The sequence below is a fragment of the Hyaena hyaena genome, unplaced genomic scaffold, assembly GCF_003009895.1.
Source record: "Hyaena hyaena isolate Hyena2069 unplaced genomic scaffold, ASM300989v1 scaffold_1698, whole genome shotgun sequence".
Classification (NCBI taxonomy): domain Eukaryota; kingdom Metazoa; phylum Chordata; class Mammalia; order Carnivora; family Hyaenidae; genus Hyaena; species Hyaena hyaena.
Window position 1 is genome coordinate 138,670 of NW_024082335.1, and position 71,207 is coordinate 209,876.

Below are 71,207 nucleotides of genomic sequence, written 5' to 3' on the forward strand. Positions count from 1 at the left end.
AACTCGCCTGTGCTGACATCACATTTAATCGTGTTTATCCAGTTATTCTGGTTGCTTTGACTTTCTTCCTAGATGCTCTGATTATCCTCTTCTCCTATATTTTAATCCTGAAGACAGTTATGGGCATCATTTCTGGAGAAGAGTGAGCTAAGGTCCTTAACACCTGTGTCTCCCATATTAGCTGTGTTCTGGTATTTTATATTACTGTGATTGGCCTAACTTTCATCCACAGGTTCGGGAAACATGAACCACATGCGGACCACATTACCATGAGTTACATCTACTTTCTCTTTCCTCCATTCATGAACCCCATTATATATAGCATCAAGACCAAGCAAATTCAGAGAAGCATCATTTGCTTATGTTCTCTGCACAGAAGGGCTTGAGCTTGTATTTCAGAATCTTGAGATCTCTGGGATTTTGTAAAAGTTTGACTTTACACTCAGTCTCTTTTTTAAGAGTTAGATGAGATTTTAATTATTACATAAAACTAATATAGATGAAATATTAGAAAACATATTTCAGATTAGAATATGTGTAGGATGTTTTATAGAATACATATAATATATGAATTAGAATGCATAATGGAATAGAATATATAATATTTTATTAGCAGATATATTATAAATATGTAATATATATTTAAGAGAAAATGGTGGTGATTTGGGGGGAAAGGGCTATAGGAAACAGGTGAGATGAGGCATTCCAGATCCCGTAAGTGAAGGAAGAATAAGTACTACTTCAGAAAATGTCAGATGAAAGAAGAAATAGCCTGGATCAAAGACTGCTCATCTGAATGAAGACGTGCAGCTGATAGTACATTTTGTGTGTTATATAAAGGATAATTAGAGTGATATATCATTTCCTCATCTCTATGCTTTGAATCTAACTGTATTGGAAATTATGTTGCTCTAAAAGTAAACATATCTTAGTGAGGAAAATTAGCAAATGTACAGAACTCTAGAAAGCTTACTCCTGAAACCTCAGTTTCCCTTTAATATATTAGTGGATTTTATTATTGAATGGAAACTGATACAGATTCAGATTAAAAGTCAAATAACAACCAATATCCTATGAGTCAGCTGAAGCCAGATCCCCTAGCACCCTGCGTTCGTTTCCATGGCTGCTGGACCCCAACATACCAATTTTTCTTCCTTCTGGCTTTCTCCTTCACTTCCTAATATTTTTCTTCTGTAAAAACTGAGTATAGACTTAAGTACCTCCTGTTTCTATCTCCCCTTGCTTGCTTCTCAACATAAAAGAACTCAGGGCTTTTTCACCTCATGAACTTTTCCCGTTGATAATCAAGTCTGAAAACCTGGCAGAAGTAATGTTATCCGCTGTGGGAGAAGTGTTTTCCTTCAATTTTTCAAAAGGTTTTATGCTGTTCCTTTTGGGGAGCTGTCATGTATTGCCTGTTGTTCATGTTATAGGTAACAATGCTTGTGACCTACGGGCGCCTGGGTGGTTCAGTTGGTTGAACATCTGATTCAGATCAGGTCATGATCTCACAGCTAGTGAGTTTGAGCCCCGTGTCCGGATCTGTGTTGACAGCTCAGACATTGGAGCCTCCTTTGGGTTCTGTGTCTTCCTCTCTCTCTGGTTCTCCTCAACTTGCACTCTGTCTCTCAAAAATGAATAAACATTACAAAGATTAAAAAAATAATACTAATAATTGTGACTTAAATATTTATACGTTCTGAAGGCTTCTGGTTTTTCTTAAGTTGGTTCTTCTAGTTGGACATCCTCCCAACACCCTATTTTCTTATTGAAAACCTGTGTAACCAGGAACCTAGGAAATAGTCGGTCCAGTCTATATTCTGTCTGCCTCACTAAAGAAACTTTCCATACTTATGCCATATCTAGAGAGAAGAATAAGCACTCTACGAATATTCCAGGAACTTCAACATGGAAAAATCTCATCTATCATTTTCACTAGAAAAAGCTTTATCAATTGCCTCGACTCTTACACTTACTCATCTTTTCCTTAAATGCAGTATATCTGGAGATGCATTTTCTAGCAATGAAGAACCCGAGGATATCCAGTGTGAAAAATACCATTATACTTACTGTACTATTTATAATTCTTTATAAGCAGCAGAAGTTGCAAGTTACAGAAATTGACCCCAACTTTTGTAAGTTAATAAAGGGCATTTATAGAAAGAACCCTGGGGAGACCTTCAGAATTCAGCAGGGGCGGTAATGGTGTTTCCCCATCAGCCTGTGATCTTCCTAAGGATGACTGCCCTTCTGTAAGCCTCCAAAGCTCTTAATGCAGTTCTTCAGAAAAAGATAAACAGTTGTATTTGTGTGGTGTGGGTAGGGCTGCTGTATTTAATCCACTATAGACTTCAGCGTTTCAGGCACAGCAAATACCCTGTTTCGGGTATTATTCTAAGAGCATATACATGACTCAGGTTGTGGCGTATTCATGAAGGGAAAAAGAAAACTAAGCAACACACACAGCTTTCAAACATCCTGTTTAGGGACATAATTCGGCACTTATTTAACAATTCTGATTCAGGAATAAAAGGTAATCGTTTTAGACACTTAATTTAACATTGTCCTGAAGATGTAGTTTTCTCTTCTTTCTTGCTTGAAATCTGAGAAATAAACTTTTACCCAGATATTTTCAAACTTTTTACTAAACCTTTAAAATCTCCTTTTCCTGGGTCTTGTTCTTTTCCCCTTCTTTCATGAGTGGTTTGTGGGCACAGGCATGACCCTGCACACAGGTATAGGGAGGTGGGGGGGAGTTCTAGAAACACTCTGTAGCCATGTGATTCTCTCCAGGCCTCACTTCAATCTTTAGTTGCTCACTTCTAAAACAAAGGTATTATTGGAACTGGTTTTCTCTTTTGCTGTGGTAAGAGACTGAAAAATTGACTTGTTCAGGATGCAGAACTGCTAACACCCCAAAAGTAAGTTTCTCACACCTACCTTGTAGAATTATACATCCCACTGCAATCACTAATCTGTTTCCTATCAGCCCTGTTTTGTGTTTTCAAGAATGTCACCTAACAAAAATCATACAATGTGTAACTTTTTGTATTAGTTTCTTTCACTTAGCATAGTGCCTTTGAGATTCATCTAAGTTGTGTTTAGCAATAGTTCGTTTTCTCTAACTGTTGAGCAGTAGTTCTCATAGGATATTCCAGTGCTCAGATTCTCTTCTGGCATTTTGTAATAATTTTCAGTTGGCTGGTATCAGCCTCCAATTATGTTCCACTCTGACCATCCCTTCTCATGTCTATTCCTAAGACATTTCCCTCACACAGAACTCTACCATATCCAAGATTAAATGCCAGATCTTCCTATCTTTCCATCTCTCTAACTCATGCACCTATAGAAATCACATATGCCTTGGTATCTCTATATTATATCTACCATTCACCTTTCTTTATTCTCTGCCCATGTCGTGAGTATTCCCTCATGAGACATCCTCTCCAATCACTCCCTTTATCTCACTTCTTGCTGATCCTCCTTGATGCATTCACTGGCCCTCCCTCGATAGCTCCCTCAAACCTCTTAGCATCATTATCAAATGCTATCACTACTGAACATCTGAATCTAAAAAGTATTGTTGGCAGATGGGCCATGGAACGAAACTAGCAAAATGAGTTGTAATAGGGATGAGCACAGGTACTGCATTTAAGATTAAGATTCAACTCCATAACTGTAAGTGGGAGATGCAGGTATTTTTCTAAAGTGGCTTGAAAAGCTTAGATGTAGAACTGGGATGCTCCAGGGAATACCAGTAATAGAATAAAATCAATTATATATTTAGATCTTATTGCTACTTGATGCTGTGAGAGCCTCATGCTTTTATCTAATTGATCATAATGAGAATTCTTTGAGTTACTTTTCATTATAATTGCTAACTGTCAGATGGAGAGACTGAGAGATAAATAATCTATGTAAGTTAAGTATAGTATCCAAAAAGCATACAATGTGGAACATAATCAGATATATCCATACAAATAGAGTTGGTGGTCCAGGTAAGGGGAAAGTTTTCTATCCTTCATGTTCTCATTAGATGAAAACAAATGGAATATTCAGCCCATCTTTCATGCCTTACATAGGACCCTGCATATCTGCTGAAGACTTGGGGGAGAGGTAGATAACTCAAGCTGTCACATCTAAGAAATGAATGAGGGTGGGTGGCCCTAAGAGAAAAGAGAAGAAGATTGACAAAGCTATGTTTACAAGAGTATATGTAAAATCCACATTATGCCTTTCTTTGTCAATGGGCTTATTTATGAATGAATAATATGTGTAAGAAAGTATGATGTTTGCTTGTAAGTGCTTCAGTGTGCCTACAGGTATCTACAACTTTGACTTGGTAGTTGTCTATACCATGCCTAGATATTTCTTTACTTTCTTAAATCCCAATGATAAGTGTGTATCCTAGTAAATATTTAATACATATCTAAGAAATCATTTGATATTTGTCTACTCACCAAAAATCATTAAGTGCCTAATGTGTACCAGGTTTTCTAGTGAGTACTAGAGAAATAAAAGTGAATGAAATATAATCCTTAATTAATTTATTTTTTAATTACAAATTTTTTGTTTATTTATTTTTAGAGAGAGAGAGAAGGGGAGGGCAGAGAGAGAAAGGGAGAGAGAAAATCCCAAGAAGGCTCCATGCTTAGAGCTTGAAGCAGGGCTTGATCCCATGATCCCGGGATCATGACCTGAGCCAAAATCAAGAGTTGGACACAACCCACTGAGCCACCTGGCAATCCCAAATGTAATCTTTAATTTAAAGAGCTGTGTGGTCTCATTAGGGAGAAAGACATACAAATACAGAACAGATATATGTAGAAATGAGCCATAAGGAAATGCAGTGTATTTACCAGGAGGCTTTGGGATCACAGAAAAGATGATTAGCTCCCATGTCCAGGGGCAGACCAGAAAGAGTTAACTAATATGAAGTTACCTTAAAGGAGAAAACGTCCAGAAATTCCCTTTCCATCTTTCTTCATGATGTTGTCATGATGGAACAGATGAATGCAACAAATGAATTTTAATAAGTAATATTTATGCTTAATGAGTAATATTTATGTTAAATGTTTTAACCTAAACCTGACTTTGCATGCTGAAATGCAGCTGTTAGCCCATTGTTAAATATGAATTTAGGCAGGAATCTATACATGGAGAAGAATGTAAAGAAGAAAAGAAAATAAGGATGACAGAGACCTAATAATCATCTATAGAAATTGAAAAGGGATTAGAAAAACAGACATTTATGAATCCTGAGATAAGTAGATAACATATGAATATGAAAGTGCTATTTGGAGGAAAAAGTAAATCTCTGTATTCAGAGTTTCTTTATATAAAATAACTTAAGTCTATTGTGTTAGATTATAAGGAGGTGAACTTTTAGATCCGTATGGGAAAGTCATTTTTATCACTCAGAGCTGCCTAGTAATGGAACAGGCTACATCTTATATTGCCTACCACTGTGAAGGCCCCAGAGAAAGCTGGAAAATATTTACTACCATATTATGTATCTGGGCACAATATAGAAGAGTGTACAAAGCCTTTAAATTTTCTATGAATTCTAAAACTCTCAGATTATTCATCACCTAATTTGCCTGTAAATATTTTTGATACAACTGCTTACATCATACTCCAAGTCAAAAATCTCTACACTTTACTGAAAATTTCCCATTTATAATTTTGCTGCTTCTATTAGGAATAGCCCCTGATAAAATCACATACTTTTCCAAAGTGATGATTACATACGGTACTTATCCATGGAAACTAGGACCTAGTCTTCTAAACACTTTTAGACTAATTGTACTTTAGTATTTGTGGAAAGGAGAGAGGTTTGTCTCATGTCCACACGTCTGCCGTGTTTCCCACAAGCTCTGAGTAAGAGATCTCCTTGGCACTGGTCACTGAATGCATAGAGGACAAATGGCTTCTCTGAAAAAAAAAAAAGTGTTATTTCTGCCATGTTGCTCTCCAGAAGGGTCTAATCTCTCTTTTCAGCAAAAGACCCATACTTAACCCTTGACAATGTAATCTCATTCTTTGAGTCCCATCTCCATCCGTATGTGATCTTCATGTCCTCATTCCAAATCTCACATCCTTAATATACACACAAGAAGAACTCAAAGGTAATACTAGTAACACTACAGATCATAGTAATAACTACACAATTATTATGTCTGACAGCATGTACAAGGCACTACCCTTACATTAACTCATTCACTATTCACGATAACGCTGTGGGTCAGGATATGTAGTAACCACATCTCTACAGATGAGGTGACTAATGCACAGCGACAAAAATATTGTCCCAAGATCAAAGAGCTAGTAAATAGCAGAGGAGAAAATTCAGCTCAGGTTTTTAAGCTCCAAAATATATGCTCTTAACTATTATATGAGAATAATTCCTGCCAAACATTTTTCAAAGCCTCAGTTATTTGTTCTGGAATAAGATACACTTTGAGGTGAAAAAGGCTAGATTTAGCCAATGTTATGGAGTTTCGTGATCTTTTGCCACTCCAGATCTTATCCTCACTGTTGATGCATAATACATATGTGCTTTCTTATGCCTTTGATTTTACCGTCAATATTTTGATTGCTTTTGGATGTGTGAGGTAATGCTTGTGACTCATGACTGAAATGGTAGAAATGGTAAAGATCACTGGAAGCTATGTACTGCTTTATCTTTTCCATCAGCCCTGGCTATTGGCCATGTGGCTGGTCCTGGAATGTGAAGATGATAATAGGTTGCTGGCCACACCAGGAGTGTCTTCTCATCATGCTCTCCATTCTTCCATGTAGCGAAAAGGATTCTGGGATGGTGAATCCAAATACTGGAAAGCGCTAGCATTTCTGTGCCTCTGCTTGGAGATGAGTGCCCAGTAGAACCAACTGATAATTCACATCTGCTTGTGACATAGAGCCATAAAAAAAACCTGAATTGTAAGAAAGATTGCCTAAAATTAATGAGGCAAGCCATATTTCTGATGTACATTTGTATTTATTTGTGGCTTTGTTTACTTGCTTCTGGTTTCTCTTACATGCCATTTCAAATTCTCACCTTGTGGGCTGAGATAAAAAGACCATCAGTTCCAGCCCTCCAAAAATGATAAATATTTTCTTAATTCACTCCCCCAAATTTGCCCATTTCCTCAAGTTCACTTAGATTGATCATCTTTCATGAACTAAAGAATCACGAAATGTTTCCTAAATCCATTCTTGCATCTTCTTTACGCATCTGACATTTTAGCTGTAACCCAGATTCCCAAGGGGATTTAAGGCAGAAGGTGTTAGTCTCCGCAGTGCTTTAACCAGCATGCCCGTGGTGACTAACCCCAACAATCTTCTACTTCATCCTCACAGCCTCTCTGGTCCTTCCTGCCCAAGTCTCTATCCCTTCTGTCATCTCCACCCTGTCCCCATGGGCATCCTGGCCAACATCAGGACAGAACCGTTGCTTGATGAGCCCGTGCTCCTCTCCATGTTGGCTCAGATGGTATTTACCTTCCCACATCCTTCTCACTGTCATGGAGTGCCTCAGAGTTTAACTTTTAAGCTTATCTTCACGTGTCCTTCCTCTTTAGATGGTCTTTATGAAATCGTCTCCACTGATGGTCCAATCCTGACTGCCATGTGGCTGTCTCCTACAACGTGTGATATGCCTCTGCCTTAATTCAGAGTCCTCGGCAGGGTTGGCCTCACCCTCACTTGCTGTTAGGTGCTGTGTGCCCTTTTATATCATTCTCATCAAATAGATTTTCGTCTCTTGCCTGAGCCATCTCTCTCATCCCTCTTGCCTCCAGCTTGCTGTGATCTACTCCGTTGGTACTTTTGTCTCAACTAATAACTGGAATGGCTTTATGCTAGTGTTGCTCATTGTAATATGGGACCCATGGTCCATTATTCTTTCCCTTACAGTGATCTGGAAAAGCACCCAATCATTTCACTCTTTGGGAAATATCTATAAACGTTCAAGTTCACTCTTCGAAAGCACCAGTGCACCCTCTCTGATTGAGTGTCTCACAGCCTGGTGGTCTGCACTCTGGAGAATCTGAGTGCTTATCTGAGTGCTTACTGTGAAGACTGAGAATGTCACTGGTACTTACAATGAGAAAAAATGGGTTATTTCAATGAAAATATTATTTTTCTTATACTAACGTATTCTGTAACACGTATCTCGAAGAACTCTTCAGAAAAGTAAGCTGCAGCTGTTGCTTTGACCACTAGAGGGAAGGAGACACCCATGAAGTGAATACGCCAAGATGGGTGGAGCATCACTTGAGGACGTGTTGAAGGGTCTCTTGACTGAAGGTGGGAGTCCCCACCTTGCAGAGATGGGGCATCTGGGCACCCCTCCCACTTCCCCTTTTCCCCAGTTATGTCTCCTGAGGAAATGTCTATACTTCATTCCTCATATCTAATAATAAAGCAAAGGATAGTAAAATCAGCTTGGATTTTCAAAATATCGCAGACTTTCAAAATAATTTTAGTTATTAGTCTGTATTTATTCTAGCATTGCAGAAAAGGTAATAATGTAATGGAAATAGCTTTTTCATGAGATAAAGAAGCAAATATTACATCTCTTTCCCCACTCCTCCAACCCTTCTCTCTTTCCTTCACTACTTGCCTCCCACCCCCTACCTTCCTCCCCCATATGGGAAATATTTTCTGGAATGATTCACACCAGACACCTAAAGCTGGTTACTTTGGGGGAAAAGAATGATATTGAGAAGATAGGGTTGCATGAGATCTTTTAATTCTTAGTTTATATGTATTTGTATATTATTCTATAATATAAAGTTATATTCTAGCTACATAATATTCAGATATCTCCTTATATAATCTGACCTATAGTTTACTCACTTGGAAAAGGAGGATAAATACTTGGTGTATAGTGTATGGATGATTAAATAAGATACTGTGTTTAAAGCCCAGTGTCAGACTGACCCCCAGAAGGTGCTTAAAAATATTTATTAAAAAATGACATTTAAGGGGCATCTGGGCGGCTCAGTCAGTTAAGTGTCGAACTCTTGATTTCGCCTCAGGTCATGGCCTCAGGCTCTGCTCGGACAGCACAGAGCCTGCTTGGGATTCTCTTTCTCTTCCCCGCCCCCCCCCCCCCATATACTCTGTCCCTCCCCTTCCTTTGCGTGTACTCTCTCTCTACTTCCAAGGAAACTTTTTTAAAAGTGGCATTAATAGGACTCTTAGTTTATGCTAGGCATTATCATATGTCCACTGATGCATTAGATCATTGAAGTCTAATTTAAACACTAGAAGGCAGACACTACTATCTCAATTTTACACTTGAGACTTCGAGACTCATAGAAGTTAATGAAATTGTCCAATGTCCTGTATATTTTCCAAAGACTGAACTCATAGTCTAATTTTAGATACCACCCTCCTACACATGCCACTATTATATTTAAACATTATTCTTCTATGGTTATTATGAGGATATTGAAATACAGGGAAGGCACGGTCTACTCTCCCCAGGCAGTCTCAAAATTAAGCAAAGCAGTTGACAGAGACTTACAAGCTAATCTGGGGACCCCAGGGAGTGGCAAACTGTACTCCCACTGTAGTTCCACTCTCTCTCTCTCTCATACACACACACATACACACACACACACGAGCCTTTAAACACTGCAGTATACACTAACCTTTTTGTTTATATTTATGAATGAATAAATGAATGAATGGATGGATGGATAGATGAATAGATCAAGGAAGCGCTTCCTTCATGACTATTTGTGTACCCTGTTTGAAATGTGCATGTCCCAGGTGAGATAAGTGGCTTTGTTTAATCACTCAGTGCATAGGTTAGATACTGATGTCAAAAGCAGTCAAAAGATATGAAAATCAGTTCCATGTTTCATAGATGAGCGGACTAAAACATTTCAGGAGCATTTTAATAGGGAATGGACACTAACATCTTCTCTTCTCCCTGAATCTGATCCCAGCTTCTCAACTCTTTCAGACTGACTCCTACTGGCAAAGAGATAAGAGAGCTGAACTGGTAGATCAGGAGAAAAAATATGCTGACCCCGAAAGACACAGCTCCTGTCTTCTCACATCTTCACTAACCGTGAAGGTAGGCGGGGGTCACTTCTCTGAGATCTTCACAGTACAGGATGAGGACTTGCCTGCACTTTCATTTGGAGGAGATATTTACGTGATATTTACCTCCAGGCGGTGCCCTTGTGGGACCCTCATTCTTTGCGAGATTTCTATCTGAGGACAGCTAACCGGGAATGAGAGGGCCTCTGACTATGCTCTCTCAACTCATTCCCCACTGTTGGAAAAATCCAAGCTCCTGTTTGTGATTTAAGTTCTTTTCGGTTATAAAAAAATCAAATTCTCACCTCCATCCCAACCCTATACTCGTCACTCTTCTGGAACATTGACTGTGTATTGTCAACTGTCTAGTGTTCCTCAGGCAGGCTCAAGAATTGCTCATCAGACAGTCAGCAATGCCAGGGCACCTGGGTGGCTCAGTGAGTTAAGTGACTCTTGATCTCAGCTCAGGTCATAATCTCACAGCTTGTGAGTTCAAGCCCGGCATTGGGCTCTGTGCTGATGGTGTGGACCCTGCTTGGATTCGGTCTCTCCTTATTTCTGCCCCTCACCTGCTTGTGCTCTCTCAAAATCTCTCAAAATAAATAAATTTATCTCTCAAAATAAATAAAGTAATTTAAAAAGTACTCTCCAATACCTTTCCTTGATCTTCTCTCAGGTGTCAGATAATAGGTGTCAGGTGACTAGATGATATATACATATGTGTGTGTGTGTGTATATATACATATATATTATGACATTTTGTTAATTTTATGATGTTTTTCCTTATTGATAAAATACTGAGGCTTACAAATAATAGCTTTTACTTTCTGAACTCACAGTGGCTTTCTCTTTTATTCACTATTATGTAATTTTCCAGACACGAACAATTAAAAGCAATTGGGAATTTACACAAATGCAACAAAGTTGTGAAAATTAAACCCACTGCCAATTTATGGGGGAAAAAAAATCCACATTTACCCCCACCGAGCCATTGAAGCAGGAGAAGGAGTTAGAAATGGGAAGTGTAGATTTCTCCATGAGTCCTGACTATCATGCAAACACAACCACGTGGACCTGAGAGGTGGCTGTGTGGGCGCCACCGGAAGGGTTGGAGGGGCTGGCGTATAGTGCGATGACCTTGCCATCACCTTTGGAGTAAGAATGTTCTTTGGACTCAGGCACACAAAAGACGATGGCGGTACACACTTACTTCTGAGGGTTACTTCTTTGCTCAGGGGAGAACAGTCGTGGCCTGAGTTTATGGACTGTGAGCCCTTTGTCCTCTCTCCCACTCAGCATCCAGGTCAGAATGACATGGCTTGTCCTCCCTTGCGTCAGGCTGACTTGCTCCAACGCCCAGCCATGGGAGGGGGCCCTGCCGAGGCTCTGATAGCTCTATCTGTAGGACCAAGACCCAGGAGGAGCCGCCTCTCCCTCCCAGCCTCTAAGCATGGTTTGCTTATGTATTGAAATTACATATTTATTTCTAAAGAAACGACTAGAAGCCCGCACAGCCCTGGCTCTGGCATGGAAACCACCTAGGATATTTTAGGTTCCACCTGTTCCTTCTCTCTGAATGAGCAAAGGGGCCCACTGCGAGTCCCTCTGTAGCAAGTCAGAAGCTTAGAGGCCTGTCCTGGGCAGACCCATGATGAATTAAATCACAATGAGAAAGTTCCACCCTTCTTTGAACTTTAGTTTTCTCTTCTATATACAGCAGGCTAGAGTAAATGGCCCTTCTTCCAACTCAGAATTTTTGTTTAAATTCACAAGCTCCTTTAACTTCTCAGCCAGGTATGTTGTCATTGAACCCAACACTGTTCAACTAGCAGGCAGCCTCATGTCCTCTCACTCAGCAGTGAAATCCTCTTCTAAACAGGCCCGCTGGGTACAAGATGTGTATGTGTGCGGGTCCATGTGTGAACAAGAGAGGCTGCCCCTCTTCCTTCTGTTGGCCCACATCTCCCTGAAGAGTGTGACACCCTCCCTACCTACATAGCCATCTCAACTAACTCATTTCAGACATTCAGACTCGTTGCCACAGGGGAGTGTTAGGCAGTAGAGAGCAGAGGATGAGAGCTCAACTCTGGAGCCAGACTATGTGAGTGGCTGGCAATGTAGCACCTTGCACTAGTTGTGGGACTCAGTTCTCTCTCTGTAAAATGTTTTCTTTAAGTTTCTTTATTTGTTTTGAGAGAGAAAGAGAGAGAGAGAGAGAGAGAGAGAGAATCCCAAGCGAGCTACACACTGTCAGCACAGAGCCTGGTTCAGGGCCCGACCTCACAAATCACGAGATCATGACCTGAGAACGAAATCAAGAGTCGAATGCTTAACCCACTCATCCACCCAGTTGCCCCATGTTAGGTGGGGTTTTAACATCTTCTTAAGATTGTTGTGACATTGGGTAAAGATATGCAGAGTTCCAAGTGGTGTCTTACATATGCTCAGGACTTCAAAATGTTTATTATTTTTTTAAAGTTTTATTTTATTTATTTTGAGGGACAGAGAAGGGGGGTTTGGGGCAGAAAGAGAGGGAGACACAGAGTCTGAAGCAGGCTCCAGGCTCTGAGCTGTCAGCACAGAGCCTGATGGGGGCTCAAACTCATGAACCATGAGATCATGACCTGAGCTGAAGTTGGACTGATGTTTAACCCACTGAGCCACCCAGATGCCCCTAACTACAATTGTTCTTGCTACATCCAAAAGCCATTTTATTCTGCACTTTACATCAGTTCATTTATAACAATAGTAACAATTTAAAAAACCTGACATTAACTGAATGCTTACTTATGTGCCAGGCATTATAGTAGATACTTGGCATAACATATTATTTAGCTTATTTCCCTGAGGTCAGGGATGAGTAGACATAGTGGAGAAGTGGAGGTTATGACCATTGTCTTCAGTTAAAGTATTGGCTTTGTGAGTTCAGGGACCATGGCTCTCTGGCTCACTGTTAGGCCTCCAACTTAACAAATGTATAAATGTTCAAATGTGGAAAAATAATATTTTGGAACACAGATTTGAGTTATACTATGTGACATAGGATTAAAGGATTTTTATTTAGGTAAGAACTTTGGAATATTAAGTCATCTAACAAAAACAAGGGCTCAGTGGAAAAGCCATGGGCTCTTCCCCATGACAGAAAGTGTCATCCGTGACTGTATGGATCTGAAAGAGATGTATTTCAGAGGGGGTTTCACCCTAAGCAGAAGGTTGGTCTTTATGAATTCCTGCACTCACATAACCCTGTGAAGGCCTATGCCATTACATTTTATTCTCCACTCCCCTGTCTTATATACAGTGAAGAACACACATGAAAGAAAAATCTCCCCAGACTTCTTGATCAGATGAATCAAATGATCAACTGTGTGGTGAAGCACACGGAGAAGCAGAGCAAGAAGGAATTTTGAGTGAAGTGAAAACTCCTCTGCTCCTTCCCCATTCAGGGTTCCAGCAGATGGGATGTTGGGCTTTGTGAAGCCTAGCCCAAAATCAGGAGCACCAAAGGATATGAAGAGGAAAGAGACCAGTGGCCACACTAAGCAAGGTTCCTTCATGTGACAGGAAGCCCCTTGCCCCAACCTTCAGAGACCCTCTTTTCACTCTGTCCTATCAGAATCTCCTCACCTCCATCCAAAGACTGTTTTCCACAGTCCATGCCCCTGTTAGCTCAAGGAATTCCCCATGAGGGGACCCTCCCAGCACATAGAGGCTTGTTGGCAAGTTCTTAGTCTCAGCATCCAAGAGGTCCTGAATCCAGTTGTTTGGTGTTCCTTCCTCAGCTCCTCTCATTGACCTTGACTCTCCTTCCCCTCCCTCAAGCCTACTAAGATGATCCATTTGGTGAGCATGGCTCTCCAAGAAATCCCTCTTTTGTTAATTGCTTATCCCCAAGTTCCACTCTGAATATCTGAAATCACTGTAAGTAATAAAAGGAATCATTATAATTAACAGAGCATGAAGGGGAATGGAGATGAGTTAGGAGATGGAGAGTAGGTAGGAGAGTCATGGGAGAAGAAACGCAGGATTAGTGGAAGATAAAATCTACTGTTATTTATTGAGATCTTTTATGTTCAAAAGTCTAATCGATGACGTTATTGCTTTGCAGACAGTGTGTCATATTTCCTTCCATCTTCATCTCAACTGGCTAAGGTAATACAATTATTATCTCTGTTTTTAGATGACAAGACTATGTTCAAAAAAGTCAAGGCATTTGCCTGAGGTCAGACATGTAATGGGCAATGCTGGTTTTTGGACCCAAGTCAAACTCAACCTACTGCTCATAAGACCTTTGCTGCACTGCTGAGGACCATTCAGTAGATGGGCCCAGGAAGGCAGAGAACTGGCCTGTGGATGAAGGATCAGGATGCAGAGGTCAAAGACTATAATTTTGGGAGCAGGAGTCTCTTAGGGTTTAGAATTCAGTGAACTTTGACTCAGCAAACTCGAGGTCCACATAGGAAATTTGCGAGGTGGTGTGCAAGATGTGTCTATCAGAGGTCGCAGAGAGGGCAGGGCTAGCAGCCAGCTATCAGGGACCTGAAAAATTACAAGTCTGTGATCTTAGATAGGTGGCTAGTTCAGGTTGGTGCCTCTGGGTGGAGCCCAGGACTCTCAGGAGAGATAGACTGTGAGTTCAAGGGGGAGAGAGGGAAAGGGGAGGGAGGCACAGCATGGCAGCATTGTATATTCTACTACCACATGAGATTCCTCTTCTTTCCAACTAGGGACAAATGCTTTGACTCTTCTGAGTTCAGTTTTGATATCTATACAACAAAGGTAATAATTGTATCTATCTTACAGGGTTATTATGAAGATCAAAAGAGATACACAGTCTGGACCAGTAACAGAGATGGGTTCCCTAGGGCCCTTATGTCTCAAAGCAAAAGGGAAGTTCTAGAAAATAACACCAATTACTCTTAAAGGTGTAGAGATGATCTCAAAGCCCAGTATTTAATTTAGCAATGGCCTGAGATGTTGTACACTAGAAGCTCACCCCTTCCCCAGGAAGACCATCCTCCAATATACCACAATTAAAGTCCAGAGCTTAACTTTAAGGGATGGAACACCTAAAGCCACAAGAAACAGAGAAAACTAGCTGACAGCAACTCTATTCACTAGAAGCATGTAATTCTGAAGCATTAGAGGTTCACTAAGAATCTGACCAGAAGGTGAGCAGGAAACAGGATGATTAAGGGACCAGCAACCACAGGAGAGGCACTTAAAGAAATGGAGGACATTTAGACTAGAGGAAAAGGAAAAGAGTATGGGAATGCTCTTCCCTGAAATCATTCTGTATGTCAGGTACCATTCTTGGATATTTAAATAATCTCATTTAATGTAGTAGTTCTGCAAAGTGTGTATTATTAAACATATTATAATTCATGCTAATGATAAATAATATTTCTTGAGTGTTTAGTGTATACAAAGATATAATTGAAGTGTGTGATAGAAATTAACTTAGTTTATCCATACGCAGATACTCAGAATTGGATTAATGTCCCTTAATTAAAAGGCACAGAAAATGTAACATGTATGTCTTGAAGGTATGTAGCTAATAAGTAGCCAATGTGTGATTTGAATCCCAGTGGTCTGGTCTTTCCTACTGTCTACATTACACTGCCTCTCTTTAGATGTGGGGACCTAATGGTCAAAGCGGTAAAAGAAGCTGTCCTAGCTCACAGAGCCAGTAAGAGGTGAGGTTAGGATACAGGCCCAGTTCTGCTGCTATGGAAGACTGTGACCTTTCCACAGCAAAACACCCACACAGACTGTGGACCCAAGAAACACAAGTGAGTACTCCTTCCCCCTGCTTGCTATTCACATACCTCGGAGACTGGAGGTCAGCGGTTGGACCACAGTTGCATACCACACTTCCTCAACATGGTTGCATACCTTTGGAAAGCTTGGGAAGGAAGGAAGGAAGGAAGGAAGGAAGGAAGGAAGGAAGGAAGGAAGGAAGGAAGGAAGGAAGGAAAAGCAAGCAAGAAATTTGGGGGGAAAAAGTTCATAATAGAAAGAGGTCCTTGCCTGGATTACAGTGATTGTCAGATTATAGGTTACTGGTAGGCCCTGAGAACACTGGAGACCCATACCTGCCCAAATTACCCCTTGACACCTCGGTCAAGCTGCAAGTGTGGTTAAGGAAGACAGTGTTCGTGTATTATATTCTTTCATTACTCCTTGGGCATAACTTGCTGCCTCTCTCTTTACCCTGCAGTAACGTGGAAACTCACTTCCCCAAACAAGGCTGTGTGACATTCTAACTACTGCCAAGCACTGGTAGTGTGGTAGTGATGAGTAGGGAATACACAAAATGAGGAGAAGCTCTGCAAGGTCCCTGCACTTCCTTTTCCCGAACATGACAGACATCCTCCCAAATGTCACCAGAACAAGACCCTGCTCATATGTGAACTTCTTCAAAATCAGTTGGGGCTTCCCACTGTCTTTCTCACCTGCAGGCAGACTAGAAGAACTCTGGATCAGTCCTTTGGAAGTCCCTACAGCAACTGTGTTGGGCTAAGCTCTCCTACTTTTTCTGTCTCAAAAAAATCAGTCATCAGTGTTTTTTCTTCTAAGCCAGGATGTAAGCTCTTACATTGCCTGGGGAGACACTCACTGGTCCAAGGAGGACTAGAAGGAGGGCAGTAGGCCAAAGACAGAAAGTAAAGGAAATGGGTAAATGGGAAGTTCAGAGAGGGAGAAGGTAGACCAGAAGTTGCAACATGGCGACCAATTGTCTAAATATTTCCAATGGAATTATTTTAGGAAGTCTGAATAGGGTTTCAAAATAAGCTGAATCTGCTGCCAACATTGAAAATCAAGAAATTCCTGACACAAAGGGAAAAGTAGCATGATCTTACTTGTATGTGGAATCTAAAAATGTTAAATATGTAGAAGCAGAATAGAACAGTGGTTACTAGGCTGGGGAGGTGGGGGATATGGGGAGATGTTGGTCAAAGGGTACAATGCTGCATTTATATAGGAAGGATATGCCTGGAGATCTATTGTGCAGCATGATGTATACAGTTAGAGATACGGTACTGACCTGGCAATTTGCTGAGAGAATAGATTTCAGGTGTTCTCATCACACACCAAAAAAACCCAAAACAAAACAAAAAAGGTAACTCTGAGGAAAATATATGTTAATTAGCTTGACTGTAGTAATCTTTTCACTCTGTATTTGTATTCCAAATTATATATACATATATACACACAATTTTGCAATAAACAAAATTTTATTTTAAAAATAAAGGTAAAAGAGAAGAAAGTTATATTTTCAATTATCCTTTGAAAGAATGGTATAACTCTAATAGCTTTATGTATATAGTTGTTGTAATATTATAAAACAACAGACATTACTAAGTGAGCATATACTGTGCTCCTATCTCTACACCATAAACTAAATTACTCCTCACACAGCCTTTTGAACTCAGTCTATGGTTCAGAGGCATGGAGACATTAAGCTCACTGACCAAGGTTACCCAAGAAGTAGATGGTATTGGTGTCACTGAGTTCTCAATCCTTCATGGCAACATTTGGGCTAAAACATTGACTCCCTTATTTTATTAAGGATGCAAACCCCACCTGACACCCTATTCACTTAGGTGATTTCCTGACCCCAGTAAGCTTATGAAATCTGTGATGTAGAACAGAAGAGGAAAGGAAAGCCAGTGTAATGAGTGACGAAGTCTCCTTTTCAGATGATGCACCAGTGGGGCTCCTCTCTAAGGCTAAACTACTCTGTCCCACTACATTTTAGCTAGCTCCATGTACCCTGCCTGAGGGGAGATGGGGAACTGGTAGTCACCACCATGATCAACCCATGTTCATCTCTCAAGGCCCATCTTATATGCACTTAATTCTATAAGATCTTTTAGTCCATTCCTTACTTCCTAAAAAGAACCACACCTAGAGAGTCCTAATCCCTACATATATAACTCTATTAAGTATAGAAAATACTATAATATTGTATTGCATTTAACTATTATTTTTGACTAGGACTCCTAGAAGACAAGATGCAAGTATTGCTTATGATTCAAGGACTGAAATTAGTGTCTAACACATAACAGGCCCTCCCAAATAATTTACTGGATGGCTATACTTTCTACAAGCCTAGCCTTCTCTAATCCTTACAGCCTCTGTGTCTCTGATTAAATAGGCTTCAATTTTCCATTAATTCATTTCCATTTTTTTTGTCTAAGCCTCCACTGCTGCCTTCCCACAGTACAAGCATAGACATTTCTGCTAGGGCCCCAGTCTGAGTCAGTACTCTGGTCCCTATCTTTTTGGTCTGCACAGTCTTCTAGAACAGGATCTGGCCCCAGGACAGCCGTGCTGAATCATGCTGAGTCACACTGGGGTTTAGGGTGTGTAGACAGATGTTTTCAGCTTTGAGTGATGACTGCTATCTGGGTCCCCAGCAGGAGACTTACAGGACAGATGGCAAGAAAAGGAGAAGTTGACCCTGTGACTGTAACTCCACCCCAACCAGCATCATGAAGGGAAAGGGATGGATGAGGAAGAAGGGGACATGTCCCAGAATATATTCCCTTCTGATTCAAAAGATTATTTCTGGTTGTCTCAATAGATGCCTTAGAATGAGCAAATATTAATCTTATAGATTGTCTCTCATACCTAGAAGTAGGAAAAAAATACTTTACTACTACATGCATATGGATTTTTAGTTCATCAAATATATAGTCATTTGATAATCAAATGTATAGTCATTACGCTAATGCTACCAGAGTAATCTGAAGTATCCGACCTTTGCTAGTGGGCTTGTCAATTCTTTCTCATGAGCCACATGACCCCGGGCAGCATCTTTTGTTCCTCCTATAATAAAGATGTGGCAGGGATGGATGAAGAGGATTTTTCCAGCTCTCACCTTTCTAAGATCCCTCATACTGAACCCCTACTTTGCAAAGTCCTGTAGACATGAGTTGAGGTGTGGGTATGAAAAAGGAAGAATGAAACAGAGGAAAAGGAAAGCATTACTCACCATCTTAGGACACCTCCAACATGCAGGTGACAAAGAGCCTGTACTCTTAGAGAGCACATGCCTATGTGCTGGGTATGATCCAACTGGGAATACCCCTTAGGCACCCTCAATTTAAGGACACATCTCAGGTCAGTCTTTATGCTACTACTCTTATTGGGGACATACAGACATCTCCAAGCACAATAGGGAAGAAATATTCCTTGAAAGAAGCCAACAGAATTCCCATGTGCCAGTAAATGTCAAGGGCTACAAACGGATGAAAACCAGGAGACAGTGCCTGGGGAGAGAAGAAGCAGGAGGGTAAGGGATCAGACAAAGTTTCCAGAAGAATGACATTGAAGTGCTTCCACCAGAGTTAGTGGGGGCAAGAAGATGTTTCAGAAATACGAAATGATTTGAGAAATTACACGATTGGGAAAAAATTTTAAATGAGAGACAGGTGGATTAGTTCCACTGACCCATGAAGAATTTTCATATGAACATTTGTTCCATTGACAACATTGAGCTTCTTGAAGTCCAGAGCTGTATTGGTTCTGGATGCCCAGAGCCCATCACTGGCCCTGGTACATATGTGGCATAGCTTTTGTTCTGTGTTGGTGAATGAATAACCCCTTGTCAGTCTAGTTGGCTCTGATAGGAGCACAGGGAGAAGGGTTATGTTAAAACTTCCTTCTTGGTTAAGTACAGGAATAGAGACAAGCTACATGAAACTGTTTAGTCTAAGTGCAGACATTAAGAAAGGAAATCTACCTGGCGCACCTGGGTAACTCAGTCACTTAAGTGTCCAGCTCTTGATTTTGGCTCTGGTCACAATCTCGCAGTTCGTGGGTTCAAGCCTCATGTTGGGCTTCACACTATTATAGTGTGGAGTCTGCTTGGGATCCTCTCTCTCTCTCCCTCCCTCTCTCTCTCTCTCTCTCTGTCTCTGACCCTCCCCTTCTTGTGATCTCTCTCAAAATAAATAAATAAACTGTTTTTAAAAAATGAAAGGAAATCTACCTAAAGAATATTTATAAAGACCATAGAACACTGGGAGTGAGTTATGTGTGTAATAACTGAGAGAAGGGCTGAAATACAAACCATTTAACTAAAAATTACTTTAAAAAAGTGACAGAAAAAAATTAGGGCATGGCAATAGAAAGACTAGTATAGTTTGAGTTGAAAGACATGCTTTAAAAAGTGGTGTTAGAGGAAATGTAAGTTAACTGAAGAAGCAGAGAATCATTCATTCCTCATAGTGTGAGTAAGGAGATACAGCTCAGTGGTTGAGGGCAAAGGGTTTAGGAGTCAGGAATTTTTGGCTTGTGTTCTTGGGAAAATTAAAGATTCACTACCATCTTTTATCATACATAACATGTGAGTAGTAACTAATCATCTGTTTGTTTTGATGGCTATAGAATGTAATTTATAAACTACTTAAAACTGCCTTCAACAGATCACATAACTAAAGAAATGACTACTATTATTGTTATTGCTATCATTTTTGCTCTAGTCATGGTTCCATGGCAGGCAATATAGTAGGAGATAGAGATGCCAAGAGAAATAGCACAAGACCAGAAATTCTGTGTATCCCCTTAAGGCAACCCAATGAATCATGTGAATGGAATCAGTAGGAAAGAAGCTACAGATGGATGAGAAGCTAACCTGTGAAGACATTTTCATTCCATGCCAAGGTACCTCAGTATCACCTTAGAGGTGAAGAGTGAGAACATGAGGATTAGAGACTCAAAGCCAAAGAGTAAGATCACATCTGTGGAAATTAAAATCATTCGAGTTTGGACAAGACAGTTGGACACGACTCAGTCATTTATTCATTCAGCAAACATGTCCAGAGTACTGCTCTACAATAGGCTCTGTGTTAGACTCTAGTTTATTAATATGAATAAATGTAAATGGAGTAGTGTCACTGGGGCTCAAGGAATTCTTATGTTCTGGTGGTATCTAGTCATTCAGACAAATAAGGTGATTTTTACTGCAAAATAACAAATGTGATGGAGAAACTGACATGAAAGCAAATCATTCTGTCAATATTTATTGACCAAAGGGATGAATAAATGAGTGAAGAACTGAGACAACAAGAAGCAGAAGTTGGTAGGTGAATGCAACAGCAGCTGTTAGAAATGATGGGGTTCTGAGCCAGAACCAGGAGGAGTGAGTTCATTCAAGGCCCAACGTGGTCTGCTGCACCACAGTCTAGTGGAAAATCAGATGAGAATATAGGCACCTGGGGTGCCAGCTATAATTCAGTCTTGGGCAGAAAATTTAGAGCTCATGGAAACTCAAGACTCAGAAATGAGAAATTCCTCAAGACTGATGATTCTGAGTCATGCAAAGCTGGTTTTTCTCACAGAAATTACTCAACCTGTATGTAACCTAGATCCTAAAATTTAAGAATTTTAAATCCATCTAAGAATAAATTAATTTCAAATTTCCCAAGGAACTGGTGACATTTCCCCCCCTTCTTTCCTCTTGGTCCTTTTGGTAAAAAAAAAGGTTGGCAACAGTTTTGTATTTGTTTATATTTTCTATGTTCATCTGATGTGTATCCCCGTACCCTTGAACAGTGTTTCAGAGTGGTGATCAACAAATATTTGTTAAATGAATGAGTGAAGGCCACTGTCTAAAAGGTAAGCTTTGGGGGCTCCTGGGTGGCTCAGTTGGTTAAGCCTCAAACTCTAGATTTTGGCTCGGGTCCTACTCTCAGAGTTGTGAGATTGAGCCCTGCACTGGGCTCTGTGCTGACAGCATGGAGCCTCTTTGGGATTCTCTTTCTCTCTCCTTCTCTCTGCCTCTCCCATCTCAAAATAAATAAATATTTAAACAAACAAAAAATAAAAAAATAAAAGGTAAGCTTTGGCCAATGGTGGCAGAAGCTACATCACAGTCTGAAGAAATACAGTCTTCATTCATTATCTTAGCAAAAGAAAAAGATGAAGGAACTTTCTTAGAACTTGGCCCACCACTTTTAACTATAAATTTTAGTTGTGTGTCTCACTTGACATAGATCAATGCTTGCAGCTGAAACACTGGGTCAAATTCTGTTCACTTTTGACCCTTCTTTCATCTTGCCCATATTGTCTATCTCAGTGCAGTCCAGAACAGCTGGATTTTAACTCAAGGGCTACGATCAAAGTTCTGTTCAATCCCCTAGGAGGTCTTATTATAGATCTCCAGAATTGTCAGAGGAATGTGATTTACAGCATATTCACAGAGGTGAAATTTATTTGGGACACAAACATGAAACTATAGTCAACTGGAAGAAGAAGAGGTCACTCACTTTTTAGAGGCCTGGAAAACGGAAGATCCCAAAGAGGAAGAGGTGGGCAAATTTGTGTAATTGCTCTTGATTCTTCCCTGTTTTAAGAAATGTATTTTGGTTTCCGGACCTGGCCCATCAGGTGAGCAATTTGCCTAAACTTCCAACATAGCTCTTCTGTTGAGCCTCTGAAATGTGTTCCTCCTTCTCTAGGCCACCTCTCCAGCCTCGGGCCTCTGAGCTGGTTCACACTCTGTATGGAACTGCAGCCACTGTCTCCTGACCATTATTTCTCCCCACACTGTCTGTCCCTGCCAACGTCCCCCAGATTTCTTTTCCTCAAATACCGTCCTGCAATATCACCCCAAAATACCTTTGGGGTGGTGAGGGACAGTCAAAAGCTTCCTACTGCCTTCAAGAAAATGTCTAAGTTCATCAATCTGAAACCTTTCAAGTACATCAACTTTATTGGGATATAATTCACATACAGATTCATTTAAAGTGTACAATTTTATGATTGTATATGCAGGTATAATTATAATGTGTGCATTATGCATAAACATATATGCATATGTATATAAATCTATATGTTTTAGATATACATTCTTTCTTTTTCAAATGCTTAAAAAATTTTTTTAATGTTTATTTATTCTTTGAGAGAGAGAGAGAACCTGTGTAGGGAAGGGGTAGAGAGAGGGAGACACAGAATCAGAAGCAGGCTCCAGGCTCTGAGCTGTCAGCATAGAGACCAATGTGAGGCTCAAACTCACGAACTATGATATCATGACCTGAGTTGAAACCAAGACTTGGATGCTCAACCCACTGAGCCACCCAGGAGTCCCTAGGTATATGTTTTTGTCTTACAACTCTATGGTATAGGTATTTTTATTGTTCCAAATTTTATAGACCAGCATCTCTATGACTACATCTTCTTCTACTCTTTCCCTCACTTAATCTGTTCCTGCAATGGACTTGTTGTCATTCCCCGAAAATTCTAAACATCCACTCACTTAAGAAATCTTCATATGGGCAATTCTTTGTGCATTAAACATTTATTCATGGTTCTGTATGAATTGCTTCCTCATCACCTCTTGGTATTGGTATGCTCTCAAGTGTCCCCTCATATGAGAAAATTCCTGCCACTCTGTTTAAAGTAACAATATTGTTCCCTGCTTGTCCCCATCACACTCTGCCCTTCAATCCAGTGTTCTCTTCCTCCATGCACTTAACATCACTGGCATATCCCCTGTAGTTTACTTATTTAGTTACTTTTGTCTAACTCCTCCCTTCTTTCCATTTCATAAAACAGAGACTTGGCTTTTCTCACTTCTGTATTCTCAGCACTTTTGCAGTGTTGAATGAATGAATAGCCAAACACACACACAAGCAGAAGGACAAAGAATATGCACGTGCACCCACTGTTGCACAGGCACAAAGCAGTAGGTGGAGTGATGCTGGAAGTAGGAAGGCCAGAGAAAGCTAATCAGACCCAGCAAGCAATACCTCAGTCAGATTCTTGACTTGCAGAATATGTAGGTTGACATAGGCTGATTCTGGCCAAAATAAAAGGCACGCAGACCAAAATAGAAACCTGGGTACTTATTAATCTACATTGAGATTTATAACTGGAATTCTCATGACTCTGTGAACAATAAATCCTTTTCTTACATCAATTGGGCAAAAGTAGAAGAAACAGAGGGTGCCATGGCAGGTAGCTGGGTGCAGCCATGCCGAGTAACCCTGTTGCCAGTGGGGTCAGAACGGCTTCTTCATCCACCAGCATGGCAAGGATATTCATGGCCTGGACAAAAATATTATGAACATTATAGAAATGTTCAGAACATCTCTAGAATCCAAGCCAACCAAAAAGGTCTTCCTGTTTTCTGTACTTTTTTAGTGGTCAATTCTGTAATGATTAGCATTTTTTTTCTTTATACATCAGAATATTTCATAAGGTTATAGGCAAGAACTTCTGGCCTGGGGGTCATTCTGTCTCTTTCAGGTGGCTTTGTGTCTCTCTTTTTGTGATTAAATTTATTTGTTAATTTCAGTTAAATTTAGAGAATGCTATGTATTCCCCTGGCTTTTTAGGCCTTGTGCATTACTTAGTCACTGCAGCCTTTATATTCTGACAATACTCACCTATTTGTGACTATGCACACACACACACACACACACACACACTCACACACAAACCTACATTACATAGAACATATTTATTAAGCATTTCTGAGCAGTTAATTGTGAAGGACCTTCAAACACCTAGCCCACAATTTTTTGCATTTATCAACTTGTGTAGGAACTAAGGATGAGGTCTTTGAAGGCAGGAAGAGAAGTACCCTGGCTCTCACTGTCTTTAGTTACTTTCCTCCCTTGCCACAGCTCTGTGTGGTCCTGAGCTCTTATCTATGCCCACAGTTTCTGACCCCACCCAGCTATCACCAGCCCAAGTCCCCAGAAGAAGAAAAATACTGGATCTGCCTCTGTTGATTAAAAATAAAACAGAATGAAATTAAAGCCCGCCTCCAATCCCAGAAAACAAATGAATTAACAAGCCTAAGGAAGAAGAAGAAGGAGGAGGAGAAGAAAGAGGAAGGGAAGAGAAACAAAATAAAAACAAAATCAATCAATCAATCAATCAATCAAACAAACAAAGACAGGAAAAGATTGGTGACATTAGGGCTTGAATGAGGCTGAAGTAAAGAGAAGAGTTACATTAGCTTGTTGGGCTAGGAATCTAAGAGACATTCCTTTCCCTCACAGAAGCCTTAAACTCAGTGAAATGCAGGTTGTAGGAATTTGGTTTCAGAAAGAACTCTATTGAGGCTACAGTTAGCAAGGGCTAACTGGGTTTGGGGGAGGAGCAATCGCTTACTGTCCCCACTAGGTCTACAAAAGAATTCGTGTGGTGGATGATCTTGTTAATAGATGGGGTCTAACCATAACTATTACTGTTTCTATGTAAGCCCTGCTTACTTAGCAAACCTCAAATTTATCCTTTTCCAGAGAGATGTAAATTTTTTATTCAGGAAGGATGCTATGCTGTAGCTTCAATACTGAATATCCAAAGTGCTGAAGACAGCATGCTTAAGTTAAACAAATCATTAAATGTTTTTTTAGAATTCAAAAGTCACCACGTCAGGGACTTCCCAATCTTCTAGCAGCAGACATGTAATCTTAGCATAGAATTGATTTCCATCATTTCTATATACAAGATCCTAAGCCCTATACCTCGGAGAGTCGCACTTGAATCAATCCTAGGTAGAAATCTAAATACTGGGTCTATGCATGCTTCTAGGTACTATACTTGAAAAAGTTTATAAATCACTGACTTAGGTCTTAGGTCAGAGCCATGGACTATGGACCTATGAGCCATATGGTGCAGTAAATTGAAGAGAAGGAAGATTAGAAAACACTGGCTCTAATTACATAGTGTCATTCCTTCAGAGTAGTTTTTCCTCTGTTTTTCTTAGTTCATAGAATCCATTAGGCAATATTATTTGCAATAAACAGAAAAAAACAGGAATTTCCTGTTTTTGAAAACAAATCATGAAAACAAATGAAGGAACTTTACTCAAAGTCAAAAGCATCAAGGTAAACAGGAAAATAAAGCTACACTTTAGAGGAAATGGGAAATTTACAACTTGTCTAAACTGTCAGATTCAAGCATTAACCTTCAAGGTCCATCATGTAGAAAAGTGCAATAACTGGCTGGTTCTGGCTTTCCAGAAAAGTTAGAACTTTGCTTCCTTAGCATTCACATGTATCTCTGGCTATGCCTGAGGCACAGCAATCCCAAAGGCCAGTCAAGCCACCGATGTCCGATGTCCGATGTCCGTGATGAGGTTTCTGGGGTGACAATGTGGTGACAGTGGGGTTCGTGGGGTCCAGAGCCAATAACCAAGAAAGAATTCATGAAGATGTCTTTGGTGCAAAAAAATGATTTTATTGAAGCACAAAGACAGGACCTGTGGCAGGAAGAGCTGCCCTGGGACCATGAGGAGAAACGATATATATTATAGGGTTGGGGGAGGTAAAGTCTAGGGGAAGTTTCCAGTGAGACTTTCATATGCTAAAGAAGATGCCCAAGATAGTGGAGGTCTAGCTATTGTCAAGCTAAGGTTGTTTTTCCCTCTAGCAAAGCATTAGCATTAAGACAGTAGGGAGTTCTGGAGAAATAATTTACTCTGCCTGCCTCAATATTTGTCAATGGGTTGCAGGTTATAAGGAGACTTATTTCCATCTGCCATTTCCTTCTGCCTTGGTTTCCCACATCATTGTGGAGGGGTGAAGGAGCCTTAGGTCCTGCAGGACTCTGATTTCTATCAGTTAACCCTTTGTTTTTCCCTTTCCTTTGTTCTTAGGCAGGCAGGAATGCCTGAGGAATATATAACACATATCACACCTAGCTGGGGGGATGGTTTGCGGCCTATCAGCTTGCCTTACACTCCCTCATCAGTCCATGTTGTAAGCTGCCAATGGGAGAAATCGCTCTGAGAATGCAACCCAGCTCTGGTTGACTCACCTACAGCTTTTGTGAGAGAGGAGTCCTGGAGGCAAGGGACTTAGAAAGCAGCAGTGTTGCCTGATGTCTGTACTTTTTTCTCTCATTCTTTTGGTGACCAGAAAATGTTCACTGGCATCCTTCATGGCAACCACAAGAATCTGCTTACTCAAGGTAACCAGTGTTTTCTAGGCTGATGCAATACCTCCTAGAACCTTTGATGGAAACCATCTCTTTCTGTTATGAGAATATAAATTCAGATGCATAGTGGAAGCAGACTAACTGATAGCTTCCCTAATAAAGAATCCTACACAGGGGGCCTGGGTGGCTCAGTTGGTTAAGCATCCGACTCTTGGTTTTGGCTCAGGTCATGATCTCACAGTTCACGGGTTCAAGCCCCACATCTGGCTCTGTGCTATTCGTGCAGAGCCTGCTCGGGATTCTCTCTCCTTCTATCTCTACCCCTTCTCTGCTCACACTCTATCTCTCTCTCTTTTTCAAAATAAATAAATAAACATTAAAAAAAAGAATTGTACATAGCCTTTTGTACATAAACCTTGTTTATGATTTTCCAATTTTAAAATTAAAAATAAATTATTTGTGGTGAAGAATAACTTCTGAAGCAACATTTCTCAGATAATACTGTGAAAAAATATGCCTACTTTACTTACCAACAATGTAATTTATACACTTCATATTAATAACACCTAAAGGTATAATATTTGACTCATCAGATTTATATATATAATAAATTAATGAGCAAGATTTAAGAAAAATATTTTACTTTTCTCTCCTGAAAAGAGGCATCTTAAATCTTAAAATACTGCACAGAGCTTCCAAAAACACAAGTGCTACAGAACACATGAGAGGTAGGGATTAATATTGGTCAAATTTTGGAATTTCTTTTAAAAAATCCTTTAGGGGCGCCCGGGTGGCGTAGTTGGTTAAGCGTCCGACTTTCGCTCGGGTCATGATCTCGCGGTTCGTGGGTTCGAGCCCCGCGTCGGGCTCTGTGCTGACTGCCAGCTCAGAGCCTGGAGCCTGTTTCAGTCTGTGACTCCCTCTCTCTCTGACCCTCCCCTGCTCACGCTGTCTCTCTCTCTCTCTCCTAGAAATAAATAAAAACATTTAAAAAAAATAAAAAAATAAAAAAATAAAAAATCCTTTAAACTTACTTTAAGACATAACATGTTTTTTCCATCATTGATTTTAATTTTATATGTCATAAATATTCTTATTGTTTACTTTTTTGATGATTTAATCTTTCTGATCTCTCTGGATAATCATATCACTTATCTCTTAACTTTGGGTTTTTTTCAGGAAAGAGAGACAATAATCATGATATTTTATAGGAGAAATAAATAAAGTGCCTCAAAGTGAGAAGCTGAGATAATTTAGCTTGAATCAACCAGCACTCAGGCAGTAATGACAGTCAGCTGACCTGACTTCAGAATCAAGATGTGTAAGCCTTGCACTGCACTGCAGATATACTGTCTTTCAACCCTGTCATCTCTCCTGAAAAATTTTCCCACAGCTGTTAGTAGTCAGAGAGCACAGGATGGGCCACATCCCTGGTGGCAAGCCAGCTCTGTTCCCAAAGGCTCTCATGGAGGATGAAATACAGGAATATGGGCCCTGCAATGAGCATGAGGCAGGAAGGTGAAAATCAATCCCATTCTCCGAATTTAAGAAAAAAATGGTGTCCACACTGAATCAGGCAGAGGGTGAACATATTCATAGTATCTGCTATGGGAAAGGAGGAGGGAAAAACAAGAAGGAGACTTGTTTCCCAAACTCTTGGTCTTAAAGAGGACTAGTTCTTATTCCCTGGGCTGTGACAATGTCTAATCCTCATACCCAAGGTCTAAGGAAAGGGTCAGTGTTCTCACACTAGATCTGTAGAAAAATTGCCTTGGGAATCTAGAGCCCTATCTCTCTTGGTAATGAACTTCTTATTCATCCAGGGCTATTCTTCACTGAGTAGCTGTTTCTTATCCATTCATTGGTCTTCTCCTTAAGTGATCAAATATTTTCCCTCTTGTGCTTGAATCTTGACATCCTAGGCCATGTAGTCTAGCTCAGGGAGGTTTTCCTGACTTTCTTAAGAAGGGAAAAGCTAACAAACACTGTGAAAATCACATCCTGGGAATACTGGTCCATTAAAGATTGCTTACGCAATTATAGAATGCTTCTTTCCCAGTATTCTTTACCACCATATCAACACGACTCCAGGATACCAACCGGGGATGGCAGCTAAAGAAGGTGAAAGGTGCACATTTTATCTCACGATGAGTGTTTAGGGAAGCCCAAAGACAAGAGTGGCATCAGCAAACAAACAAACAGACAAACAAAAGGACATCAGAGGCATCTGAAGCCTGTCGCGCCTAGGACCTAGCAAACATGAAACATACCCCAAGTACTAGCCTGATTAACCTGCCAATCTATTCATTCCTCAGCTTGATTGCAAACCCTAGTTTTAAATAACTGCAGACCCCTCAGCTGTCTCACTGATTAAAGAAGTGTAAATAGGGCAGAAAATGAAAGTGAGAGCTCAGGGAAATCTCCTTAGAGGAGCCAGTTTCCCCTGAAGTCACAGAGAAAAGGACAGAGAGAGGGTTCTTGGGAAGCACAGGATGTGAGTTTATTCTGTCTGTTCTCCCTATGAAATTACCCTCGGGTACTGTGCTTTGGGATTAGGGTCTTAGACCTATTGTGGATCCCTCGTTACTCCATTCAGCTTCATGAAATAACCATGTATATGTTCTGTTTCCTTTAGAAAACTAAGAACCAGAGACTTGGTTATAATCCACTCAACTGAGTTAAACCTGGCTGAGGTTCTGTGTCAACAACTGTATTTGTTTTCTTCCCTCTTTTCTTGTCTCTGTCACCATCTTTAACCCAACTATGAAAGCTGTTTGACTAGAACTCTTTCCCTATCTTGGATTTAGCTCCTTGGATGTCATCTTGGAGGATCACAGGAGGAGAGAAGAGGGTGAAAAGAGGAATGAATGGGAAATTGTGTTGAGGACAGAGGAACCAACTGCCTCAGGAGCCAACACACATTATCACAAGTTCAGAGTACATTCTTCACTGCTGACCCTTTCCTGATCTGACTCCACCCCTGAGGGACACCGCTCAGCCTTGACCAATGATCTCAAAGAACTAGGAGGAACAAGGGGCCAGATGGTCAGCAACAAAGAATAAAAAGTGACCCCCTTCCAGCAGAAGCACATAACCACTTCTCTCTCTAATCACCTGACATAATGGTGCATTTTACAGCTGAGGAGAAGGCTGCCATCACTAGCCTATGGGGCAAGGTGAATGTGGAAGAGGCTGGAGGCGAGGCCCTCGGCAGGTAGGCACTGGGTTTCAATGCCTGGGAAAAGATGGTGAATATGGGCCTGGCCACTAGACTGGGAAATTCCTCAAGATTTTTGAAATTTTCTGATCTTCCACTTGCTATGGCCCCATTACACAGGCTCCTGGTTGTTTACCCCTGGACCCAGAGGTTCTTTGACAACTTTGGCAACCTGTCCTCTACTTCTGCCATAATGGGTAATCCCAAGGTCAAGGCCCATGGCAAGAAGGTGCTGACCTCCTTTGGAGATGCTATTAAGAACATGGACAACCTCAAGGGTGCCTTTGCTAAGCTGAGTGAACTGCACTGTGACAAGCTGCACGTGGATCCTGAGAACTTCAGGGTGAGTTCAGAAAATGTTCATGTGCTCTTTTTTACTTTCCACTTTGGGTTAATAATGGAAGTTGAGTCTTTGGTTGGGAAGACTAACAAAACTTTCAGATATTTTGGGTCGAACTTGATGTTAGAAGGACAGACCTCCAAAGGGCATGACCAGGATCACCTTGATTCAGGACTAGTGACAGTAAAGGGCTACTAGCAGCCAGTGTTTGCTTAAAACTTCTCAAGAACTTTTGTGAGAACTGAAATGACCTCAGAGAAAAGAAGACTTGTTCAAGGAGGAATGGAATTTGGCATTTGATAGACAAAGGCCTGCCTCAAGGAAGGATAAATGTCTTATTTTATGTAGTTTCTGATGACTGAAGTGTAGGGAGAGATTTAGGGGAAAAAGTTTTGGACAGATTGTCTCAAAGAAAAATACAACAGCTTCTCTAAAATATATTCTATTACCTGTCAGTATTGTTACTAAGTGGAGGCTTGTCCCTGCCCTGATTGGAGACTTTAAATAAACTCACTGTGAGAACCAATGCAGCCCTAAAATCCCGTTGTTACAGAAATTAGACACTGGTAGATAAGAGAGGGAGGGAGAGATGCAAATAAAGTGGTGAGACTCGAGAGAGGATGGGGATAGAGGTGGACAGGGTGTTGAATGGAGAGCTCATACACATTAAGTTGAATTTAGGGACTAGCTTATCTGAGTTTTCTGCAGGCACAATCCTTGGAGTAGTTTAAGGTATGGAGTTGGCAGGAAGTGTTATGTATCGAACCACTTTTTCTGCAATTTTTTGGAAAACTTTTACTCAACGTGCCTTTTTGTCATTTTGTCTCACCTAACAGCTCCTGGGCAATGTGCTGGTGATCATTCTGGCTACTCATTTTGGCAAGGAATTCACCCCTGATGTGCAGGCCATGTGGCAGAAGCTGGTGGCTGGGGTTGCCACTGCTCTGGCCCACAAGTACCACTGAGTTGTCCTTCTGGTTCAACAGTGCTCTTTTGTGTCCCCAGGAATCTCCTTCTGTATATGGGGACTTGCGTTTGGCCTTGAGAGCACAGTTTCTGTTTAATAAAGTCCATTCTATTCAATCATCATAAATGAATACTGTGTTTTCTGGATCTTTCACTCTTGTGTTAAAGAGGAAAATGTTCATTGGCTGAGGGGTGAGGTGAGACATAGGAAGAAATAAGAGCTCCTTTGAGAAGTGTGTGGGGATTCATCAAGGGGAGATAAGTATTATGAGATAATTCTAGATGGTCTGGGTGGATGCTAGGATGGGGGAAGAAATTGTCTGGGTTGGGGAAAGGGTTAATTAAGTGAGTAGGGATTTACAGGACAGAGGGGCAGAAACCTAGGGTAGAGGGGAAGGAAGGAGATGGTAAGCAGTGCCTCAGAAGAAAACAAGATCGATTTGTTGTGCATGTCAGAGTTCAGCTTTAAAAGCTTTGCATAGATCTAAGGTCTAGGCTAGGGTTACTTTTTCAATTTGCTTTAACATACATTTTGAATCAGCTAAATTATCATATGTCTTGTGAGGCTGAATTGGACAGAAGAGGCTGAATTGAGGGATGACTTGGAGCTTTCCAGAAAAATCTCCATTAACCAACAGTAGCCTGTTCTTTCTCCAAGTGTTCCATGGTCTCAGTGGGGAGCCACAGTGGGAATCACTGTGCATTATTTTATAATCAAACATACCATATGCTAAAATAAAGCTGGCATTAGGATATTATATGAATTTAGGAGGAGAGGACAATGACCAAGGTTTCATGCAGCAGATGAGATACTAACAAAAGCTCTTAGTCTAAAACCAGTAAATTAGGGATTGGGCTAATTTCTTGCAGGAATGGCTTTCTGGAAGTAGAGGAGACAGTAAGACAGAGTATTAGGAAAGACTAGATAATCCAAGGCTTTGATTATAACAATAAAAACTATTATTATACTTTTGACCAAAGTAAACAATAAATATCCTTAGAAGTATAATGACTCAAGGAATAGGAGTTGGGGTGGGGGCAAGTTGTTGCTTAATGCAACACAAAATGAATTCCAATTTGCAGATCAGATGTGGATACTAATTCAGAAGAACAGACATAATGGTCTAAACCCAAGAAGAGCTGTGAGATCTGCAAAACGTGAAGGAAGAGCAGAGGTAGAGTGAGGAAGAGACAATGTCTGATTGGCTGGGGTGTATGAGAAGGAAGGAGGTTGTAGTGGATGACTGAAAGCTCCCAGCCCTGGGAAATCTAACATGACACTGTGCACTGCCTTGGGGATCCCTGTGTGGCAGTGGCAAGAACTGAATCACTCTCGAGGGAGTCATTGTTAGGTGCCTTAGGGAGTCTAGAACTCCAGGCCTTGAGTCAAACTGTCATATCAATTAGGTATTTCATTGCCCCTGCACATTGGTCAGAATTGGTCCTCTGAATTTCCTTCTAATTTGGGTTTATGTCTCCACAATCCAGATGAGAAACCAATCATTACCTATTTGCAGGCTGTCAACAACAGTGATCTCTGAGCCCCATGGCCTCTCTTTATGCCCTTCAGCAAAGTAAACAAAGTTAGTGGTAGTAAGCCTCTTCCCCAGTCCATCAGTCAGTGTCTCAGTCAACAAAAAATGTGCATTTTTAATCAATCAGTCTCATTTCCTCTTTCTTGCCCTCAACTCTTACTCTGACTCTGCATGCGGGGTCTGGGATGGTGATGAGGGAGTGGTGGGCAGAAGATACATTCTTTATCCCTTAAGGGTCTAGATTTTGGTCGGGAAGTTGCCAGTCCAAGACTATTTACATAATAACAACTTCTTAATTAAAACACACACATGCATATGCACACACAGACACCCACAGGACTGGATGGCTCAGATCCTTAATAGATGAAGAAAGGACTAATTTTTGTCAAGAGGCAATAAAAGCCATGTGATCAAAACAATGTCATGACGAACAGGGTATTCTTGGAATTTAATCTGGCTAAGAGTACAGACGTTATGAGACTATGAGATTGTGTTATTACCAAGATTAAAATCCCATAATGGCTTCTTACTCTCTACCACTGAAGACAAGTCCTAAATTATAGGTTTAATGCTTCCTCTGCAACATTTCCTTCTTATTCTTACCTTCACATATCACCTGCATCAGCCCATTATTCTTACCTCTAGCATACCAAGGGTTAGTTGTAGCTAATTCAGAGGTTTGGAGTCCCTATTCCAGCTTTCAGACCTTCTATCCCAGTTTTATCCCTTATTTCCCCATGGAAAATTCCTTCTTCACATTCTGGTTCCAGCTTAAATACTACCTCCTCAGAGGGACTAATCCTGCCTGATGTAATCATGTCCTTCTGTCATTAAGTCCAGATATTAATTTTTTCATAGCAAATGATATTAACTGAAATTATCTTGTAGATTGGTTTTATATCTTCCATGCCCACGTTATAAATGTTAAGAGGAAAGGGTTTTTTCTCTTCCTCATTCATCTTAAGTCTCCACTACTTAGAGCAATGATGATAGTTATTCAACAAATAGATATTAAATGAGTGCCTCAGAACATATGAGAATGAATGTTTGAAAAGATTAATTCTCTAGTAGCAGAAATTCAGCTTTCATGTATTAGGTTGAGCTCTTTAAAATTTAAAGTATCCTGTTAGTAACTGGAAATGGATTCTCCAGTGTTACTTTTTTTAAGGAGTGATCTCAGGGAGAAACAAACAAGTCCATTTCCTAGAACTCTACAGGCAGGAATAATAAGCCCTGAGAGAAAAAAATAAAATAAAATGAACCATTCCCTTTCCCACTGGAAGTGAGTCCTGCCTGGTCCTATAAATGCTTGTTTGAGATGCTTGAGACCAAAGTACCATAGGTTACAGGGTCAGTAGTGTGTGGAATACTGTCAGTGAAGATTACTTCTGCTTATTAGAAATAAAGAGAAGTAAAACACAGCAAGGGAGTGTAAATCCAGCACATGCCAGAGACAATTCTGTTAATCTGCAGCGCACGCCATGGAATCTTCTACTACTCTCTACCTTGAACACATGCTAACCTTCCTTCTTCCGCAACCAGCCCAAACACCTGTGAGGTCCGAGGCAAATTGGAAGATCCATGAAATCTTCCAGACTGCTTCCAGATGACTCTCAGGGAGCATTCTTTTACTTCAGTAAGTAAGGAAAAGACTTACATGGATTAAAAGACTATTAAACGTACTCAAAAACACTAGAGTAACATCCAATTTCACCCTAATCTCCGTATTTTTTCCTATTCTGCTTCCTTTTGATGTTAGATAGAGACATTATTCCTATTTTAAGAAGTATTAAATTGTGTACCCAATATAATCTGAAGAGATTTGAAAACCAACGAAGGCTGTGGCCTCTTCTTGTGAGGAGTGGCTGAACAACAGAATGATACGTTGTCACAACTCTTCAGTTAACCTGGAGGATGTTTACAATTCTTCCTTTTTACAGTTTTGATCCATGCCTCAGCAACCACCTTCAAGTCACTGCAGGTTGCTGGTGGGGGTAGTGAGGGGGCTTTAGATGTGAATTGCATACTGGTTGGAAGGAGGGATAGATGCAGGAGGGAAGAGGGGAAAGAAATGGAGTATCAAATTGGGCATGAACAGCAGAGTCCCTCTGAGGGATGGGTATTTTTTTAATGCTTATTTACTTTTGAGAGAAAGAGATGGAGAGACAGAGGTGTGAGCAAAGGAGGGGCAGAGAGAAAGAGATACATAGAATCTCAAACAGGCTTCAATCAATGAGTTGCCAGCACAGAGCCAGATGGAGCCCGAACTCACAGACAGTGAGATCATGTCCTGAGCCGAAGTCAGACACTTAACTGACTGAGCTACCGTGGTGCTCCAGAGATTGGTATTTTTTTTTTTTATAAATTTTTTTAAATGTTTTTTTAATTTATTTCTAGAAGAGAGAGAAACAGCGTGGGCAGGGGACGGTCAGAGAGAGAGGGAGACACAGACTGAAACAGGCTCCAGGCTCCGAGCTGGCAGTCAGCACAGAGCCCAACGCGGGGCCCGAACCCACGAACCGCGAGATCATGACCTAAGCGAAAGCCGGATGCTTAACCGACTAAGCCACCCAGGCGCCCCATAGATTGGTATTTTTTAAAAACAAAGTAGTGATATAATCATTTTGGAAAGCATTTAGAGAGACCAGGTAATGAAGAGAAGGCAGTTAGTATTATTTCATATTCAGGGAACCAGTCAAAATTATTGTTCAGAAGAGGGAATATGAATAATAAGTTTTAAGAGAATTGATACATTTGTGGGCACATACCCGATCAGAGAAGAAGTATAGACTTGGGATTGGCCATAGCAGCTTGGTGTGATTATGAAGCGATTGGGAAAAGAACAGGTAAGACAAAGACGCAACAGGACTTGGAAACTGACTGGCAGATAGTGGGGAAGTCACAGGTGGTAGCCGGTTTCTTCTATGGTGAATAAGAAAGAAGGACATACATTGACGAAAAAAATGCCTAGATGCCCCTTACTTTGAAGCTGGAAATGAGCACAACTACTCTCAAGGCAATCACCTCAAATCTCAGCATGTTTGAAGAAGTCTCTGGAATGCTCAGACTGACTGAAAAAATAGTTAATAGGTTTCAAAAGACTGAATCTCCTTTCTACTCCCATTTCACTGGTCTTAATACTAACACTTCTTTCTCAGAATCTTTCCCATATGTGTCCGCCCCAAAGAGTTCCTCGAATGCCGTCTTCTTGGATGGGGCCGTAAGATCGTGGCTTATCCAATTTGTCAGCTTCTGGAGTTTCTTCCCATTTTCACGAGTCTCTCAGTCACTTATAACGAAAGAGCAGAATCAAGAGGAGCCACTCTTGCACTGTTAGCATGCAGTCACTCACACGCTTAAAACACGTCACTGGAGGACCTCTGCAGATAGTTATGGTGTCTAACACTTTTGAATCCCACATTTACCCTGTTCTCTGTGTATTTTAAACATTGCTCTAGTTTTCTAAATTAAAATGGCAGAAATTTTTCTCTTTTCCTGTATTGTTGGCTTATTTATCACCTGAGCAAACTCTTCCCTCCATCAGCCCTTTTTCCCTGCTGTCCTCATGGATTATTTGTGAATGTGTATACACACATACACACACACACACACACACACACACACGTGCGTGCGCCTTCAGCATCAGAGTATTTAATATTTGAATGGGCTCTCATATTTCTCAATAGTCTATAAAAACCACTTGAGCAAAATAGTTTGGGAAGAAACAAGATATTCTTGCAATATTAATCTAGACAAGAGTACAAATGGATTAGAAATGGTATCATCATCATGATTAAAACTCTGTAATAGCTTCTCACTTAAGATAGTGAAGAGAAGCCAGAAGAGATGTAAGCATGTGCTACCTCTACCACCACCTCTCACCCCTCTCTTCTTTACTATTTCTATATCAACCCCATTGATCTACTATTTGTCTCTTCATACCAACCATGTATATGGGTATGCTGTGTGTGTGTGTGTGTGTGTGTGTGTGTGTGTGTGAGTGTGTGTGTTTTCCTGCTTTAGAGCTTTACATTTGCTATTCCAACTTCCAGAACCTTTATTTCTTACTATCTTCCCATGGTAGCAGCTTCATGCTATTGTGGTCTCAGCTCAAATATTGCCCCCGTAAAGATACCATCAGTAACATAATTGTGTCCCACTCGCATCAAGATATGACTGGTCCTCAGAGCAAATAATAGTATATGACGTTATTTTGTTGATTGATTAATTTATTCATTCTATGTATCTCCCACTGTATAGAATACAATTCCATGAAAGCAGTTTTCCTATCTGAATTGTGTGTCTTAAATCACCAGTGCATAGAACAATCAATGGTGCATAGGAGATCCGTATATTAGTCAAAGGAGTATTTGAAGGCACATTGTAGGGATTTTGTGAAGAAGCAGCTGCATAGGTGAGAATTGAGGTCGTGTCAGGAGTGACATGGGATGAATGGAAGGGTGGAGCCACTGGGGACTGGGAGAAATCAGCAAGCCTGGGAAGGAGGTGGCCCTGAAAACAGAGAGAGAGAGGCAGTAGTTACAGGTGACTGTTGGAACCACAGTCTGGGTTTCTGGGAGCATGAAGAGGTTGTTTCCAGATGTGAGGGATCACAGAAGTCCCTCAACTTGAAGGAGAGTGATTTATAATCACACTCATTTATTAAGGCTTTCAGAGGCTCGGACACCAGCCTGTGGGTCGTGCTTCTAAGAGAGGCTCTGCCATTGTGGTCAGATCGATGTCTACACTCAACCCCCAAAGCTTCACTCTTGAAGGGACACTAAGCTAGGTTTCCCTTAGGCTCTGTGCCCAAACATTTCCTTTAACAAAAATGTTCCTATCCCATCATTAGGGTGTGAGAACTCACACAGTGTTTGCTTACGACTCTAAAATATCTTCTGATTTGTTGATACATTTCATTTTCCTGCCTTTAAACTTCTCCTGAGTTTCTATCAATGAAGAAACATAGGTTTCATATGAGATCATAAGGACTGAAAAGATTTTACAAGTTTATGATAATACAATTTCAGGCAATCTGTGATGCTATGAGAAAGATAATCTGAAAACAGAGATTCCCTGAAATCAAATTCGCAGGTAACTTCTTAATCTGAATCTTTCTTCCATCAGCAGGTCTCTAGTCTCAGGGACAAGTAATCAACCCAGATTTACAAAGTCTTAAGACTCCTGATCTGATAACATCTGAGATCCTGCATCACTTTCAGAAAAAAAAAATTAGTCTGTCACATTGGAAGTGTGACTTGTCAAACACTGCAGTGAATTAGGGACAAAGTGCAGTGATGTTGCAGCTATGACTTTATGGACTATTAGTCAAAGAAACAAGAGTCACTGCCCCTTTCGAGTTGTTTTACCACACAAGAGAGACAGCAAAGGAAGTGCTTTCTGCTGTAAATTATCAGACTAAGACCAGCTGAAAAGTGCACCCAGCATTTATCAGCATCAGCTCTTTCAGATCAGCATTCCCTGCCAAGGAACGTTCTAACATTGTTTTCACCGAGATGAAACCAAACCAAGACCCTGGGCTCCCAGCCAGAACACACACTTGTGCAGTGGAAACACACAGAGTTGGTTGTAGGCACAAATACAGGGGTAAACCATTTTCCCCAGATAAGCAGACATGCTTCACTTATTTATTTATTTTTTTTAATGTTTATTTTCTTTTGAGACAGAGAGAGAGAGAGAGAGAGAGAGAGACAGAGACAGAACATGACTGGGGAGGGGCAGAGAGAGAGAGAAGGAGACACAGAATCTGAAGCAGGCTCCAGGTTCTGAGTTGTCAGCACAGAGCCTGATGTGGGACTTAAACTCATGAATCGTGATATTATGACCTGAGCCGAAGTCGGACACTAACCTGACTGAGTCACCCAAGTACCCCTGACATGCTTTACTTTAAATGGGCACATAGATAGTAAGATATCTAGTCCTATATTTTATCACCTAACACTACTGTATTCTTGCAATCAAACTGATGATTTATGGGAACCATTTCTCCCTGACTACGTGAACAAAAGGGACCATGGGCCAGCTTTGACCTATGAGAGGTCTAGTCAGAGGACAATATATCTATCACTATGCCCATGGAGATCACTCCTAACTGAATGAGACTTATACTGAAGCCATCACAACTCCTGTACTGGTAGCCAAAGAAATCCAAACTCCCTGGACTTTCCAGATTCTTGTCCATGCATCAGCTTTAATCTAAGGGCATGTCTGGGAATAGTGACAAGAATTACAGAGGAGATTGGCAAAGAGCACTGGAATTTCCTATGATGGGGTGGAGAGAGAGAGTAGCTAAAAGAAAAAGTGAATAGAGAAATTTCGCATAACTGAGTGGAATAGGCAATAACGCATATTTGATGGTGGAGTGGGGACTCCAAGACACAATCACTGATGTAAGTCACCATAAAATCCTTCTGTGCCTAAATACCCCAAATGCATTCAGAGTCTAGTCTTAATCCATAGCCTCAAAGTGAAGCAAGGGGACAGAAACCCAAGGATGGAGAATAAAAGACCACACATTCTAGCAGCAGGAAATACCTAATTTTGACACCTCTGTGATTACCAATAAACTCCCAGACCAGACACCATGCTTCATTATATAGCTGAGGAGAAGGGTGCAAGTGCAAGCCCATGGAGCAAGGCACATGTGGAAGAGGTTGGGTGGATGAGTTCTTGGGAACATTTCCTCTGCTTCCATCATCACGAGAAACTCCAAGTGAAGCTCCATGGTAAGAAGGTGTTGATTTCCTTTGGAGAAGCTATAAGAAACCTAGGTGATGTCAAGGCCACTTTTGTCCCACTGAGTGACCAATGCTGTGATATGCCACAAGTAGACCTTGAGAACTTCAGGTGAGACCAGATGTTCACACCCTCTTTTAAACTCAGGACAACTTCGGCAACGGAGCACTGACCTGACTGCAATCTAGGATGGCTGTGGGAAGGGGAATATTTGGAAACATTGGAGTTGAGAGAACTGAACGAAGATCAATAGGCCTAAGGAACACTTCTTGAAATCTAGAGGGACTTGTCTGAACTCTTTTTGTTTTTAGGAGAGACTTTTATAGAGATGAAGAAAAATAACTAATTGCAATTGCAAATATCTGGAAGGAACTTGCAAATGTATGGAAAGAACTTAAACTTTACTTTTTTCTCTCCTGAACCCAGAAAAAAGAAAGACAAGGAGAAATATCTATGCAGGCATATGTGGCTCTATATAAGGAAGGAACCTAAGGTTCACAAATACATTGCTAAGGTTATTCATATGTTTCCTGGACGTGTGTACAAAATTGCTCCTAGGGACCCATTTCAAACTTATATCTTATAAATCCTAAGGTGGGGCACAGTGTCTCGGAGAGAGGGAAATGCCAAGAATATGGGTCCTGAAGTGGGTTTGGAAAGAAACCTGTGAGTTCATGTTTTTCAACCCACAAAATAGGAGGTTGGTGGTGGTGAGAAGGTGGTTTCTCAGCAAGGAGAAAACATTTGTGTTTGGTCACTGTGTAAGACCCCAGGCTTTGCGGGAAATTGACACTGGTGTGGTTCAGGTACCTGGAGGCCAGCTTGGAACTCTCTGTCTATCGTATGTGTCTATTATCTCTTGCCACCTTTTACAGTTCCTGGGAAACATGCTTGTGACTATTTTGGCAAAACATTTCTTCGGCAAGGAATTCACCTCCCTGGTGCAGGCTGCCTGGAAGAAGATGGTGACTGGACTGGCTAATGCCCTGGGCCATAGTGATCACTGAGTCCCCTGTCTAGTAGTATAGAGTCACCAAGGAACAGCTTTATTTTCAAACACTAGCAATAGCAGAAGCAGCAGCCACAGTAGTAGTAGTAGTAGTAGCAGTAATCATGATAATAACAATAATAATAGTAATAGCAATGGTAATAATAGTGCTCTGCTAAGAGTTCTTTTATAATTATCTTCAGTTCTACTTTTCCCATGTGCTATTAAACTTGTGAGAATCCCAAGAATTATTTGTTGGGCTGTGTGTGTGTGTGTGTGTGTGTGTGCACACACATACAATTTCCTCATTCAATTTTTGTATGAAGTAAAGATTTTGGCAAGAAAATAAGAAACAACAGGGTAATGAAAGGAATGCATGGTTAGGCCATACACTTGGGGAATACATACACTTGGGGCTCTTCAAATTAAAACTAATGACGTGGCTGGGAGGGGGAGGCTCTGATGAGAGAGGATGGGTGTCAAGGGACAAGAACTCCTCTGAACCAGAGGATTATATGGACCAGAGTGAAGACTCTGATGAAGACCAAGGATCTGGGTGGAGATAGAGTACCAGTGTGGGGATTCTCCAGGGGAAAATTAACCCAAATCTCAAAAGGTCAAGGTCCAGGCATGGACCGCAATTACATTCTGCTGATAGGAGGGAACATGTTTTCTAAAAGCAGCTGGTCTGTCACAAGCCCTTGTGAGGGTACATTAGGGGTGGGAGGGGTTGGAGGTCTCAGTGGGAGATAATTCTTTGAAATCACCTCTAGAGAACTGGCCCAGGCTTTACAAAAGAACTTTGTGGTTTAAGTGACGAGAGCTGCTGGGGACTGGTCAATTGATTGCATACCATCAGGAGAGACCATGCAGGACCCTGCAGATTTGCTCCCATGTTTCAAATAAGGGGGATCTCTGCAAACTCAGAGAGGTGGGGATTTCAGTTGGGAAGATGAACCAGAAGAGGCCAAGAAGGCGGCTCAGTGCAGCAGATGAGCACTGAGAGATTAAAAGGAAACGGAAAGATGCTGCGCAGAGTAGTAGGGAGGATCACAGGAGTACTAGTTTGACCGGGAATTAATTCCGAGTTATAGACAAAGCTGTCATGTGTTGAACAGGGCAATGAGGTTAGCCGGCTGTGAGTGCTGAGTAGGTTAGCAGTCAGGCTGATGCCAGGTTTACACATCTCTCCTGGTTTCCTAGGCCTTAGTGTAAATACCCACTCTACCCTCATGTGCCCAAACAGTGAGGCCGGGCCAGTCACTCCAATCTGCTCCCTTCCAGTCTTCCTTAACATCTCTCTCAGATCTTGTCATGATGTTCTCTAAACAAAATGCCAACTTGGGCTTTTCCTTCCTTCCTTCCTTCCTTCCTTCCTTCCTTCCTTCCTTCCTTCCTTCCTTCAGTCTTTCCTGTCTTTCTTTCCTTTTTCCCTTTCTGTCCAGCCTCTGAGTTTTACACTTGCCCTTCCCACTTCCAAGAACTTGTTTCTCCAATTTACTTACGCCCGACTCCATCTTGTTATCAAGGTCCCACTTCAAATGCACATTCCTTTTGAAACTCTGTCCTTATATTATTTTTCTCTAGTTAGTTGCCACCATGTCATCAAGTGCATTTTTTTTCCTTGTCATATAACACCATCTGAAATTCCCTTCTTCATTGATTTGTTTAATTATTAGTGTTGGTATCCTCTACCCACTAGAATGTGAACATGGTGATACCAGATATGTTGGCTTGTTTTTCCAGGATTTCCAGTTTTTATTTTTTAATTATTTAATGTTTATTTTTGAGAGGGGGGAGAAGGGCAGAAAGGGAAAATTCAAAGCAGGCCTGAAATCAAGGCCCATGAGATCATGATCTGAGCTGAAGTCAGATGCTTAACCGACTGAGCCACCTGGGATCCCCAAGATTCCCAGTTTTTAAAACAATGCATGACATAATGGGCTTCAGTCAATATGTGCTTGTTAAATATGTGCTGGATGAATGACCAGAACACTGATACATGACTGTGATGATGATCTAGCATACATGTGATAGGCTTCCGGACAGCAGGGGGAAGAGTGAGTATGGAAACAAAGTGAAAGTGTGGAATAGCCATGAATGAGAGAAATAAAAAATTCTTGCAAAGTAATTGTCTAAAGAAGGTGAGAGGAAAGCAGGAGTTAGTTGTAATAGCTGGAATCATTGTCTGGTTGGCTGGGAAGGTAGAAGACTATTTGCCAACATTCAGAGTTGCAGATGTCCCTGAGTCTGTGGGGTCGCAGTGTGCATACACTGTGCAAAACAAGTACCGGGGCCATCAGGGAGCAGGACCCCAAGCCATTCCCTCCTACCACGCACCCGACTGAGGGTAGGTGGGTTCCCGGCTGTGCTCAACATTTCCTTGGGTTCCTTTTGTGTCCTTGACTTTTTCCCTCGAAGAAGTCTTTTTGGGATTGATTCCCGCATTCTTTCTTTACATCTCTGTACCAAAGTGTTCACATCAACACACCTTGGACCTGAGAGCTCACAGATAATCAAGTGTGTCATGATGAAGTAGCTTCCAGCACCTTAACACTTCTTATTCACATTGTAAATGTAAGTTTGTCCCCTAGATAAATTGATAAAAGCCCTCACTATATCAAAAAGACAAAGGATTTCTTTTCTACTAGCAGAAATTCAACACTAATTGGGCTAAACCCTTTACATGTTAAAGTACCCTTGTAAATACACATGGAGATTATTTCTTAAATTGAGGATTTTTTTGTTTTGTTTTTTGCTTGTATGATTGGTCTCAGGGAAAAACAAACAAACCAGCTTCCTGGAGCTTAGAACATGGGAACAATAAACTCTGAGAGAGAGAGAGAGAGAGAAAAAGAAGTAATAAGCCATTCCCTCTCTCCTTGAAAGTGTGCCCCATCTAGACCTACAAATGATTGTTTGAGATGCAGGAGACCAAAGCACCTTAGGCCATAGGGACAGTAGTGTGTGAAACACTGTCACTGAGGATTGCCTCTGCCTGATTAGAAACGAGGAATAGTTCAGCACAAGGGAGTGTAGATACAATAAATACCAGACACAACTCCCCTAATCCCTAGCTGTTGCCACAGAGTTGAATATTCTCCACAGAGCACTCTGTTTTCTCTAGTACTCAATTCTGTATTTTCTGACACAAATGGGTAGATAGTTGGTAATAGTTGTTCACAGTGAACAAAATTTTCTCAAACAAGTAGATGCACATATGTTTTAATAGAACTCACCAAAAATCAGGCAGTACTCAATGCTTTAAATTACTCAGTTTTTACTTGTTGTGTTTCTGAACTGAAGCTGGATTGGCCTCTTTTCTTCTTCACAAGAACTATAAAAGTATGAGCCTCATGGAAGTTTTAGGAAAACTGGTGACCAAGAAAAGCTGTGGCTTCTTTTATACCCAAGGAAAACAACAGAATGGTGTCTTGAAAACATGTGACATGATGCCCAAGAAGCTCTTTAATTCTTTCCCCTCTTAATTCTAGTCATGCCTTGTGGTCAGCCTGCTGGTCATCTCAGGGCTGATGGGGTGGGAATCTTGAGATATGAAATGCACAGTGGATGGTGGGGAGAGGACAGCAGAATCCCCTTGATAGAGCCACCCAACACTATCAGAGACACAAATGTCCATCCTGCTGACCCTCCCTTGTCCAAACCCCACCCTGGTGGTGACAACCCACCCTTGACCAATAGTCTCACTTCATTGGGAGAAGCAAAGGCCTGGAAACTAGAAGTGTTGAATAAAAGGCCACACAGAGACGTAGCAGCACAGACTCACTTCTGACACATTAATGACCACAGTGAGCTCCCTGACACCATGGTGCATTTTACGACTGAGGAGAAGGCTGCTATAGCTAGCCTGTGGGCCAGGGTGAACATGGAGCTGGTTGGAGGTGAAGTCCTGGGAAGGTAGGCATTGGAGGGGGGCAGAAAGGCAGAAAGTGTTCCTGAAAGGGGAATCGGTCAGATTTCTTACATACTCCAACTTCCCATCTGGTCTGTGACTATGATCATCCCACAGGCTCCTGGTTGTTTATCCATGGACCCAGAGATTCTTTGACAATTTTGGCAACTTATCCTCTGAGTCTGCCATCATGGGCAACCCGAGGGTCAAGGCCCACGGCAAGAAGGTGATGACCTCCTTTGGAAATGCTGTTAAACACATGGATGACCTCAAGGACACCTTTGCTGAGCTGAGTGAGCTGCACTGTGACAAGATGCATGTGGATCCTGAGAACTTCAAGGTGAGTTCTGGGCATGCCTGTGCTCTGTTCTTTGACCTTAGATATTTGCACTTTGGATATGTTAGGAAGCACAGGTACTTATGTCTGATTCTACCAAGGTAATTTGGGGGTTGTAGTATTTCAGGGAAGACCTTAATTTTGGGAGTTAGATTGTTCCAAAGATCATAGGTAAAATGGAGTAGGGTAATCATTATGACCAGTGGAGACCACTGGCCATCTCATATTTTGGAAAAAATTATTAGGACCAGGGAAGAACACTGGCCACAACTGAGTTAAATGTTTTTGGCCTGAGCATACAATTACAGGAAGAAGATCTTATCTTTGGTAATTGAAATTTTCTCTAAAAATGATGAATAGCTTTCTGCATGATTCTTGAGTTTAGAACCTGGACTAAGCAAGACAAAATGAGGTCAATATTTTCAATGGATGATTGTGATCCCTGCCACCTTTAGCAGTGATGGAATGCTCCTGTATACATGGCACAAGATTCTTTGTCATGTGAGTGCCCAAACAATTTGAATGTATGTATTATTTGGGGACTTGGACTATACATATTAAGGCCCCTTGCAGTTCTATAATCCTACTTGAAAAAATAACAGCATCTCTACAAAAGAGAAGCCATCCATGGCAATATTCTAAAGTGGATGCTGGCAGGGCAAATGAGAGAAGGCCAGGTACAGTGGAATGTTCAGGGCCAGGAGTCATCTTGATGCTGATGTCAAGCATATTATGGTAAACTTCTGTGGGATCATGACCCTGAAAATTGCTCAATCTCTTATCAAGAGGATAATGGAGGTGGCCAGTTTGAGGCCTTCTGTTCATTAGGTACCATTTTCTTTTTATCCCCACTCTCTCCTCAGCTTCTAGGCAACGTGATTTTGATTGTCTTGGCAACCCACTTCAGCAAGGAGTTTACCCCGCAGGTGCAGGCTGCTTGGCAAAAGCTGACAACTGCTGTGGCTAATGCTCTGGCCCACAAGTACCACTGAAGGGCTTGTCTAACCATGTGGGCACCTGCCAGATGGCCCTGTGTTCCAAGAGTCCATCTCCTGCAGATGGGCACAGGGCCCTGCCTCCAGACTTAGGGGCTATATGATAAAAATAAAATAAACATTGTGTCTGTAAGGAACATCCTTGGCTTCTCTCTCTTTCTTTATCTTTTATGTCAATTCAGCTAAAAGAAAGCACTCCTATAAGGAATGGGGTGATATGAAATAAAAGTTTGGGGAGGATAGAGAAAATAGCCTTATAAGATTCTGCAAGATAAGAGTGGCTTTGGGCACCTTGTTGGATCAGTCAGTTAAGCGCCCAACTCTTGGTGTCAGCTCAGGTCACAATCTTGTAGTTTGTGAATTCAAGTCCCGCGCTGGGCTCTGCACTGATGACACAGAGCTTGCTTAAGATTCTCTCTCTCTGTCCTCTGCCCCTCCCTGATTTGTTTTCTCTCTCTCTCAATAAATAAATAAACTTAAAAAATGAGTAGCTTCAAAGAGAAGTTACTTCTAGGAAGGGAAAATAGACTCGGGTCGAATAATCTCTTCAGCAAAAGGGAGTGAATGGAGAAACTCTAGAGAAATGTAAGGATGTTGTAGTGAGTCGGGGTTCAAAGAGGAGACTATATAGGCTCAGAGCTCTTTGGCACTGTATTTTGCTTCTATTTAATATAAGAAACATGTTTTTATCAGCTGTAATAGAGTCCAGATGGGGCTTCCCAGAGACCCAGCAAAGGACTGTGCTCTAAACTTTCCTTAGTGTTTCACTGGTATTACTGGAGGAACTATCCCTAAGGCCTAGGAGCCAACTGCTTCGATTTGAATCTGTACCTCATCTCCTAGCTCTGTGACCTGGGACATATTTCTAATTCCTTTGGTGAAGACAAAAGGCCATTAATGTGGGAAAATGACAAATGCAGGATCTAAGCGACAGAGGAGAAATCAGCCCGTAAAAGCAGTGTGGTGGCATAAAATTAGGGACACTGCTGCCAGGAAAAGAAACTATTATGATAAGCAAAATACCATTGAAATTTCTTGCACACACGAGTAACATAGTGAATAGGGAATTTTAGGGAAACTGATCTAAGTACAGATATAGAACTGACAAGACAGGGCCTAACTTGGACCTAGCCACAGGAATGTGCAGTGATTCGAATGAGGGCAAAGCAGTGAACTTCACAGGAGCAACGAAGCTAAGAAAAAAAGTAAGGTACCATTGTGTCCTTTGCCACAGGACTTGGAACAAAGTGCAGTAGAGAGTAGTGAAGTCACAGATGATAGCCAGGCTCCGTGTCCAGTGACTGAAAAGAGACACATCTATTCTCAGAACAGAAAGTGCCAAGAGGTCTCTTTCTTGGAGCTGGCAGTTGAGCATAGCAACTTTTGTGGCTGTCACTTCAAATTCCGGTTCCCAAGTCCCTCGCACAGAAGCGAAAAGCCTGAGCTTTGGGATTAGCAGGAAAAGAGAAAATTACAGGTCCATCACCTTGAAGAGTTAACATTTTCCAGAATAAATTTCCATGTTTCTAAAATGGAATAATAATTCCTACCTTGCAAATATGTTACAAGGTTTTTCTGTTTTTGTTTTACTTCCAAGATTTTATTCAGATCCAAGTTAGTTAACATACAGTGTAGTATTGGTTTCAGGAGTAGAATTTAGTGATTCCTCACTTACGTATAACACCCAGTGCTCATCCCAACTGATGCCCTCCTTGATAATGCACATCACCCATGTAGCCTATCTCCCCAGCCACCTCCCCTCCAGGAACCCTCAGTTTGTTCTCTGTAGGTAAGAGTCTTTTGTGGTTTGCCCCCTCTCTGTTTTTATCTTATCTTATTTTTTCTTCCATTCCCCTATGTTCATCTATTTTGTTTCTTAACTTCCACAAGTGAGTGAAATCATACAGTATTTGTCTTTCTCTGACTGATTTATTGTGCTTAGCATAATACACTCTAGTTCTATTCACATCATTGCAAATGGCAAGATTTCATTATTTTTGATAGCTGAGTAATATTCCTGTCTGTGTGTGTATGTGTGTGTGTGTGCGCGCACTACATCTTCTTTATCCATTCATCAGTCGATAGACATTTGGGCATATGCACCTCAATGTTTATAGCGGCACTATCAACAATAGCCAAATCATGGAAAAAGCCCAAATGTTGCAAGATTTTAAGGAGATAGCTGTAAAGTGCTTTGGTTGTCATTTTTGAGAAGGCAGCTGTAGTAGTATATACGAGGCACTATGATCTGTTCCTGTGTGCCAGGTTCCATTGTGTATTCTTGAACTGACTGTGTTCTTTATGAGCTCCAGACCATATATCTAACTATTTGTTTAATATTCTATATTGGATTGTTCAAGAGTGCATCAAATAAAGTAGGTCTAAAACAACTTTGGACCATTTCCTAATCTATTCCTGGTAATTTAGCCCTCTTTCTGTGTTCCCCATCTAGGGGCTGATTCATCATCCTGAAAGCCTGAAAATAGAGATGGCATTTTTACCATTCCCCTCCAACTATAATATATTATCCAAACTATTTGTCTCATTCATTCTACCCCTCAAATCCATTTATATACAGAAGCCAGAATAATTTTGGAATGGTACAAATCAAATCATGTCACCTACTTCCTTGAACTTTTCAATAGTTTTTCTTGGCTTTCAGGTTAAAGACAGATAATCTGTAATACAGTTTAAAGATCACTGATGGATCTTCTGAACTTTCCTATCATAGAATATGCTCCCTTGAGAGCTGAATTACAGTTACGCTGCCTGGCTTTTTGCATATAAGTCACACACATTGAATCGTTGTCTCTGATTACTTCTAACTGACACTATGTTGTACAAGTCATCTGTTTTGCTGCAACTGAAGCAGACATTGATTCCTTTTACACTTGTGTAATATTTCATTGCTTTTCTATACCATGATTTATCTATTCTGCTGAGTGAAAGACATTTTAAGTTGCTAGCAGTTTCAGATTCTTATGCATGTAGATTTTATAGGCATTCCAGTACACATCTTTGGACTCACAAGAGCATGCTTTTCTGCATTTCTAGAAGAATAATTGCTTGTTCATAGGCTTTGGATATATTCTACCTTTGTAGCTACTATCAAATATTTTCTAAAGCAGTTATACTATTTTATAGTATCACCAGCAATGTGAGAGTTTTTGTTGATCTACATCCTTGTGAAATTTTGAACTGCCAATCCTTCCCCTCCTTTATATTCTTTGTCTTCGACTTCCATTCTATTTCATTCTCTTTCCTCCTGTTGGCTTCTCCCCCCGTCCGTCCCTCCCTTCTTCCTTATAGCTCTGCTGGAGGGTTAGTATCTATATGTCAAGGTAGTGTTATTTTTAATTCAGAAAAGAGTCAAATTGCCTTTCAGGTTTCATTTCTAGATCTATTGATTTCCTGAGGACAAAACGATGGAAATTTCTGCACCTGCATTCTCCAGACACCCTGTCAGACATAATCTGGTTGAATAAGATAAATCTTCATTCTTTCTTTATTCATATCATAGTTTTAAGTAATCATGATATAGGTTGCATATATTTATTTCTTTAGCTCTCATTCAATTGTTTCTATTATAATCCATGCTCCCAAAATCTATTTCACTATCTGGGGAGAAACAATATTCATTATTTTCATTCTCTTAGTGGACTTTTATTTCAATGAAGGAATGAAAAGACTTTCCTTACTAGAAGTATTTAACCAAAGAAGGAGAAATTAAGCAAGTTTAATATATGGCAAAACATTGGGTCATTTCAACCACTGAAAATATTTCTAGAGACAAAAAGAAGCTCCATGTAGAGTCAACTTGGTAACATTTCTATTGCCTAGTTTTCTAATCAATCAAGTGAAAATTGGATTGCTATACTATGAGAAACATTCCACTATCTCAGGCTACAAAATTTACCCATCAATGAGAATGGGAGAATATTTGTGGAACCAACTGCTGAGGGAGATAAGGGGGGAAAGAGAAAGCAGGGTAGCTGAGTTAAGACACACAAGACCTAGAACAGCCAGTCTCAGGGTGGTTGAGGGAAACAGAATTTTGAAAAGCAAGCCATGTTCTCACAAACTTCTGACATGTCCTAGACCAATCAGTTCACAGGAGCAGGGAGGGTGAGATCAGGCCTGGGCATAAAAGGAAGAGCAAGGACACCTGCTGCTTACACTTGCTTCTGACACAGCTGTGTTTGCTAGCAACCACACAAACAGACACCATGGGATTTCTGACTGCCGAGGAGAAGAGTCTGGTCAATGACCTGTGGAGCAAGGTGAACGTGGACGAAGTTGGCGGTGAGGCCCTGGGCAGGTCGGTATCCAGGTTGCAAGGCAGGGTCAAGGAGAGTGTATGGATGCTGGGCAGGTGGACAAGGCTCAGTCCATGAGGGTTCTGACAGGCATTGACTCCTTCTGTCTCCCCATGCTGATTTCACCCCTCAGGCTGCTGGTTGTCTACCCCTGGACTCAGAGGTTCTTCCAATCCTTTGGGGACCTGTCCTCTGCTGATGCCATTATGGGCAACAGTAAGGTGAAGGCCCACGGCAAGAAGGTGCTGAACTCCTTCAGTGATGGCCTGAAACATATCGAAGACCTCAAGGGCACCTTTGCTAAGCTCAGTGAGCTGCACTGTGACAAGCTGCACGTGGATCCCGAGAACTTCAAGGTGAGTCTAGGAAATGTTCCATTTGTCTTTTCTTTTTGAATTCTAGTCTTCTGCTTTGGTTCTTTCACCTACCTGTTCTCTGTCCAGCATCCTTTTTGCTTTAGTATCTATCATCATCGAATGCTTTTCAAAATGGTGGGTTTTATACTTTTCTTTCAGTACTCCATATCATTTCTTTCTCACAAACTTGTTTTTTTTTTAAATCAAGTTCTTACTTAATATCTAATCTTTTGCCTCTCTCTTTTTCTCCCTAACTTTTTTCCTACTCGGTAAGCAAATTGTACATATTAGCTCCCATCTTCTACTTCTACACTTGTAAAAGTCTTTCTATCTCTCTATATGGCGATTGGTAGGGCTCCTCAAAGGGGAGAGGCTCAGGTTGTCCTCTAGTGTCTAAACATCAGTTCAAAATTAAAGAATAACTGGAATTTTAAGGAATCAAAACCCAATGGAAAGGAAAGGAAAGTGAATATGTGATGGTGGTAGAACAGAAGTAAGGAAGTAGGGACAGACATTATCATACTAATTAATCTGTTCAATGTTATATAAGATACATATAATAAAAGTAGACAATATACATACATATATGGTTACTCAATTATGCTGATGAAGATAACCTGAAGATCAGTTTGGGCTAGAGGGTGGGCAGGGAAAATAAAAGATTGTTGGCCTAGTTTCTCAGAAGCCAAGCTTGATTTCTCTCTTAATCATGTCTTCCTCACAGCTCCTGGGCAACGTGCTGGTGTGTGTGCTGGCTCACCACTTTGGCAATGAGTTCACCCCCCCGGTGCAGGCTGCCTATCAGAAGGTGGTGGCTGGTGTGGCCAAAGCCCTGGCTCACAAGTACCATTGAGATCATGACGGAAGAACCTGAATCCTTAAATTCTATCTTCTGAACTTGGCAAAATAATGTCTACCTTCAAGGGTATGGATTCTGTCTAATAAAGAACTTTCAACTCACTTCCTGATTCATTTTGCTTATTATTTTATTTTATTTTATTTTATTTTATTTTATTTTTTACTTTGATTTTGTCTGGGGATATGGTAAATCCCTTAGGATCTACAGATAGGAAGCGCTTATGTTTCATTCAAAGATGTCACAGGAAATGAGAAATGATGGCACCATACGTAGTCACTGGCATATAACACTTCTGCCTCCCAAGCATATGCATTGTTCAGAAGGTTTTAAATATATAGAGAATACTGGCATTACAGGGGCTCTATAAAGGGCTTCAAACCTAAGACACAGCCTTCAGGATAATGCAATTACTAACAAACACTGTGTTCCATTACAGACATAATGAATGATCAAGACACTGTCCTGTTTCTTTTTCCCTACATGCCTTGCTTGCAGTGTAGCTTTCTTTAAAAAAAATGTTTTTTTAATATTTACTTATTTTTGAGAGAGAGAGAGAAAGACAGAGCATGAGCAGGGAAGGGGCAGAGAGAGAGAGGGAGACACGGAATCTGAAGCAGGAAGTCAGCACAGAGCCTGATGCAGGGCTCAAACTCATGAACTGTGAGATCATTACCTGAATGAAGTTGGGTGCTTAACCGACTGAGCCACCCAGGTACCCCTGTAGCTTTCAATACCACACTTGATCAAGTGCTCCTGCTCTCAGGAATAACTTCCATCTTTTACTTGCCCCAAACACCTGCATCAATAATTCCTGATCCCACCCTACCATTTTAGACAAAATTCAATGCTGGATTATTACTTGTGAGACCTTTGGACCCTGGCCTTAAGGAACTTTCCAGTATTGCCAAAGGAAATCTTTCTAAACCCTTCCCCTCTACAGATTTTTCACATTGCTTCTTTTCCATCGCACTCACACTCTGTGGTGTACAAATGTTTCTGCCCATTTTGTACTGACTTACATGACTGCCGTGCCCTATTAAGTTCCTCCATAGGCAGTGAGTGAATGTGTACTAAATGAAAGAGTCAGTGGAAGAATAAATGATTATTCCCTATCTTTGAACTGTGGAACTAGAGAGCAATATGCATAAGGTTCCTTTGGTATTGATGCTAAAGTCCCCAGTGAGAAAGCACATGAGGAAGTAAAACACTGATCAGACATTTGCTTTCTATTCCTTGTGTTTTGGACACTGGGTCTTATGAACTACCACCTTACATATTTGTAAAAGTGCTCAGACTGCTACCAGATTCTGCCCCTGGAGGTTTACAGTTTCTAATTTAACTTGGTGAAAAATTGCTCCTTTGATTTTTATGAATCAACACCATGGCCCGCTTAATGATGTCAACAAAAGCTTGAGCCCAGGGAAGGAAATATCAGTGGTAATTATAGACTGAAACATTCATTGTCCTGTAATAATTACCACGTATTTTATCCAAATTATGGCTAGAGTGACTTTACTGTTTTCCATACAGAGAGACTTTTAAAAAATGTATGCCCATAATTATGTGAGTTCTGTTCTTTTTGGGGTACTTTTACTTTATGTAATTTTATGAATGTAATTTAATTTAATGTTTGAAAGGATGCTAACCTGAGGTGTTCGAGAGATCGTACATCTGAGAGAGAAATTTGAAAGATAACTCCACCCTGGAAAATTGGATTAGTTTATTGAAATGCCTAGATGAATGAAAGAAATTTAAAATTGAACACTACTACATATATTAAAGTGTTTTGGTTCAGTGTCATTTTTACTCTATTAAAACAACATACCTGTACATGACTATTAAGAGAATCTTCTTCAAGATTGATAATCATCAAGCGAATCTTGAAGAAAATTCTTGTAAAGAAGATTCTCTTGATAGTCATCCTCTTAAATACACTCACGCTAGGCCATCCTGGTTCAAAACATTAAGAACTATGTAAACTTGACACTCATCAGGGAAATACAAATCAAAACCACACTGAGATACCACCTCACGCCAGTCAGAGTGGCTAAAATGAGCCAATCAGAGAACTCTAGATGCTGGCGAGGATGTGGAGAAACGGGCACCCTCCTACACTGTTGGTGGGAATGTAAACTGGTACAGCCCCTCTGGAAAACAGTGTGGAGGTTCCTCAGGAAACTAACAATAGAACTCCCCTATGACCCAGCAATAGCACTGCTAGGAATTTACCCAAGGGATACAGAAATGCTGAGGCATAGGAGCACATGTACCCCAATGTTCATAGCAGCACTCTCCACAATAGCTAAAACATGGAAAGAGCCTAAGTGTCCATCAACAGATGAATGGATCAAGAAGATGTGGTTTATCTATACCATGGAATGCTACATGGCAATGAGAAACAATGAAATCTGGCCATGTGTAGCTACATGGATGGACCTTGAGGGTGTTATGCTGAGCGAAAAAAGTCAGGCAGAGAAGGACAAATATCATATGTGTGCACGTATAGGAGGACTAGGAGGAACTTAACAGAGGACCAATCGGGAGAAGAAGGGGGGAAATGGTGGGGGAAAGGGAGAGAGGCAAACCATGAGAGACTCTTGAATGCTGACAAAAACTGAGGACTGATGGATGTGGGGGGGGGAGGGGGGGATGGGCATGGAGGAGGGCACTTGTGGGGATGAGCACTGGGTGTTATGTGGAAACTAATTTGACAATAAACTATTTGTAAAAAAAAAAAAAAAAAGAACTATGTAAACTTGACATACTGGAGTAAAAGAAATAAAAACAAAAACATTGTCTCTCTGTCTCTCTTTTGGGGACTGGTGTGTGTGTGTGTGTGTGTGTGTGTATGTGTGTGAGCGCGCACGCACGCACATATGTGCATACGTGTATGTGAGTATGTTGGTGCCCAGTGGAGCTGAAATCATAGTAAGCCAAATATCTTGTGGTTTCCCCTTTACACAGTAGAAATAAGCTTAAAAGGAAGAGGGTAGTGGGTCTCAAAGATTTCTAGAAACCTCAAATATTGATCCGGATTCGAGCCTGAGACTCTGAACATGGCCACCTTTATCCATTTATTCTTATTTTTGTCTGATATGTCTGAGCTTTTGATGTCTTATTACAACTTGCAGCCTTATCACTGTAGGGTCATGAGTAAGAAAAGGAGAAGTCCATTTCCCTATTTAGTCATGCTAAGTAACAATGGTAAGAGAGAACAGAACTTCTGTGCTGAAGCCAGGAATATGATGGCTATAGCAGTTGTCAGCACAAGATAGTAGTCCATACATCCATGGCCAAAGAAGCTGAAGGAAGAAGATACAATAGAACTTAGGGGGGCCATTTCTGAGGACAAGAAATGGTAGGGAAATTCTAAGTAGGTGCTAATTTCTGTCAGTCAAGATAGCAAAGCTGTGGCTTTGACAATTTGGTACTTGACAGGTAAAATATAAACAGATTCCATACTGTTATTTAGTAAGGCCTCTGAATTTCTCTTGACAGAGTTCCTACAAAAGATATGGCCAAACTTCCCAAGAAGAACTCCCTTTGCACACTTACGCCTAAACTCTAATATCAGGAGTGTGAAATAGGGTCTTGAAAAGAGTCCAAATGTAAAACAATGGTAAGGCTAATGAAGGTTTAAATTTAGGAAAATAAAACTCAAAGCCTACACATCAAAAAAGGTGTGTGTGTGTGTGTGTGTGTGTGTGTGTGTGTGTGTGTTTATTTGCATTTTAAACATTTAGAACATTGAAGGACAGGTATGTCTGTCATCATTTAGACCTCACCCTGCAGGGCCACACCCAGGCCTGGGCCAATCAGTTCACAGGAGCAGGGAGGGTGAGATCAGGCCTGGGCATAAAAGGAAGAGCAAGGACACCTGCTGCTTACACTTGCTTCTGACACAGCTGTGTTTGCTAGCAACCACACAAACAGACACCATGGGATTTCTGACTGCCGAGGAGAAGAGTCTGGTCAATGACCTGTGGAGCAAGGTGAACGTGGACGAAGTTGGCGGTGAGGCCCTGGGCAGGTCGGTATCCAGGTTGCAAGGCAGGGTCAAGGAGAGTGTATGGATGCTGGGCAGGTGGACAAGGCTCAGTCCCTGAGGGTTCTGACAGGCATTGACTCCTTCTGTCTCCCCATGCTGATTTCACCCCTCAGGCTGCTGGTTGTCTACCCCTGGACTCAGAGGTTCTTCCAATCCTTTGGGGACCTGTCCTCTGCTGATGCCATTATGGGCAACAGTAAGGTGAAGGCCCACGGCAAGAAGGTGCTGAACTCCTTCAGTGATGGCCTGAAACATATCGACGACCTCAAGGGCACCTTTGCTAAGCTCAGTGAGCTGCACTGTGACAAGCTGCACGTGGATCCCGAGAACTTCAAGGTGAGTCTAGGAAATGTTCCATTTGTCTTTTCTTTTTGTATTCTAGTCTTCTGCTTTGGTTCTTTCACCTACCTGTTCTCTGTCCAGCATCCTTTTTGCTTTAGTATCTATCATCATCGAATGCTTTTCAAAATGGTGGGTTTTATACTTTTCTTTCAGTACTCCATATCATTTCTTTCTCACAAACTTGTTTTTTTTTTAAATCAAGTTCTTACTTAATATCTAATCTTTTGCCTCTCTCTTTTTCTCCCTAACTTTTTTCCTACTCGGTAAGCAAATTGTACATATTAGCTCCCATCTTCTACTTCTACACTTGTAAAAGTCTTTCTATCTCTCTATATGGCGATTGGTAGGGCTCCTCAAAGGGGAGAGGCTCAGGTTGTCCTCTAGTGTCTAAACATCAGTTCAAAATTAAAGAATAACTGGAATTTTAAGGAATCAAAACCCAATGGAAAGGAAAGGAAAGTGAATATGTGATGGTGGTAGAACAGAAGTAAGGAAGTAGGGACAGACATTATCATACTAATTAATCTGTTCAATGTTATATAAGATACATATAATAAAAGTAGACAATATACATACATATATGGTTACTCAATTATGCTGATGAAGATAACCTGAAGATCAGTTTGGGCTAGAGGGTGGGCAGGGAAAATAAAAGATTGTTGGCCTAGTTTCTCAGAAGCCAAGCTTGATTTCTCTCTTAATCATGTCTTCCTCACAGCTCCTGGGCAACGTGCTGGTGTGTGTGCTGGCTCACCACTTTGGCAATGAGTTCACCCCCCCGGTGCAGGCTGCCTATCAGAAGGTGGTGGCTGGTGTGGCCAACGCCCTGGCTCACAAGTACCATTGAGATCATGACGGAAGAACCTGAATCCTTAAATTCTATCTTCTGAACTTGGCAAAATAATGTCTACCTTCAAGGGTATGGATTCTGTCTAATAAAGAACTTTCAACTCACTTCCTGATTCATTTTGCTTATTATTTTATTTTATTTTATTTTATTTTATTTTATTTTTTACTTTGATTTTGTCTGGGGATATGGTAAATCCCTTAGGATCTACAGATAGGAAGCGCTTATGTTTCATTCAAAGATGTCACAGGAAATGAGAAATGATGGCACCATACGTAGTCACTGGCATATAACACTTCTGCCTCCCAAGCATATGCATTGTTCAGAAGGTTTTAAATATATAGAGAATACTGGCATTACAGGGGCTCTATAAAGGGCTTCAAACCTAAGACACAGCCTTCAGGATAATGCAATTACTAACAAACACTGTGTTCCATTACAGACATAATGAATGATCAAGACACTGTCCTGTTTCTTTTTCCCTACATGCCTTGCTTGCAGTGTAGCTTTCTTTAAAAAAAATGTTTTTTTAATATTTACTTATTTTTGAGAGAGAGAGAGAAAGACAGAGCATGAGCAGGGAAGGGGCAGAGAGAGAGAGGGAGACACGGAATCTGAAGCAGGAAGTCAGCACAGAGCCTGATGCAGGGCTCAAACTCATGAACTGTGAGATCATTACCTGAATGAAGTTGGGTGCTTAACCGACTGAGCCACCCAGGTACCCCTGTAGCTTTCAATACCACACTTGATCAAGTGCTCCTGCTCTCAGGAATAACTTCCATCTTTTACTTGCCCCAAACACCTGCATCAATAATTCCTGATCCCACCCTACCATTTTAGACAAAATTCAATGCTGGATTATTACTTGTGAGACCTTTGGACCCTGGCCTTAAGGAACTTTCCAGTATTGCCAAAGGAAATCTTTCTAAACCCTTCCCCTCTACAGATTTTTCACATTGCTTCTTTTCCATCGCACTCACACTCTGTGGTGTACAAATGTTTCTGCCCATTTTGTACTGACTTACATGACTGCCGTGCCCTATTAAGTTCCTCCATAGGCAGTGAGTGAATGTGTACTAAATGAAAGAGTCAGTGGAAGAATAAATGATTATTCCCTATCTTTGAACTGTGGAACTAGAGAGCAATATGCATAAGGTTCCTTTGGTATTGATGCTAAAGTCCCCAGTGAGAAAGCACATGAGGAAGTAAAACACTGATCAGACATTTGCTTTCTATTCCTTGTGTTTTGGACACTGGGTCTTATGAACTACCACCTTACATATTTGTAAAAGTGCTCAGACTGCTACCAGATTCTGCCCCTGGAGGTTTACAGTTTCTAATTTAACTTGGTGAAAAATTGCTCCTTTGATTTTTATGAATCAACACCATGGCCCGCTTAATGATGTCAACAAAAGCTTGAGCCCAGGGAAGGAAATATCAGTGGCAATTATAGTCTAAAACAGTTATTGTCATTGTAATAATTAGCAGGTATTTTAACCACGTTATGGCTAGATTGGCTGACTGCTTTTCATACAGAGCTACAACTTTTAGAAAATGTATGCCCATAATTTTTGTGAGTTCTGCTCTTCTTGGAGTATTTTTACTGTATTTAATTTTATGAATTTAAGGTAATTCAACTTTGGAAATGATGCTAAGCTGAAGTAATGGAGAGTTTGTTTTCTGGGAGGCCAGTATATAAAGGTAACTTTCTTGACCCAAGATAATATGGATTAGATTGTTGAAATTCCTAGAAGACTCAAGGGAATTTAAAATTGAACCCTACTTAAGGTGAACAACAGTGGTCTGGTTCAGTGTCATTTTGGACACAAAGAAAACCACATACCTCTGGATGACTATCAAGAGAATCTTCTTTAAGACTGATAGTCATCAGATTTGTAGAAGATTCTCTTTTCATCCTCTTAATTACACTCAGACTGGGCCCATCCTGGTTCAAAACATTGAGAACTATGCAAACTTGACATTCTGGAGTAAAATAAAATTTTAAAAATTGTCTCTGTCTCTGTCCTGGGGACTGTGTGTGTGTGTGTGTGTGTGTGTTTATTTGATTTTTAAACTGTTAGAACATTTGAAAGGCAGTTATGTGTGTCATCATTCAGACCTCACCCTGCACCCACACCCTCAGGCCTATGCCTATCAGCACACAGGAGCAGGCAGGGCAAGTTCAGGGTAGGGCATTAACGGAAAAGCAGGGACACTTGCTGCTTACACTTGTTTCTGACACAACAATGTTCACTAGAAACCACATAAACAGACACCATGGAATTTCTGACTCCTGAAGAGAAAGGTCTGGTCAAAGGCTCATGGAGCAAGGTGAATGTAGATGAAATTGGCGGTGAGGCCCTGGACAGGTCGGTATCCAGGTTGCAAGGCAAGGTCAAGGAGAGTGCATGGATGCTGGGCAGGTGGACAAGGCTCAGTCCCTGAGGGTTCTGACAGGTATTGACTCTCTCTGTCCCTCTGTGCTGTTTTCATCCCTCAGGCTGCTGGTTGTCTACCCTTGGACTCAGAGGTAGTTTGACTCCTTTGGGGACCTGTCCTCTGCTGATGTCATTATGAGCAACAGTAAGGTGAAGGCCCATGGCAAGAAAGTACAGAACTCTATCAGTGATGGCCTGAAAAATTTCGATGACCTCAAGGTTGCCTTTGCTAAGCTCAGTGAGCTGCACTGTGACAAGCTGCATGTGGATCCTGAGAACTTCATGGTGAGCCTGTGAGATGTTCTGCTTCTTTTTCCTTTTTCTGGACAAGCTCATGTTGTCTGTAAAGGGTATGAAAATCAGAAAGCTGTTTAAAATGGGAAGGATGTATTCTAGTTGCACCAACATGGACTTTATGCTATTTTGTTATTTCACTCTCTTTGCTCAAAATTTCCTCTTGTTCTCTTTTTGTTCTCTGCAATGTCTTTCCTTGATTATTTCAATTAAACTTTTGAGTGTTTAATTTAATACTTCTTTTAGTCCATCTAAAAATTTTTACTCTAATACTTTTTTCCCTTATCTCTTTCTTTGAAAGCAGGGAGGGTAAAATGTGATTGCTTCTTTGCATAGTTTGAGGGAAAGACCATGATAATTTTAGTTCCGTGTTAAAGCAGAAGGAAAGAAACATTTCTAAATGGAAAATCAGACTGATATGGTTAGAGTCACATCAATAGTAGCATCTGAGACCCAGCATGTGTCTACTTATATTCTATGGACACAACTTGCGTCTGTGGACAGGGCTAGGATACTCTGAGCCTAAGCTGGATCCCTCTGCTACCCATGTGCCCACCTCTTATCTCCTCCCCACAGCTCCTGGGCAACATGCTAGTGTGTGTGCTGGCCTGCCACCTTGGCAAGGAATTCACCACAGAGGTGCAGGTTGCCTATCAGAAGCTGGTGGCTGGTGTGGCCAGTGCCATGGCGCACAAATACCACTGAGGTTCTTTTCTTGCTTTCCAGGAAAAGTCCCTTGGTCCCCAGACCCTGATACCTGAACATGTCTAAATTATGAAGTTATTTGAACATATGGCTCCTGCCAAATAAAGAATATTTGTTTTCACTACACTGGTGTATTAAATTATTTCTGCATCTCTCACTCGAGTGGGTACATGGCATGGGAGGGCACAACATTTTAAACATGAAGAAATGAAGGGCTAGTTCAGACCTTGGGAAAATCTATATATATCTTAGACTCCATAAAAAGAAAGGTCATAAATAGTTAGATATGTGGGAAACAGACTCTGCTGTCTATTTTACTTTCCCCTACAAAAAGATTCAAGTGGAGGTTCAGTTTAGGGTTTGGATTTTTGCTGTGCTTTATTTAAGTCAATTATTTTATTTAGCCTTCCTTATAAATGTCCTCCCTCTCCAGTTGTCTAGTTGTCTAAATCCACCAAGTTCTTCTTTCTAAAGACACCACTGTTCCTCTGAGATTTTTCCTTTGTCTTTTGCTGTCCTGTTACTCATCCTCCCCATCACTTTTATCCTGGCTCCCTCTATTCTCTTATAACAGAGACCCACATGAAGGACCCAAACAACCTACCCACACAGGGGAGGTAGTTTCACTGTTCCTGGCCTTGAGACTTTCACAGTCTGCATTGGAAGGAAGGAACAAGTAATACTGTGATAAATATATGACTAAGGGTATTGTGAAAAGGGGCTTTTTGTGGCTTGATATTCACTGATGTCTTGCAATCGTTTTGTGGGCTCACACCAAATGGAATCCCATTCTCCTCAAGATGCTTTAACATGCATATCCAGGAAGTGTTTGAAGGCCTGATCTTTCCTCTGCCTCCCTCTGATGCCTCTGATGACTTCTCTGCCTTTCCAGTTATTACTGCAGCATTACCATCAGCAACACATCCTAATTCCATTTCCTCAGTCAATAGCCACTTGTATGGATGCTAGATTCTGGAAATCAAATGACCTTGAAGTGGTCCTTGTCCCCTCCCACATTCCCATTCTGAATATAGTTAGAAAGACTCTGAAAGTATTGCAACTAATAAGTAAATTAATTGATTAACTAAATTAATATGTGAACAATCTTCATCCGAATATAGAATGGAGATGAATATGAGGTGTCCTTCTAAAGGCGTAGCTGATGATTCTATAAACTTTCAGGATCAGAGGGGAGTTAAAATTGTGACAACTTTGTTCATCTACTGAAGGAACCCTCACATTTGTCATTGACCTGAGTATTAATGAGTGGCATACAGAGAGAGCATCAAACAATAGAGCTCCTATAGATCTAGATAGATCTTGACAGATTTGATATATTATGACACAAAAACAAAGTGGAAAGAAGAATCATGCAAGTATCTACATGAAAGTGGACTACACACACCAGCATGGGCATCAGAATGGAGTGGCCGAGTGGGGCAGGGAGGAAGGTGAAGAGTCTAGAAGGTCAAAAGAAGGGCCTGACGATGGATAGGGACCACCAATAATATTAAGTAGCCCAGGTTGTGCAGTTGGGTAATGATTCCACTAGCAGAGCACTCTTTTTTTAAGCAGAATTGTGCAAAATTATTTAAGCTAAAGATGGTTTTATTATGAAAAGAAACAATAAAATATATTTAACTCCAGTTTTCTCTTATATTGCTAGGTTTTGCCTCCTACCACCAAGTTCTCAGGTCTTCCCTTCTCATTTTGCTTTCTTTAATTATTAGTATTATAAAAAATGTAAAGTCAAGATTAGGAAAATGTCAGTAAATATTACTAATTAACAGATTGATAAAGCACCACTAGATACCGATTTGGCCACAGGTATAGTGTCTCCAAGTGACAAATGTCCAGCTTTGACAACACTAGGCACTAGCTGGCTGCTGTTCTACCCCAGTACTAACAGTAGTTGCAGGTAGAGAAGGATGAAAGAGAAACAGAGTACACAGGATGTGTATTTCATGTAGAGATTACTATTCTTGTTTGAAAGCTACTTAGGATTTGTGCTTATCATGGGAAGGAGTCTCTCACTTCAAAAGGTGTCAAACAGTACAGAACCATCTCAGTTATTCAATTCATAAAATAGGTAAGGGCCAGAGTTGTTCCAGAAGTACCCTTGCTTCTGCAACTTGCTTTATAAACACTGATTTTTGTTCTAGGACTGATTTTTATTTTCTGATTGTTTTTCTCTGGGCACTGTTAAAATGAATACATTTACTAAGTTCTTACAACAAAATGAGAAAGGTGATACTTAGAGACATGTGAGGGACTGACGTTACAGCTGAACAAGACCTGAGATTTTTGCCACAAGTAATCACTTTTTCACTGAGAACACACATTTCCATCCATTTCAGAGAGAATACTTTTTTTTTTTTATTGCTCTTTCAAGGACATTCTTTTTTTTTTTTTTTTTTTTTTTTACAAATAGTTTATTGTCAAATTAGTTTCCACATAACACCCAGTGCTCATCCCCACAAGTGTCCTCCTCCATGCCCATCCCTCCCTCCCCCCCCACATCCATCAGTCCTCAGTTTTTGTCAGCATTCAAGAGTCTCTCATGGTTTTCCTTCAGAGAGAATACTTTGATGAGGGTCAGTGGATCCAGTCAGTCTTGATGTTGTGAATGACTCAGTTCATCAGCAACAGAAGGGGGATGTATAATTTGCTCTTGATGAAATGGATGAGGAAAGAGGAATGGCCTGCAATCGAAGGGTCTAGCAAATGGATATAAAGTATGTCAGAATGTGACATACAACTGGGGTGAAAGTTTGGAGTTACACCCTGCAGGAGGCAATGGCCACTGCAGATCTGAGAATCAGAATATAAGAAAACACTTACATTGCTGAAGTCTGAGCAAGCAAGATGACCAACAAAGCACAGAAGCTATCAATTTGTGAGCCAGGGCAGGAGAGTTGGATCATATCCTGGTGTAGACAGTAGGAGTAAGAAAGGATATTGTTATCACAGTAAGACACACCAGAGAGGCGCAGGCCATAAGAGACGGGGAAAGATGCACTCTGAACCACCAAACACTCCAGTCCTCACGACCTGGGAGCTGACAAGCACTGAGGGCTATTGCAGAAGGAGGGCTAGTGATGGCCACCAAGCAATCATATGTCAGGGGCAAACTCATGACTGGTTTAATGAAAGAAAGGTATGGACAAAATAGAGATGCAAAACACAGGCATATAATGGCACTTACAAAATTTAGCCATTGCTGTCCCAGTACTGTCTGCAGTACTGTGACACACAGAGACCCAAGTCAGTTCCTGCTAGCCGAGCCAGAAAGCAGCACGTGGACTGGCTCAGGGATGAGTCTGTGTGGACAATGTGAATGACAGTGGCATTGCCTAGGAGAACCGCCAGGTACTCCTAGAAAACAGGGATGGAGATCCAGCAGTAGGTTCATTCAGTCCTGGAAAACCGGTCAGCAGGAATTCGGAAGGGCAAATGATGGAATATAAAAGACCAGACATGATGCCAGGGACCCCTCAACACAGCAGAATTATGAGATGTGATTCCCTCATTTTTAGTTTTAACAAAAATTAATGCCAGGTGACCATTCACAAAGGGTGAGTTGACTGACTTAACATCTTTTCCTAAATTCCAAAGATTTCAGTGTGGGATAGAAATGTTGAGCTCTAGGGGCGCCTGGGTGGCTTAGTCGGTTAAGCGTCCGACTTTCGCTTGTGTCACAATCTCGCGGTTCTTGGGTTCGAGCCCCGCGTCGGGCTCTGTGCTGACTACCAGCTCAGAGCCTGGAGCCTGTTTCAGTCTGTGACTCCCTCTCTCTCTGACCCTCACCTGCTCACGCTGTCTCTCTCTCTCTCCTAGAAATAAATAAAGCATTAAAAAAATATTTAAAAAAAAAAGAAATGTTGAGCTCTAGAGAGTTTGGAAACCTTATTTTTAAGGAACTGAATAACATCAAGGCAGCAATGTTAATAGGAGTCAGATCTAGAAGAAAGTTGAATGGTTACATGCATCTGGAATAAACAAGCTGGAGAAACATATATCAAAGTTTTGAGAAGTAGGAGACCAAATCAGAGGTGACAAATAGTTGAAGACAGGAAGGGATCTGAAAACAGCCAAGCTAAAATAAAACAAAACAAACAGACAAAGACATCAATAATCAATACAAAAATGTAACTCAGTACCAGTTTACATTCCCACCAACAGTGTAGGAGGGTGCTCGTTTCTCCACATTCTCGCCAGCATCTAGAGTTCTTTGATTTGCTCATTTTAGCCACTCTGACTGGCATGAGGTGGTATCTCAGTGTGGTTTTCATTTGTATTTCCCTGATGAGGAGGGATGCTGAGCATCGTTTCATGTGTCTGTTGGCCATCTGGATGCCCTCTTTGGAGAAGTGTCTGTTCATATCTTCTGCCCATTTCTTCACTGGGTTGTTTGTTTTTCAGGTGTTATATGGAAACCAATTTGACAATAAACACTTTGTAAAAAAAAAAAAATGAAAAGAAAAGAGAAAAAATGTAACTCAGTTGGCTGATGGATAGGTCATCTGATGATCTCCTTTATAGTTTACTGTTGCTGAGTGTTGTGTTAATAATAGGATTAAGAGAAAGTAAGAGCATAGAAGCATTGCAGCTGATATACTTGAATATAGGTCTAAACCTCTCTCAGTGTCTGGAAGGATTTTTCCAAGAGATTCTTGGGCCTTTCATAACTTCTCAAGTTATGAAGTGACACTCACCAAAAGATCTTGTTTATTTTCTTCAGACTTTGCACTTTGGTTGAACTATCTTTTTTTGTTGAGGACCCCACTGATCCATGCTTCCACATATAACTTATTGTACAAGGAAGCAAAGGGGACATTGATTGAAGGGGAATTGGAAGCCAAGGAGTATTCTGGAAACCAAACCAAACCAAACCAAACCAAACAAACCAAACCAAACCAAACCAAACAAAACTGAGGTTGGGAGGAAAGCAGAGATTTATAGGATTCTATCCAAAGTGTTCTCAGATGAAGAATTACTACTTTTTTTTTTTTTTTTGCCAAAGATAATTGACAGAATTGTTAGAAGTTTCATCTTGCCTACTGACAAATTGGTATGACATTTCCCCACATCTCCTCTATCTACCCTTACTTCTATTTTTCTCATATCAGATTACCCATGAAAAAACACAATTGCACACCTACCTGTGAGTCTAAAAATTCTTGTATGTGCATCACAGAAGTAATTTGGTTATTCACTACTCTTTTTTTTTGTTCAGTTTTATTCAACAAGCATGTATAAGATTCCTATATTTTAAATTAAACCTCTGTTCTAGGTCTTAGAGGTAAAAAAATGATATATTTGCCCTCAAAAAAAGTATAAGTAAGGAGAGAGAACAAATGGAAAGATATTTCATGCTTATGGATTAGTAAAACAAATACTGTTAAAATTTCTAAACTACCCAAAGCAATCTACAGATTTAATGCAATTCCTAGAAAAATACAAATGACATTTTTCACAGAACTAGAACAACTAATCCTAAAATTTGTTTGGAACCACAGAAGACCCTGAATAGCCAAAGCAATCTTGAAAAAGAAGAACAGAACTAAAGGTATCACAATCCCATATTTAAGATATACCACAAAACTGTGGTAATCAAAACAATATAGTACTGGCACAAAAATAAACACATAGATCGAAGGAATGGAATACAGATCTCAGAAATAAACCCATGATTATATGGTCAATTAATCGCTGACGAAGGACCCAAGAATATGCAATTGGAAAAAGGGAATCTCTTCAACAAATGGTGCTGGGAAAGCTGAAAAGCTATATGCAAATGAATGAAACTGGACCAATTTCTTCTACCACACACAGAAGTTAACTCAAAATTGATTAAGGACCTGAATGTGATATCTGGAGCCATAAAAATCCAAGAAGAGAACACAAGCAGTAATTTCTCTAACATCGCCCATAAGAACATTTCTCTACATATGTTTCCTCAAACAAAGGAAACAAAAACAAAAATAAACTATTGGGACTACATCAAAATAAAGAGCTTCTGCACAGCAAAGGAAACAACCAACAAAACTAAAAGACAACTTTCTGAATAGGAGACAATATTTGCAAATGACATCTGATAAAAGGTTAATACCCAAAATATGTAAAGAACCTATATAGCTCAACACTAAAACACCCAAATAATCCAATTAAGCAACGGGCAGAAGACATAATAAGACATTGTTCCAAAGAAGACATACAAATGGCCAACAGACACATGAAAAGATGATTAACATCACTAATTATTAGTAAAATGCAAATTAATACCACAATGATATGTCACCTCATACCTGTCAGAATGCCTTAAATCAAAAGCACAAGAAACAACAAGTGTTGATGAGGATGTGGAAACATAGGAACCTTCATGCACTCTTGGTGGGAGTGCAAACAGACACGGTCACATACCAATAGTATGGTATTCTTCAAAAAATTAGAAAAACCTTATAATCCAATAATTCCAGTACTGGGTATTTACCCAATGAATTCAAAAAGATATATGCACCCTTATGTTTATTGCAGCATTGTTTACAGTAGCCAAACTATTGAAGCCACCCAAGTATCCATCGTTAGATTAACAGATAAAGAAGATGTGGTATGTGTTTACAATGGGATATTACTCAGCCATAAAAAGGAATGAAATCTTGGCATTTGCAACAACATGGATAGGTCTAGAGGGTATAATGCTAAGTGAAATAAGTCAGTAAGAGAAAGGAAAATACCATATGATTTCAAGCATAGGTGAAATTTAAGATACGAAACAAAGAAAAAAAGAGACAAACAAAAAAGAAAGCAGACTTTTAACTGTAGAGAACAAACTGGTGGTTATCAGAAGGCAGGTGAGTGGTGGGTATGGGTAAAATAGGTGATGGGTATTAAGAGGACACTTATCGTGAAAAGCATTGAGTAATGTATAGAATTCTTGAATCACTATATTGTACACTTGAAACTATTATAACACAGTACATCAGTTCTACTGGGATTTAAAAAAATAAAATAGAAAGTAAAAGCAATTTAGTCCAAGATGATTCCTGTTCTTTCAATATATTAAATTACCTCTACCATTCTCTTCTCAGATGCATGGGACAATAAATATTTCTGCACAGAGTTATGATGCACTCCTTGGTCTCCTTGGCCAACCTGAATTGTTAATATTAATTTGTAGTCCTTATAATAACTCAGTCATACCCCTGAAATGAAATCAGAGGGTATCAAAAAGACTAAGAAATACCACAAAAAAGTTCATGAAGGGATTATTAGAAGGGGAAAAAGGAGATAAAGGTAGCTTTGCTTTGTTGGTAAAAGAGTGGAATGCATAAGGAAGTTGACTTTCTCAGTCTCTGATAATCCCTGAGCTGGGGAATTTCTACATGATTTGCAGAACACATGAGGAAAGTAGGAGACTGGTCCCCTCTCTTCTTGGCTTGCCGTCTTCCTGCTCAGGTTGATGGTAGGGCTAAGCTTTAAACTTCACTATAATCCCAGCTTTTCCACCTAAACCAAGGCTGGTCATAAAGAGGAGAGAGGAAATTAAAAGTAACAAAACATATCTAAAAGGAGAAAAAATTAGGAAAGAGAAAAAGCAGAACAGTTCTGAAGGAAATCTGGGTATTAATTTCATTAATTATTTACTAGAAGTAAACTAAAATAATATAAGATTTAGAATAAGCATTTCGCAGGGTGCCTGGGTGGCTCAGTCAGTTAAGCCTCCCTCCGTCTCTTGATATTGGCTCAGGTCATGATTTCATGGTTTATGAGATCGAGCCCTACATCCAGCTCTGCGCTGGCACCACAGAGCTTACTTGTGCCTACAGATTCTCTCCTTTTCTCTGGCCGCTCTCTCTCTTTCATGATAAATAACAAAATATTAAAAAATAGGCATTTTCTCCTTGCTATCATTTTACATATTACACTCAGCTATGGAAAAAGAATGATCTGCCTGTCTGCAGGAAAGAGATTTTCTACATTGCCAAAATGACTTAGAGCCTTCTTCAAAGTTTAATCAGATATTTCTGGGAGATAACCTTGAGAGGCGATACCCTTGTATTTCTCTCATTTTGTAACTCTTTGGGGTCTCATTGCTTCCCACAATTGTTTTTCTCATAAAATTTCTAGCCAAATATGGACAAAAATATGTGTACTTGTTATTGTTCCGGGATGTAGCCATGAACAATTTAAACTCGCTGGAACTCAGTTTCTCCAGTGGAAAGATAAACTGTTCAACAGCATATGCTAAAGATGAACATACGCATACTGTATGACCCAGCAGTTTCCAGAAATTCATATTTCCACAAAATATTTACAATAATCTTTATAGCAACATTATTTATTACAGTTCAAAAGCTAGAAAGGACCCAAATATCCATCCATAGTAATAGCAATAAACGTATTGTGGTATATATGTAAAATGAAATACCATCCAACAAAGGAAAAGAGACAACTATAGTTATGCCAGCAATATGAATCCAATTCAAAAATATGTTGCATGAATAAGCCAAATATTAAGAAAATGATAGCATTCAATACATATACATTTTATTTTTTTTTTAATTTTTAAATGTTTTATTTATTTCTGAGAGAGAGAGAGAGAGAGACAGCATGAGCAGGGGAGGGTCAGAGAGAGAGGGAGGCACAGAATCTGAAGCAGGCTCCAGGCTCTGAGCTAGCTATCAGGGCTCGAATCCATGAGCCATGAGATCGTGACCTGAGCCAAAGTCGGTTGCTTAACCGATGGGGCCACCCAGGCACCTCTATACAGATACATTTTAAAAAGAGGAAAATGAATCCATCATGACAGATAAAATGAGACAAATCAGGATAAGATTAACTTATGGTGAATGAGGCTGACAATGGAGAGGTAGCACAAGTACCATACATTTTCTTTTACTCCTAGACATTTACACATGCTACCATCCCTTCCTGGATCATCACTGCCACTATATTCACTGATATCTAAGGTATTCCTGGTGTCAGATGTTACTTCCTACCATATATTGCTTTCTCATCTTTTCTCCCTCAGAAACTCTTTAGCTGTGACCTTCATTTATATCTCCATAGATAGGCATTAAAAGTGGTTCAGTAGCTATCACACCAGACTCAATTGCTCACTAATCTACAAACTCGGTGATTCTGGTCTTTGCCTATTTTTTTAAACCATAGAACCTGGACCCCAGTGCCTGTATACAGTGTATTTTCAAAAGCAAAGTGAAATAAAACAAAGTTCCACCACCCCAAAAAGGAGTTAAAAAGAAAAACAAAAATAATAAAGTCTATGATGGATTAAATGAACAAACCACTGCTATGGTACCAGTGCATTTCCTGTGCATTTTGTCCCATTCTAGGACATCAGTGCCTTCCAAATGGTTGCTCTTTCCATTCTGAGAGACATGTCGGCTCATACCTGATTGGTAAGGCTATAGAACCTGAGACACTAGCATCTCAGGTAATGAGCCTTTACCTCCTCTGAAGCATTCTAGAAATCCAAGGATCTAGGAATTATAGGGATTTAAGCAATTAAAATTTTACATTTGCTGTAATGTAACAATAGAACAATGGCTGAGAAGCACTGAAATTTGGTTCCCATAAATAAAAGGTGATCTATTCTCATATAATGCAAAAACCCATTATCAAAGGCCACAGCAAGAGCAGCACTGCATCTGTCAGATGAATCTTGGATAGGGTAAGCAAGAGGCCGTTAGTCACCCATGGCTTCACATAGGCCCTAGAGGGAAGTCTAGCCATGTGTATTCCATCTTCTTTTCCCCCAGTAACAGCACATCCTAGTAATAACATCCTGGTGAATTGCTTTGAGTAACTCCCTTCCCTAAGATACTGTGGCTACAATCCCACCCTTCCCTCATTTGGCTAAGGTTAGAGTTTCACTGGGTGGGTTAAGTTGTCTTACATTGTCTTAAATATAGAAGCAGCATTAAAACAGATAAATTTCCTTGATAGAGATTATTTTTGTCCTAGTACAATCAAACAATAAGAATCCTAATGAAACTTCTTAAACACCCAAAGGACCACAGTTAAACAAATGTACCATGTAATATAATATTTTATCACGGTTCTAAATTATGGATAATCCTTTTTCAATATTTTAATTATCATGGGAGTATTATTTATAAACATCTTATATAATACAATAAGAAAGATATATAGTAAGACTAGATAAACAAATAATATATAATAAAGAGAATATTCACAAAATGAATTCCTGTAAACTGGAATTTTAAGCCTATTCTGGGTTTTTGGTGGATAAGTCACCTCCAAAGCTAACATATTGAGAACCCCTGAACACCCAGTGTTTTGGATCAGTGTTATAGAAGGTTCTTAACTCTTGATTCATGCCTGGACTCTCACTGCCTTGGCCTCACACTTACCAGTTTTAAAGCAAACCTGCTTTATGCATCCCTGTAGAGAGGAAAATTCAATGGGCTGCTTCTGCCCCCTGCTGGTGTCCAGATGGGACCATTAGAAGGAATACTTAATCAGAGAATGAGACCACTTAAAAATTTATTATCCAGGGGCGCCTGGGTGGCTTAGTCGGTTAAGCGGTTAAGCGTCCGACTTTCGCTTAGGTCATGATCTTGCTGTTCGTGGGTTCGAGCCCCGCGTCGGGCTCTGTGCTGACTGCCAGCTCGGAGCCTGGAGCCTGTTTCAGTCTGTGACCCCCTCTCTCTCTGACCCTCCCCTGCTCATGCTGTCTCTCTCTCTCCTAGAAATAAATAAAACATTAAAAAAAAATTTATTGTCCAAAGCAAGTTGTGTATGGGTCTCATTAAATAATCTGAAACTCGGACTATCCTAGCAAACAGATGGTTTTTATTCAATATACTGATAAGGCTCTGACTTTCAGATCCAACAATCTTCCTTTATGCCTTTAGGGTAAATAAGGACTATTGGTCATTACCCTACCTAATCTGAAAAAAAAAAAAAAAAAAGAAAAAGGCAGCAAGTAATCAAATAGAGGATCATTT

At 40.5% G+C, this 71,207-nt stretch overlaps 6 protein-coding genes and 1 long non-coding RNA gene across 7 annotated transcripts in view; all 7 read left to right on the forward strand.

The window, feature by feature from the left end:
• LOC120226471 (olfactory receptor 51B4-like) overlaps window positions 1–386 on the forward strand; it is a 12,597-nt gene extending 12,211 nt beyond the window's left edge. The window contains 1 exon segment of the mRNA XM_039224663.1: window positions 1–386. This exon segment is cut by the window's left edge and continues 572 nt beyond it. Within this exon segment, the coding sequence (XP_039080594.1) occupies window positions 1–386 (386 nt within the window).
• A 26,095-nt stretch (window positions 387–26,481) lies between these two features.
• Window positions 26,482–47,928, forward strand: LOC120226476. The gene is made up of 3 exons (XR_005527025.1): window positions 26,482–26,536; window positions 39,500–39,506; window positions 47,916–47,928. It is a non-coding gene; the product is annotated as an uncharacterized LOC120226476 (long non-coding RNA).
• LOC120226474 (hemoglobin subunit epsilon) lies at window positions 30,045–31,615 on the forward strand. The gene is made up of 3 exons (XM_039224666.1): window positions 30,045–30,175; window positions 30,299–30,521; window positions 31,355–31,615. Exons 1-3 carry the CDS (start codon window positions 30,084–30,086, stop codon window positions 31,481–31,483), a joined length of 444 nt encoding a protein of 147 aa, XP_039080597.1. The 5' UTR covers window positions 30,045–30,083; the 3' UTR covers window positions 31,484–31,615.
• Window positions 44,530–46,149, forward strand: LOC120226475 (hemoglobin subunit epsilon-2). The gene is made up of 3 exons (XM_039224668.1): window positions 44,530–44,681; window positions 44,794–45,016; window positions 45,877–46,149. Exons 1-3 carry the CDS (start codon window positions 44,590–44,592, stop codon window positions 46,003–46,005), a joined length of 444 nt encoding a protein of 147 aa, XP_039080599.1. The 5' UTR covers window positions 44,530–44,589; the 3' UTR covers window positions 46,006–46,149.
• Window positions 47,929–50,174: 2,246 nt separating the features above from the next.
• LOC120226485 (hemoglobin subunit beta-like) lies at window positions 50,175–51,640 on the forward strand. The gene is made up of 3 exons (XM_039224677.1): window positions 50,175–50,326; window positions 50,458–50,680; window positions 51,405–51,640. The coding sequence occupies exons 1-3, from the start codon at window positions 50,235–50,237 to the stop codon at window positions 51,531–51,533; spliced, it is 444 nt and encodes a 147-aa protein (XP_039080608.1). The 5' UTR covers window positions 50,175–50,234; the 3' UTR covers window positions 51,534–51,640.
• A 3,777-nt stretch (window positions 51,641–55,417) lies between these two features.
• On the forward strand, window positions 55,418–56,883 carry LOC120226484 (hemoglobin subunit beta). Its single transcript, XM_039224676.1, has 3 exons — window positions 55,418–55,569; window positions 55,701–55,923; window positions 56,648–56,883. Exons 1-3 carry the CDS (start codon window positions 55,478–55,480, stop codon window positions 56,774–56,776), a joined length of 444 nt encoding a protein of 147 aa, XP_039080607.1. The 5' UTR covers window positions 55,418–55,477; the 3' UTR covers window positions 56,777–56,883.
• A 2,170-nt stretch (window positions 56,884–59,053) lies between these two features.
• Window positions 59,054–60,213, forward strand: LOC120226473 (hemoglobin subunit beta-1-like). The gene is given in 3 exon segments (XM_039224665.1): window positions 59,054–59,145; window positions 59,277–59,499; window positions 60,085–60,213. Coding segments are annotated over 3 exon segments (444 nt in total).
• The last annotated feature ends 10,994 nt before the right edge of the window (window positions 60,214–71,207 follow it).

Coding starts and splice junctions, on each gene's coding strand:
- LOC120226474 (XM_039224666.1), top strand. CDS start 30,084: ATGGTGCATTTTACAGCTGAGGAGAAGGCTGCCATCACTAGCCTATGG. Junction 30,176..30,298: donor GGAGGCGAGGCCCTCGGCAG/GTAGGCACTGGG, acceptor CCCATTACACAG/GCTCCTGGTTGTTTACCCCT. Junction 30,522..31,354: donor TGGATCCTGAGAACTTCAGG/GTGAGTTCAGAA, acceptor CTCACCTAACAG/CTCCTGGGCAATGTGCTGGT.
- LOC120226475 (XM_039224668.1), top strand. CDS start 44,590: ATGGTGCATTTTACGACTGAGGAGAAGGCTGCTATAGCTAGCCTGTGG. Junction 44,682..44,793: donor GGAGGTGAAGTCCTGGGAAG/GTAGGCATTGGA, acceptor ATCATCCCACAG/GCTCCTGGTTGTTTATCCAT. Junction 45,017..45,876: donor TGGATCCTGAGAACTTCAAG/GTGAGTTCTGGG, acceptor CTCTCTCCTCAG/CTTCTAGGCAACGTGATTTT.
- LOC120226485 (XM_039224677.1), top strand. CDS start 50,235: ATGGGATTTCTGACTGCCGAGGAGAAGAGTCTGGTCAATGACCTGTGG. Junction 50,327..50,457: donor GGCGGTGAGGCCCTGGGCAG/GTCGGTATCCAG, acceptor TTCACCCCTCAG/GCTGCTGGTTGTCTACCCCT. Junction 50,681..51,404: donor TGGATCCCGAGAACTTCAAG/GTGAGTCTAGGA, acceptor TCTTCCTCACAG/CTCCTGGGCAACGTGCTGGT.
- LOC120226484 (XM_039224676.1), top strand. CDS start 55,478: ATGGGATTTCTGACTGCCGAGGAGAAGAGTCTGGTCAATGACCTGTGG. Junction 55,570..55,700: donor GGCGGTGAGGCCCTGGGCAG/GTCGGTATCCAG, acceptor TTCACCCCTCAG/GCTGCTGGTTGTCTACCCCT. Junction 55,924..56,647: donor TGGATCCCGAGAACTTCAAG/GTGAGTCTAGGA, acceptor TCTTCCTCACAG/CTCCTGGGCAACGTGCTGGT.